Source organism: Cricetulus griseus (assembly GCF_003668045.3).
Source record: "Cricetulus griseus strain 17A/GY chromosome 1 unlocalized genomic scaffold, alternate assembly CriGri-PICRH-1.0 chr1_1, whole genome shotgun sequence".
NCBI classification, from domain to species: domain Eukaryota; kingdom Metazoa; phylum Chordata; class Mammalia; order Rodentia; family Cricetidae; genus Cricetulus; species Cricetulus griseus.
The window spans coordinates 211,117,150-211,186,601 of NW_023276807.1; the positions used below are offsets into that span (position 1 = coordinate 211,117,150).

The 69,452-nt window shown below is 44.3% G+C and overlaps 5 protein-coding genes and 1 pseudogene across 5 annotated transcripts; all 6 read right to left on the reverse strand.

Moving 5' to 3' along the window:
- Window positions 1-10,088: 10,088 nt before the first annotated feature.
- LOC100767563 (chymase) lies at window positions 10,089-13,068 on the reverse strand. Its single transcript, XM_027390059.2, has 5 exons — window positions 13,011-13,068; window positions 12,239-12,389; window positions 11,047-11,182; window positions 10,547-10,801; window positions 10,089-10,232 (listed from the first exon to the last, which is right to left on the reverse strand). The coding sequence occupies exons 1-5, from the start codon at window positions 13,066-13,068 to the stop codon at window positions 10,089-10,091; spliced, it is 744 nt and encodes a 247-aa protein (XP_027245860.1).
- Window positions 13,069-25,196: 12,128 nt separating this feature from the next.
- Window positions 25,197-27,549, reverse strand: LOC100756053 (mast cell protease 1-like). The gene is made up of 5 exons (XM_027390058.2): window positions 27,495-27,549; window positions 26,834-26,984; window positions 26,178-26,313; window positions 25,723-25,977; window positions 25,197-25,343 (listed from the first exon to the last, which is right to left on the reverse strand). Exons 1-5 carry the CDS (start codon window positions 27,547-27,549, stop codon window positions 25,197-25,199), a joined length of 744 nt encoding a protein of 247 aa, XP_027245859.1.
- Window positions 27,550-32,907: 5,358 nt separating this feature from the next.
- Window positions 32,908-33,660, reverse strand: LOC100755757 (annotated as a pseudogene).
- Window positions 33,661-43,541: 9,881 nt separating this feature from the next.
- Window positions 43,542-46,569, reverse strand: LOC100755462 (mast cell protease 8-like). The gene is made up of 5 exons (XM_027390057.2): window positions 46,389-46,569; window positions 45,060-45,210; window positions 44,604-44,736; window positions 44,145-44,399; window positions 43,542-43,740 (listed from the first exon to the last, which is right to left on the reverse strand). The coding sequence occupies exons 1-5, from the start codon at window positions 46,441-46,443 to the stop codon at window positions 43,588-43,590; spliced, it is 747 nt and encodes a 248-aa protein (XP_027245858.1). The 5' UTR covers window positions 46,444-46,569; the 3' UTR covers window positions 43,542-43,587.
- Window positions 46,570-54,405: 7,836 nt separating this feature from the next.
- Window positions 54,406-57,279, reverse strand: LOC100755174 (granzyme-like protein 2). The gene is made up of 5 exons (XM_027390056.2): window positions 57,225-57,279; window positions 55,955-56,105; window positions 55,500-55,632; window positions 55,047-55,301; window positions 54,406-54,643 (listed from the first exon to the last, which is right to left on the reverse strand). The coding sequence occupies exons 1-5, from the start codon at window positions 57,277-57,279 to the stop codon at window positions 54,491-54,493; spliced, it is 747 nt and encodes a 248-aa protein (XP_027245857.1). The 3' UTR covers window positions 54,406-54,490.
- A 5,618-nt stretch (window positions 57,280-62,897) lies between these two features.
- LOC100751926 (granzyme-like protein 2) lies at window positions 62,898-65,918 on the reverse strand. Its single transcript, XM_027390055.2, has 5 exons — window positions 65,720-65,918; window positions 64,446-64,596; window positions 63,993-64,125; window positions 63,541-63,795; window positions 62,898-63,135 (listed from the first exon to the last, which is right to left on the reverse strand). The coding sequence occupies exons 1-5, from the start codon at window positions 65,790-65,792 to the stop codon at window positions 62,983-62,985; spliced, it is 765 nt and encodes a 254-aa protein (XP_027245856.1). The 5' UTR covers window positions 65,793-65,918; the 3' UTR covers window positions 62,898-62,982.
- Between the last annotated feature and the right edge of the window lie 3,534 nt (window positions 65,919-69,452).

Sequence of the window (69,452 nt, forward strand, 5' to 3'; positions counted from 1 at the left end):
ATCTGATGGTAAATTGTCATTTATTTATTTATTTATTTATTTATTTATTTATTTATTAGTTCAAGTTAGGGAGCAAGCTTGTTTCTCGTGTAAGTCCCTTCTCCCTCTCCCTCCCCTCACCCCCATCCCTCCTCCCCCACCTGTCATGTTTTCTTTTAAAGTTGTGATTAACACTCTATTCATTAATTTGGAGGCACAGTTCTAAATTCTTTCTTTGTTCATAAAGATAAAAAGACTTGTCCGAGAGAGCAAATAATGTGTCATGTCATGCCATGCCGACATGGCTAACGCTGGGAACTATTTCGAGGATACGATATGGGCTTCTCTTCACCAAAGACAACCCGAAGATTGTCACTGCTGCTATCTAACCTTTCAGCAGCAGAGGTCAAAGGAGAGTCCTCAGATGACACTGTTGGTGGGTGAGGGGTCCTGGTGTCACACTGGTTCTATCAGATTCCTTTTGTTGTATTTTTAACTTGAAGAATAAGGATTGTGTGTAGTTGTGGCACCCAACATGATTTCTTTGTTATGTGTGTATGGGGGAATGACTAAGACAAGCTAGTTAATATATTCATTGTCTTAGGTACTTTTTGTGTTAAGACTTAAAATTTCTCAATGAGTTTTAGTTATAAAATACAGTGTTATTAAGTGGGATGTGGAGGCACACTCCTGTAATCCCAGGACTTTAGAGGTAGCAGCAAGAGGATCAGGAGTTTAAGATCATCCTTGACTGCATGTGAGTTTAAGTCGGCCTGGGCTATATGAGATCCTGTCTCAAAAAACAAAGACTAAAACTAAGTAAACAAATCCCCCAAATCATTATTATTGATTGTAGTTACCATGCTCTCCAATGGAGCTCTGAAACAGGCCTTTGGCTATGTTAGCTCCTCATCTTTAACTAAGTTTTACTTAGGAAATGGTTCATCCCTATAGTTAACCTGAAAAGGGAAGTCAGACAGTGAAGTTTACTCTTTGAAACTCCCTGTGATACCAGTGAGTCACAAGCACATTGCTTGGGTGGCAAGTGCCTTGACCTTCTGAGTCATCTTGTATTCAGTTTTAAAAATACTTTGTCATGTAATCATCTTGGTCATCCACTTTGTATGGAGAAGGAAAGGATAAATGTGGTCTCATGGTCTTCGTTGAGTGTCTTAGCATGCACAACTGGGGGAGTGTGTGGCCTTGGGAAGGGCATCAATGTCATCTAAAACTAACTTTTCATTCTGCTGAGCCATTTGTTTCTGGCTTTCCTCTGGGCAGTTCTCATTTTCTTACTCTTCACTGCCATAACTTCCCCAACTCCTTCTGGCATCTACCCTAATGTATGGAATTTACAACTACAGTTAGCCCATTACTTGGTGCTACCAGGATGACCTAACTCCAGCAGGAGAAAGGCAAGTTTTGTTAATGGAGATCCCAGCTAAAGCTCTGGGGAAACTGAGTATATGCATCACCCAGATCCATTGCACTTCTCCTCTGCTGGCTATTTGGAAAAGGAAGCTTTTCTTTTAGGCTGGAATGTCTCTAGTGACAGATTGACCCAGATCCTGCCACTACCGCACATTTATCCAATCAGCATCAGAGAATATCACTGAGCCCCTGATAAGGCACATCCTTTTGTATAAGTGGTCCTCCAGTTGTGCCTATTCCGGGTTGAGAAAATACAGAAGCATGATGCCCAAACACTGTACCTATTTCTTCAGCTGGAGGAGTTGGAGGGAACCAAATTCTTGGGTTTAAAGACTGAGAGACAGAATGGCTCTACATTGCATTTGATATCTTTTAACTATAGGGATGTTTTAACGGCTTACATCAGTTTAGTTATGATATAGAACTTACTAAGATTCACTTGGAGCTACACCACCACACAAATTATAGCACACACAGTGGCACTCTGGTAGAAGGGCAATCTCTAAAGACAGTTGAGAACCTGTAAATTTAGGTCATAGTGTAGAAGATAGTTCATAGTCTTCTATTTAGTAAATTCACACTAAAATTGTTTATTTTTATTGGACAAATCCCAAGAAAACTAATGATGTTTCAGGTTTATTATGAACATTTATGTGACTTTTTCTTCTCTAGGCTCTTGCAACATTCTCACTTCTTACTTTAGGAAGACTTTGCAGGGATGGGAATGTCGCGAGATATCCACCAGAGAAGACTGCTGATACATGAGTTTAAGCCAACAGAAAGCCTTTAGTAGCCAACTGCTGACTACACTGATCCCAGTGTAGCCCCGAGCCTTTTTCAGGTGAGCTTTTAAGTACAAAAACCATGTTCTGGGTAGACATATTTCAGTTAGCAAGAAGAGTTAGCCGGTGGGGGGAGGAAGCTACGAGAATGAGAAGGCAAGAAAAGCAAGGATGCAGAGGTCATGAGGAAGCAGAAAGGTTGAGTCAGGTGTAGATTAGAAGAAAGGACATATGATAGATAGGATTTTAGTTGAGGGGGTGGTAGTCGAGGAAGGGAGGGAGAAGGGAACTGGGATTGTCATGTAATTCAATCTTGTTTGTAATTAAAAAAAAGTTAGCCAGAAAAGGAACAACAGAAGCCAAAAATCAAGGTTAGTACATTTAGAGACTTTCTGGGAACTATGGCTCTGATGGACTAGGTCTTTGTTTTTGTTTTGGCAGCTGGTGCTATCTGTGTGCCGGGCTTTGCTGCCTGAATTGTACTTCCATTATGGAGTCAGTTGTGCTGAGGTCTGGGGGCCAACTTACATCTAGCAACCTGTTGCAATATGAAGTCAGGTCACTGTCAGAATAGCTTAGGCAGTGTTATAATACAATATTTTGTTTGTTTGCTTGTGTTTTGAGACTGGATCTCATGTAATCCAGGATGGCTTTTAATTTCTGTGTAGCTTAGGATGACTTTGAACTCTTGATTCTTCTTCTTCTTCTTCTTCTAGATTTTATTTATTTATTATGTATACAGTCTTCTGCCTGCATGCCAGCAGAGGGCACCAGATCTCATTCAATGTGGTTGTGAGCCACCATGTGGTTGCCGGGAATTGAACTCAGGACCTCTGGAAGAACAGTCAGTGCTCTTAACCACTGAGCCATCTCTCTTGCCTTCTTGATCCTTCTTGAACTCAGGAGATCTTCTGAGTTCTGCCTCTGCCTTCCCAGGGCTGGGATTTAAAGTGTGTTCCACCACATCCTGCTAATACTAGTTCTTTAATTTTTTTATTTTGTAAAGACTGTAAGAGCCAGAGGTGGTGGATGACTACGAGGAAACAATGTCTTCTGGACACCTCAAGAGTTGCACATACGTTGTGATCATGCACAAGACGTGTAAAACCTAAACCAGACTAAATCCCAGCATGGAGACCGGAATTCACTGTAGACAAGGTGCTGTTGACAGTTCTTAGCTGTGGCAAGAGGAAGTCATAGTTTTCTCTAAGAGTGTAGCCCCTGATAAGTTGAACATACTCCAGTAGCAGGCCTCGAACCCAAGAACATTGGACAGCACAGATTGGCCTTGATGGGAAAACACCTCAAAACTTGGTGGGAAGGGAGGTGGGAACAACTAGGAAGAACTGGAAGATCTCAGAAGAGCCGGGGAAGAGAGGTCAATATGGTATGGATTAAACATCAGTGACTGTTTTTAGTCAGGGTTCTCTATAGCAGTGGCTCTGAGTCTTCCTAATGCTTTGCCAGTTCATCATACTGTGGTGACCTCCAATCATGAGATTACTTTGTTGCTACTTCATAAATATAATTTTGCTATTGTTACAAATTATAATTTAAACACCAGATTGTAGGATCTTACATGAGACCCCCAAAGGGGTCATAGCTCACAGGTTGAGAACCACTGCTCTACAGGAACAGAAGTAATAGAATGAGTCTATGTATAGATATAGAATGGGGATTTATTAGAGTGGCTGACAGGCTGTGGTCCAGCTAATCCAAAAACAACTGTCTACCGATAGAAAGTCCAAGAGTCCAGTAGTTGTTCAGTCTACAAAGCTGGATGTCTCAGCTGGTCTTTAGTATACGTTGGCATCCAAAAAGAAGTAGACTCTAATGCCAGTGAAGGGATGTACAATGTGCTTACCAGAGAGAGAGAGAGAGAGAGAGAGAGAGAGAGCCCTCCCTTCTTCCACGTCCTTTGTATAGGCTGCCACCAGATTAAAGGTGGATCTTCCCACTTTAAAAGATCTGGTTTAAAGGTGGGTCTTCATGTTTCAAATGATTTAATTATGAAAAAATTCTTTGAGGACATACCCACGAAGTTGATTTAAATGAATCCCAGATGTATTTATGGTAGATACTCATTTTAGAACATCCCTTTTAACTTCTGTGGTTGCTGCTTTCAGCAAATGACACACATGCATTATCTGGGTCAGGGGCATGGAAGAGAGCATAAGTTAAGATTGCAGCTATGCACTATTTTGGGTTATAAAAGCTGATTACATGGGCAACTCAAGGCAAGTAAGGTTGGTTGGCAAGTAAGCCACATTGTTCTCTTAAAGGTAGGTTAAACAGGCAGTTTGAGCACACAGTAGGATAGCAGTGTTAAGTCTTAGTGACTTCAAGGTGTATTATTAACTTGTCTGTGAGGTCCAACAAAAGCCCCAGTCTCTTAGGATATAACAGATTTTTGTTTTTTAAAATCAAAGTACAATGCAACACATATGATCAAAACATGTACCAAGTTTTCAAAAATTAGTAAAAAACAATTAAAAAATGGTTTCACCCTACTGCAATGGAAACTCCATGAAATCCATGAGAGTAATCCTAGCAAAGACTCCTAATAATGGGAGACTGAACTGACCATCTTCTGTAACCAGGCAAGGCCTCAAGTGGAAGGATTGGGACACCAACCCAGCTACAAAACCATTGACCTACAGTTACTCCTGCCTTGCTTGATAGGAGTCTAGCAGTATCCTCATCAAAGAGACCAGAGAGACTTCATTCAGAAACTGATGGGAGCAGATGCAGAGTCCCACAGCCAAACATTAGGCAGAGTTCAGGGAGTCCTGCAGAGCAGGGGAAGGATTGGAAGAACCAGAGGGGACAGGGACACCACAAGAACATGGCCCACAGAATCAACTAACGAGGGACTTTTGGGCTTGCAGAGATCAGGGAGCCTGTAGGGGTCTGACTTAGGTCCTCTGCATATATGTTATAGCTGAGTAGCTTGGTGTTCTTGTGGGACTCCTAACAGTGGGGGCCTGGGCTGTCTCTGACTCTAATGCCTGCTCGTGGGACCCCTTTCCCTCCTACTGGGTTGCCTCATCCAGCCTTGATGTGATTGTATGTTCCTGGTCTTATTGTAGCTTGTTATGCCATGTTTGGTTGACATCCTTGGGAGGCCTGCACTCTGAGGGGTGACAGAGTGGGAAGAGTAGATCTGGGGGAAAGGGGTGGGGGATGGGAGAGAGGGGCAATTGTGGTCGGGGTGCAATATATGTGAAAAGAATAAAAAAATGGTTTCACTTTAGTACATCTGTTGGCAGATGTTAACCCACTGCATTTAAGAAGCCAGCAGAGTACACATCATGCCTCTTTCGAAAAGTCCCAAGTGACTTTTATACACTTGCCGTGTTACAAGCTAGTAAAATTCACTAAGAATTTTGGCCTCATACTGGGGTCTTGGCCTATTACAGGCTGGGGTGTTCCTCAGGCATTTACCTTCCAAATGGTTTCAGCCCTTGCATATGCTAGATGCTATATTCGCTGTAACTAAATCTACTGATCTAAGAATCTTAAAAGACTAATTCTTGCTAATAGACAATAAAGTTAATTTCTTTGCTATTATCCAAATTCAAATGTGACTGGTTTGACATGAGTCATCTTTTTTCAGACAAATTCTCTTGTACCCCAGGAAGATCCTGAATTTTTGATCTTCCTGTCTTTACCTATTAAGTGCTGTGATGACAGGCATGTGTCACCATCCTAGTTCATGTTGCTTATACAGAGCTGGGGGTCAAGCTCAGGACTTCATGCATGGTAGACAACCATTCTGCTAACTGAGTCATATTCCCAGCTGTCACAAACTATTTGAGAACAACCACTAGCAAGTACACTTATTTAATTAAATTGCACTGATATTACTATTATTTCACAGAGCACATTTCATGTAAAAAATGAAATATAGTTTGGATATATATTCACATTAGTTAGAAGTTTTACACAAGAAAAATATTCCCAGTGAGTTTGTTTCAGATCAACTATTTGCAAAATTTTTAAATTAAAACATTAAAATTATTTTGTTATTTTATGAGTATGAGTGTTTTGCCTGCATGTATGTATGTTCACCATGTGTGTGCCTGGAGAACACAGAATCCCCTGGCATTGCGGTTACAGATAGCCATTATGTTGGTGCTTGCAATCAAACTCAGATCCTCTGCAAGAGCAAGAGCCCTTGATCACTGAGCCATCTCTCCAGGCCAAGATGAGAAAATTTAAACATTAGTAGTTTCTATCTATGCTTGAAGTAAGGATTTGAGTTGAAATGTCGTTATCTGCTTATCTGAAGGATTACTGGAATCAGCAACCCAGGCCTTGGTGGCTTGGGGAGAACACTTGGGGATGGTGGCCTGCATATTTGGCTCCAGTACAGTTCTTACTGGTTCAAGGCTTAAAAAAACAAGATGATGTGTATGTGTTGGGGGGGTAGCTCAGTTGGAAAAATGCTTTCTGTGCAATGCTGAGGACTTGAACTAGGTCTTCAGAACCCCTGTAAAAGAAAAAAAAAAGCCTAATCTCTCCTAGGGGGAGATTAGTGTATTGCTGGGGCTCACCAGCCAGCCAGCCTAGTCTACCTGGTGAGCAGGCTGTGAGACCAGTTAGAGACACTACCTCAAAAAATCAAGGTGGGTGTCACGTTAGGAACAATACTGAGGTTGACCTCTGTCTTCCACCTGCATAAACACACACATGCTTGAACACATGTACACACATACCGTCTCACATGCATGCATGTAGATGTACACACAAAAATAAAATATCAAAAAGGGAGTGAGGGCTTGATAGGTTAGAGTTCGATTCTGGGTTACTTGAAAATGTTTTATTCTTCCCTCTGTTTCCATGGTTGCTGACAAGTTTACAGCCATGGCCTTGTTCTATCTCTGTCTCTCTCAAAGAAGAGTGTCCATCTGGAAATCCTGAGTCTTGGTCTTTTATTATATTATTCTAACTAACATTTCTAGATTGAGGTGTATAAACCTCTCTCCACCACCCACTGTCTGCGTCTTTGTCATTTTTTTTAGTCTGCTTATTAGATTACAGTATTTCCACTAACTGTCCTATTCCTTTGCTGTCTAGTGCAGGAAAATAAGCACCACTTTTTAATATAGAAATTGCCATGAGTCATCAGCTGAGTTCATTTTAGAAGCTGACTGAGTTTCCTCAGCTCACGAGATTGAGAGAAGGGACTGCAGCATGGAGCACCCCCCTCCTCCCCTCCCCCGCCCCAGGCAGAGATGAGGCTTGGACGGAACATGGCCCGTGAGCACCAGCCAGCTAGCTGCGGACCACTCTGCATCTCTGACCTCAACCCTGTAAATCTTTTCATGTTGCACCTTTGAGGGTTTGGACCTGCGCCTGCCCCCTTAGGAAAGAAGAATTGACACCTTGTTCCCAATATGCGAATGGATTTGGGTGTCGAGAGATGGGTTGAATCAGGGTCATTGTGCTTGTTGTCACCTCAGTCAGCTGTCTGAGTTCATGCAGTTCCCATGTTCACAAACATTTATGAACATCCCTGGCCACCACTGTCCCTGCTAAGGACCAAAGAACTCCCATGTACAGCCACAGCAGCCGTTGTTGAGAAACGACTATCACTTCTGTTCCCACCCCCCCCACCCCAACTTCTCTAGCTTTCTGGACGGCTCAGCTGTGAGAGTCATAAGCACAGGATGCTACTTCCATGAGGCAATACTTGACCGATGGGGACTGGAGAGGGGTTTATGCAGTTACCCAGTGCTGAGTCTCCATGGTCAGAACATATGGGGTGTATAAACAAAGCAGAAATAGCCATTAGTCCCCTACAGACAATTCCCCAAATTATTTTGATATGACCGCTTCCATGTTTGTTAGTATGACTATACACTATATATAACTAAAATTGAGATTTGACCATGGAGAAATTTTCACATTGCCTTTTAAAAAGTATTGTACTGAATTTTTTCCTGCATTATTAAATGTGTTTGAAAACAAATAGTCGATTATCAAAATATTTAGTCTTAGAAATTTACCACTTAAATTCTGTTCTATGGGTGGGATTCCAGTTTGTTTTAAAATTAAGAATGTTGAGATGTAAATATTTATATACCAATATTCATGCATATCCACTTATTTATGTGCATTGATGCTTTGCCTGCACGCATGTCTGTGTGAGGGTGTCATAGAAGCCCTGGAACTAGAGTTACAGACAGGTATGAGTTACCATGTGGGTGCTGGGAATTGAACCTGGGTCCTCTGGAAGAACTGCCAATGCTCTTAATTGCTGAACCATCTTCTCAGTAGTTACTTCTTTTTTTGAAATATTTATTTATTTATTATGTATAAAGTGTTGCCTGCACACCAGAAGAGGGCACCAGATCTGATTATAGAGGTTGTGAGCCACCATGGGGTTCCTGGGAATTGAAATCAGGACCTCTGGAAGAGCAGTCATTTCTGAGCCATTTCTCTAGCCTGTAAAGTTACTTCTTGAGGAATTGCTGGAAATAATTTGCTTTGTCAAAGGGATTCACCATGCCCCCCCAAAGCCATGGGCATTGCCAGCCTCAGGCTCCAGTTGATGTCCTAGCCTGCTTTCTTCCAACTATTCCTCTTATGGGTGAATGTTTGTATTGAGCCGCTGTAGGCCTTGGGCTCCTGGTAGTCTTTGTGGATGGATGGGTGTTGCAAAAGCTGACTTTGTGGTTATTTTTCTTTGCTTCTGGCATTTGTTCTGTGCCAGCAAGCGAGAGGCAATGCCCCCTGCACCCCATTAGAGCTTTACAGATGGAAGATCTCTTTTCCAGATTGTTTGACCTTATCTGCCCTGTCTATATTGCCCAGGGAAGCAGTGATCCTTACCTGAAGGGGATTCTGTACTTTTGCCCTCAGTATCTGGAGACATTCTGATTGGGTGTGTAGAGTGTGTTGCTACTGGTCTCTACTGGAGAGAGGCCAGAAATATGTTAAAGGTCCCACATCCTGTTTGCAATACAAAATGTTCTCAGTGATTCTGAATTATTTCATATGAATTAGAGTTTTACAGGGTTAGTAGTTAAGCTAGAGAATGGGAGATGGCTCAGTGGCTAAGAGAGTGTGCTGTGAGAGCATGAGGATTTGAGTTTGATGCCCCAGCACCCATATAAAAATGGGGTGTGGTTAAGTGTGCCTGTAACCCCAACACTATGGCAGGGGAGGATCTTTGGGGTTGTTGGCCACAGTGTAGCTCCAGGCTCACTGAGGACCCTGTCTCAGAGGGTCCTGCCAGAGAGTGATAGCACAGAACACTGGACATTCTCTTCAGGCCTGCTTGTTTGTGCATGGGCATGTACACCTATGTATACACACACATGTGTCTATAACACACACACACACACACACACACACACACACAGAGAGAGAGAGAGATATGCAATGAGAGAGAGAGAGAGAGAGAAGAGAGAGAGAGAGAGAGAGAGAGAGAGAGAGAGAGAGAGAGAGAGAGAGAGAATAAGATAAGGAATGGGTGTAATTTCTTGTTTAATATAGAAATGTAGACCTTGCCTTTCCAGGAAAACTCTCATTTTCTTTATTTCCCATCTCTCTGCCTGTTTCACTGTGTATCCTGTCTTTGCCAGCTCCTTCACACTTATCCACTCCCACAGACTCCCTCCCAAATACTCAGCTATTTAAACCATGAATCAGATTGCTGTGTGTAGGGAGAAGAGAGCAGCCGAAAGAGGAGACTCACACTGCAGTCTAGAATCTGGGTCTTTATTGAGGTTTATTGACCTTTAAGAACCTCCTGAGACATGTAAGAACTTCAGAGAGATCAGTGAGTTGGCAGGGCTTCAGCAGGAACTAAGACAGGCTCAAGCACATGGCACACAAAACCTGCTCAATTTCAGCTTCAGATTAAATCACAGGCTCCAAGCTCCAGAGCTAATTCTCCCTCAAGATCTTATTAATCCAGGGCCGGTAATGGGAGATTCTGGTGAAGACAGCAGGGGGCTTTGCTTTCCAATGTACATAGGATGCGATGCCTTGGGCTATCCCAGCACACAGGAGAGGTCCTCCAGAGTCTCCCTGTTGGGGAGGCACAGAGAGGAAATGTATGAATGAATGCCTCTACCTCTCCCACCCCTTTCACCTTGGAGTTGCAATTAGATCTAGAGTCAGCCCAGGAGCCTGATGCTGCGGGCATCATTCTTTCCCGGGGCAGCCACCATACCTACCTCACATCACCCCATGTTCTCTGCACAGCAGATGGAAGATGGATACTTTGTTTCCTCACTCCTGAGATTCCTAAACTGTGATTAACTGACAGTCTTCTGTCCCGCCTCCTTTTACACTCTGGCCCTTAGCAGTGGTTTTTTGAAAAAAACTAGTAAGAGGATCACCTTGTATACATTTCGAATCTTCTTGGGATTGCCCACACACAGCTGGGGTTCGTGGCTAAAACTCTTGAAGTGTTTGCAGGCTTGGGGATCCAAGGTTCTCATCTTCACCTCTTGCAGAGTGTCAGAGGGTGGTTCATTCACCTTTGTTTGGCCCCAGCCAACTGCCCGGCACACCCTCCCAGGTGGGATGGAGTTTGATTTGGCTGAGAATGGGAGGGTTCCCACGCCTAGGGTTAGGTTGGCTTTCTCCTTCAACTGTGAAGGGAACAAGGGGCTCTTCGTGAGGATCATGGACTAAGAGGTGGCTACAGGCAATCAGCGAAGGAAAGGGCAAAATACTAAGCCCAATGGTGTGTGTGTGTGTGTGTGTGTGTGTGTGTGTGTGTGTGTGTGTGGTGGTGAGAAGAGAGTGTCTCCTGAAGAAGGGCAGGGAAAGCTCAGGGCAATGGGGACTTGAAGGGAAAATCTAAGGGAGTGCAATGGAGGGAGAAACTTTTTACCTTCAGCAGCATGATGTCGTTGAGAACCAACTGGTCATCATATTTTGGATGAGGGAATTGCTTTTCAACCTCGAGCTTCTGCCATGTGTCTTCTTTTACTTTTTTGTTGTGGGCTCCTAGGAGGACTGTTATAGACCTATTGTGAGAAAGGATGGGGACTGAGGCTGGAGAGGGCTTGCTTATCCATGCTGGCCTATAATCTCTGTATGTGGGCAGTGAGGATCAGGAGTTCAAGGTCATTCTTACCTACATAGTGAGTTTGAGGCCAGCCCCAGTTACCTGAGACTGTGCTTCAAAAACAAAACACAAACAAAACCAACAACAGCAACAACAAAAAAGAAAGCGCAAACAGAAAACACCAACAGCTGCAGAGATGAACGTATTTAAGAAAAGGCTGGAATTGCTCACTTGGGATGCTGGTCTCTTTCCGTCCTTTCTTTCCACCCTCTTACTGGGCTACCCATGATTTTGGACAGCTCAGTTTTTAACCAGGAGAGCAATGTGGAGATATCTGTACTTGGGCCTGAAGGTAGATCTTGGGCTCAAGTCAGCTTTCAGGAGAGAAAAGCTTCAAGAAAAAGTGTTGGCTGCAACAGACACATTTTCTAGGTCTGATTCCCCTGGGGAATGAGCAAGAAATGGAGGATCTAGGGGGCAGAGTTAGTAGTCTCCAATTTGGGGGGACTTTATATGTCTTCTACAGCAAGAGCTACAAGCAAAGCAAGAAGTGCTTATGTCCTGTGGATGTTGTTCTGTCTTCCTTAGAAACGATGAGCTCAAAAAAATAAACAAGAAAATAAATTTATAAAGCAAAACCAAACCAAACTAAACCAACCAACCAAACCAACAAAAAAGAAATAACCAGCTCTGGACCAGGGGAACTGATGGCCAGTGTACTTGAAAATGTCAAGGAGAGATGGCCCGGAAAAAACTGAGTAGTACTCACAAGTGAGCCATAAGTTCTCTCTGTTGACGAGTTATGGAGGGGATGCTTTTGGAGTAATGTCCCTCGTCTCTGAGGGGAGCTGCATTTATAGTGACTGAGGCCCAGGGCATCTATTTAATAACATCTCTCTCTGTCTCTTGTCAGTTGACCTAGACTCAGGGTCCCTCTTCAGGTCTCACCTGGGTTTGCACAGGGTGCTACCCTGACGGTTCTCTTCACATTAGAGATAAACAGCACCCGTCTCACCTTCCTGCACAGTGTGCAGCAGTCATCACAAAGTTTCGTCTTATCAGGAAGCCACTGCAAGCCGACAGGTGATTCCCGGGAGTGACAATTTCTAGATAGGCCATGTAGGGGCGGGCGTGTGGTCTGCACTCTGTGCCCCCGATGATCTCCCCTAGAACAGAGAGAACCCCAGGGCCTGACATAGGTGTGGATGCTCTCTCCAGAGGATACACAGTTGGGTTAAGGCTGGGAGAAGGTTCCCTTGATCTCCTTGCCCCAAATGCTGCCCGTTGTCTTCTCAGGTGTCTTGATCAGCTTTTCTCACTCTCAACTCACCCTCCTCCAAATAGTCACTTCTTCTTCAAGGCACAGCTGCCATCCTGCCTCAGGGTTAGGCAGTTTCCCCTTTTGATTTCCCATATGCCCTGGCCCTGGCCCTTCGGCAGCACAGCTGTCCAGCTTCCTCCTGTCCTGCCCCCTTACAGGCACAGAGCAGCAAAACCACAGGGTAAACTTCTGCCTTGAGCCCCAAAGATGAGGAGAATGCACCTGTTTTCCTGGTGCCTCCCTCGGCTTGCTCTAGGATTACCACTCCCCCAGTCAACACAAGCGTCTGTGTTCTTGGAGACCACCATGGCTTTAAAGAATGGGTGGGTGTGTTCCAAAAGGAGACTTCACTCAGGTTCTTGAGAAGCGCTGCGAGACCCATTTCAGACTTCCAAAAAGTTAGACTAAACTCCATTGCTTTAGGAGCTGACCCTGCAGATTTAAGAGGGAAGATCCCGACACTCACCAGCCTTGGCGCTAGAGCCCAGGAGGAGGAGCAGCAGATGGAGAGCCGGGAGATGCATCCTCTCGGAGGGGCTGCTCGCAGCCACTGCAAGCTTTATCTTTGGGTCTTAGGACTTATTACTCTCAGCAGGCAGGGGAGTGGCAGGGCTGTTACCACAGGAACTGTGTGGTCATGGTTTCTTCTTTAAGCTGGCTGTCTTCATGACTGGACTTTCCTCCAGAATGATGGTTTTACTGGAGGTGAAATTGAAGCCTTACACTGATTGAACCCAGACACTGATGGGTTCTTAACTGTGCCCCTGTTGGGCTAGGGGTGTGGGGACAGAATGTGGAGGGATCTTGCCTTTTCCCTCAACGTGTTAGGGGTCCCTAGAAACTTGGGTTGAGGGTAATCTTGGCACTGGGCATCCAGGAGCACACAGACAGTGATTACTATAGCCACAGTAGCAAATGTGTTTTGCAGAAAGACTCAATGGGCGTTACATGCATAGACAGGTACATGAGCAAACAAACATGCACAATGTGCCAGTCAGACAAAGTAAGGAGTATTAATCAGGGATGGGGCAAAAGGATGGGGGAGAAAAGGAAAACTGGGTAGGTTATCCCGAACAAAAGATATATAAAAAACCTTAAGGAGATCTACTAATTAATAAGCTAACTAAATAGTTTGGGCAGAATTACTACTCATGGCTGGCCAATGTTAATACTGGAAAACACGGGTTTTAAAATGAAAACTATATTACTAGGCATGGGATACCTCCTCCCTGTGAGTTATTGGTCTCCAAAACAACACAGACTATTGCCATTGCCTTTGGTTATTCACCAAACTTCATAGTTAAGGCCTTATTGCTGAAGATACCACACATGTTGGCTATAGGAAATAGAAAACCAGTCTCAAACTGACCTGCAAACTTCTTACCTGATGGCCACCTTTCACAGTTCTGGAAAGCACTACATAGGCTGTTGGGGGAGAAAAGATGTTAGTAGTCTTACCTAGAACTGGACCTTGTATAATGCAACACAGATCTGCCAGGCAAGATGTGTCCACTAATGCCATAGTGGCATGGCTGTTACTGGGGTAAATAACTGATTTCTGATGGGATTTGAGGTATGCCTGCTACTGTAATTCTGACCAAAAGTCAAAAGCCTATGGAAGGTTTCTAGATGGTAATGTCAAAGTTTCCTCTAAACATTTGCGTTTATGCCCAGAGAGCTGAACTGCTATCCTCCTTGGTGAGAGAAGCTTCTCTCTGCAGCGGGCGGCAGTTAAGGCAGAGATGTGTGACTTGTCAAATGAGAGACTGAGAGACTGAGTGCCAGGTCCTACATGGACGTCTGCATTACCTCTTCACTTCCAACCAACGCCCAAGGAAGACTGTGGAAGAGGAGGCGGAGAGAGTGTAAGGATGGAGAGGAGCACTGTGAAAGGCTGTTTTTTGCCATAACTGTCACACTCAGGGACTTGAAGCAGCTGTGGGACAGGGTATGAAGAGTGAGGGAGAAACAGGGTATGAAGAGTGAGGGAGAAACAGGGTATGAAGAGAGTGAGGGAGGGACAGGGTATGAAGAGAGTGAGGGAGGGACAGGGTGTGAAGAGAGTGAGGGAGGGACAGGGTGTGAAGAGTGAGGGAGGGACAGGGTATGAAGAGAGAGGGAGGGACAGGGTATGAAGAGAGTGAGGGAGGGACAGGGTGTGAAGAGAGTGAGGGAGGGACAGGGTGTGAAGAGTGAGGGAGGGACAGGGTGTGAAGAGAGAGGGAGGGACAGGGTATGAAGAGTGAGGGAGGGACAGGGTATGAAGAGAGTGAGGGAGGGACAGGGTGTGAAGAGAGTGAGGGAGGGACAGGGTGTGAAGAGAGTGAGGGAGGGACAGGGTATGAAGAGAGTGAGGGAGGGACAGGGTGTGAAGAGTGAGGGAGGGACAGGGTGTGAAGAGAGTGAGGGAGGGACAGGGTGTGAAGAGAGTGAGGGAGGGACAGGGTGTGAAGAGAGTGAGGGAGGGACAGGGTGTGAAGAGAGTGAGGGAGGGACAGGGTGTGAAGAGAGTGAGGGAGGGACAGGGTGTGAAGAGAGAGGGAGGGACAGGGTGTGAAGAGTGAGGGAGGGACAGGGTGTGAAGAGAGTGAGGAAGGGACAGGGTATGAAGAGAGTGAGGGAGGGACAGGGTGTGAAGAGAGTGAGGGAGGGACAGGGTATGAAGAGAGTGAGGGAGGGACAGGGTGTGAAGAGTGAGGGAGGGACAGGGTGTGAAGAGAGTGAGGGAGGGACAGGGTGTGAAGAGAGTGAGGGAGGGACAGGGTGTGAAAAGAGTGAGGGAGGGACAGGGTGTGAAGAGAGTGAGGGAGGAACAGGGTGTGAAGAGAGTGAGGGAGGAACAGGGTGTGAAGAGTGAGGGAGGGACAGGGTGTGAAGAGAGTGAGGGAGGGACAGGGTGTGAAGAGAGTGAGGGAGGGACAGGGTGTGAAGAGAGTGAGGGAGGGACAGGGTATGAAGAGAGTGAGGGAGGAACGGTGTGAAGAGAGAGGGAGGGACAGGGTGTGAAGAGTGATGGAGGGACACAGGAGGTTCTAAACTGAAGAATAAAATGATAATATCTGAGAGTTAACATTTTTCCTTTTCTGTTATAACTACCTTGGAAAATACCATTGCACTCTGTTTACAAATGTAGAACTGAAGCTGAGGCCAAGACCACACTGCCTCTAAGTATTAAGGCACATTTCAACCACCTTCTTGCTGTTCCTTGACATGGCAGAGCAGTCCACAGAAGAGTAGGCAACGCAGTGGAGTGCCATTTCTCTTGGAGACCAACAAGAGGTTAGTTCATAGGTGGGCGCCGATAGAAGGGTAAATGCTTGGGGCACATTGTTCCACCATGCCCTTGCGTCAGCCTGGGCTTGTGAGCACAGTGACCCATCTCCTAGTATCCATCAACTCTGTTGCTCTTATCTGCACTTTCTGAACCAGCCCACATCTCTGACCCGCCCAAGAATGAGACATTTACACACACTTCCCTAAAATCTTCCTGCATCCAGATGTGTTAGGATTATCAGCATTGCTGTCTTCACCCTCTAGGGCTGCCACATAAAACACAGAATGTGTGGGGAGCCACAGCCCCAAGATGGCGCCTGGCTGGATGCCAGGGAGACCGAGCTTAGCTGTAAACAAGCCTTATTTGGAAGGGCTTAGTGGATCTGGTGTGCCTCCTCCAGCTGTGACCTATCCGGGATCGCCAGGTGGCGTGAGCTAAGTGGGTAATGAGCTTGCTTTTAAGGGCTTGCCAGGGGGCTGGGAGAGATAGAAGAAGCAGAGGTAGAAGTAGGAGGAGAAGCTAATGGACAAAGTTCCTGAATAAACTGCTTGAAGAAGAGTCGCGGTCGTGTCCTTCTTGCTGGTCGAGATAGACGCGACGAGAATGCCCAATTAAACATGCATTTCAGGTGAACAACAATGACAATAACCCCCCTCAACAACATCCCAAACATTGAATGGAGCCTTTACTGAAAACTGTAGTCTGTCTAAAGTTGGAATTTAACTGTAGGTTCTGTTTTCATTTGCTAAAACTGAGAGTTCTCCTATGACACTCCACCACTAGCCAGACAGAGGAGGATCTGGAGCTGGAGAAGTCTCGTGTGGTGGCTCTGCATCTGTGAGACCAAGCCCCAGAGGCCTAGGCAAGCTTTTTCACTTGTGTTGATTGTAGGGAGCCATCCCTGCATTCTCCATTACAATGATGGTGCCTGCAGGCACTGAATGTAAATTATTTCGCAGGCGCTGGGTAATTTTCCATTTCTTTGATCTCTGCCTATCCCGTGGCTCATATGGCCTGAGGAGCTGAAGCCATTCATAGGGTGACACGTCCCAGGCGGCCGCTGCCAGCCTTTATTAGGGGACGGGATTCTTGGCTCGGGGTCTCCGCTCTGGTAAGCTTATGCTCTCCTCTCTCAAGACGCATTAAAGCTTTCCTGCAGAAGGATCCGAGTGTCCTGTGTGATTCTTGCCGGCAAGAATATTGCGCGGGACATCTGGTGCCGAAACCCGGGAACTTGTTAACATCACCGGCACTGCGGAGACCCCTCTAACGGGGCGGATTCAGAACTGCAGGGTGGTAAATTCGGAGAGGTATGTCTTTTCTGGACTTTGGCTTGGGAATGTTGCTATTTTGGGAGGTTAGTGTAGAGGCTTCTGTGCTTTTATTAGGAGCCATTTTTCTCACTGTTGTAGCAATCTTAAAGAAGTCCAGAATTACATATCAGAAACCGAATGTAGTGAGAGATGGGGCGCGCCCAACAATAAAATATAAGGAAAAAGGACCTCCCGGGATGTCTACTGACAAGGGAGTGTGTAAGGAAAAAGGACCTCCCGGGATGTCTAATGACAAGGGAGTGAATAATTTGTTAGATGATTCTGTAAATAAGTTTAAAGCTTTAAATCTTGATAGCTCTGATGACTCTAAAAGCTCAAGAGATAAAGTTTTAGAGGAAACAGCTCAGCTAGGTGAAAAAGAAACAAAAAAGGAGGGAGAGAAAATAGGGGATAACCGGTCACACCCCGGTAAATTTAAGAGACCTGTTAATCCAGCGGGTGTACTTCCATCAACACCCCCATTATTTGGTACCGACTCCTTCTTACCATTAGAGGAGCGGAGGAAATTACAGATGGCTTTCCCAGTCTTTGATAGGGGAAAAGGCCATGCATGTTATTCAACACTTCTTGGAGGCCTGGAATGCCTGGGGCTTTAAAGCCTCATAAACATTGACGCTCGGGGCCATACTGTGGCCAAGCGTCACACCTCAGAACCTAAAAGGCCAAAGGAAATGGTAAAATGGAAAGATATCTTAACTGGTCTTTGGAGAGGCCCGGATCCTATTCTCATAAGATCCAGGGGAGTTATTTGTGTTTTTCCACAGGATGAAGAGAATCCTCTGTGGATCCCGGAAAGACTCACCCGAAGAGCCCCTTCGGACCTTCAAAAGTCGGAACTCCACCCTCTCCCCGGGAGCTGAGAGCCGCTATTATTATCCAGATTAACTCCTGTCCTTGACGGAGAGATTGTCATCGCTTAAGGGGTGGGGGTGGGATTGTTTGGTGCAGCCGTTTGCTGCGGATTGGTGTTACTTCTCTGGCTGGTCTGTAAGCTCAAGGCTCAAACTAAGAGAGACAAGATGGTTATCGCCCAAGCGCTTATAGCTTCGAAATAAGGGGCTTCCACTGATATTTGGCTAACTATGCTTAAGCAATAGGCCGCCGGCCAGACAGCTCTTGCACACCCGGAGCCTAGGCTCATTTCACAGGGTAGAGTATCTGGTTTGAGCAGCCCATGAGGGATGTTGAGCAAGGCATCGCACAGAGAGTTGCCCAGTATGCAGGCTTCTCTGGGAGGCATGTTGTCCTGCATAAGGGTTGCCTGCCCTAGTCTCCCTTTCCCAGAAAAACGGCAGAGGACAGGTCGAGAGCGCTTCGGGTCAAGCTAACAGCCTGATGGCGACTCTTGTACACAGTCTTAATGTTTGATTGGGAAGGTACAACCTCTGCCTCTATCCCTCAACATATGGGTGACCTATTTGCTTGTAAAAATATAAAGCCTTATCATTAATTAATAAAAAAGGGGGATCTGTAGGGAGCCGTCCCTGCATTCTCCATTACAATGATGGTGCCTGCAGGCACTGAATGTAAATTATTTCGCAGGCGCTGGGTAATTTTCCATTTCTTTGATCTCTGCCTATCCCGTGGCTCATATGGCCTGAGGAGCTGAAGCCATTCATAGGGTGACACGTCCCAGGCGGCCGCTGCCAGCCTTTATTAGGGGACGGGATTCTTGGCTCGGGGTCTCCGCTCTGGTAAGCTTATGCTCTCCTCTCTCAAGACGCATTAAAGCTTTCCTGCAGAAGGATCCGAGTGTCCTGTGTGATTCTTGCCGGCGAGAACATAGCGCGGGACATGTTGATGAAACGGAGGGTAGGTCAGGTAGGACTAGGTGATGGCTGCAAGCATCATGGCTCCGATCCACCAGCATTGAGTTGTGTTCATCTGCTTGGCTGAGGGTGAAGGGTAGAGATAGATAAGGTTCAGTCCCCAGAGGGGCATCAACCTCATAAATCCTGACCCACCATTCACCTGCCTTTCTTTGTCTGTCATGAGTATAGTCTATCAGAATTCTGCTTTCTCTTTTGCCTGCCTCGTCTGCTTTACATACTAGTGAGCTTTAGTTGAATTATGGTTTGAAGATCGTGAAGTTGGGAGTGTGACTAGTTAGAAAGGAATGGGGTCCCTAGGAGATCTTGTCTTTACTTAAGGGAGTAACAGATGAGACCTATTTTCATTGTCTCACGGAAGTCTGTTAGGTCCTCTTCTCATTGCTGTGGTATGGGGGTGCTATGAATGATGGAAAGAAATGGCAGCAGGGTTGTGTAGGGGTGGGTCTCACTTCATTAGCACTCAGGAGGCAGAGAGCAGACAGGAAGTGGGACTGTAATGTAAAACTTAAAGACCAGCCTACAGCAACCAACTTCCTCCCACCAGGCTGCACCTATAAGGGCTCTACACCTTCCAAAGACAGTGCCTCTAGCTGGGAACCCAGTGTTTAAAGACAAGTCACAGTAAACTGCTCAAGAGGTTTGATCAATTCACAATGCAATATTGTATATAGTATACACTCAGAATTTCATTATCTACAAAAAAATAAAGCTGTTGGGAAAGCTGAACTATCATAACAGAATATGTTATAGAGTGTATGCAGTTCTGGCAGGGACAGCCACCACCCAGGAGTGGTTCCCTCCCTCCCTCCCTCCCTCCTTCTCTCCCTCCCTCCCTCCCTCCCTCCTTCTCTCCCTCCCTCCCTTCTTTCTCCCCTCCTCTCTCCCTCCCTCTTTTTGTCCCTCCCTCCTTCTCTTCACTTCTACTCTTTATCATTTTTCATCTTGAGACAGGCTTTCATGTGGCCTTGAACTCTGTATGTAGCTGAGACAATGGCCTTGAATCCTGATCCTCCTGCCTCTGCCTCTCAAAATGCTAGGGTTATGTGTGTGTATTACTATGCCCAGTTTAGGAAATGATTTTGCAATGTGACATGAGATGTAATTAAGATGTTCAAGATATATTCAGTGCACAAAGGTGACTCCAAGCTAACACTTAGTAGCTTTGAATTATGGGGCAAAAAGCAGGGCATAGTGGTAGACTGTAAGGTGACATGGACAGTAACTGTAAGGATGAGGCAAGATTATGGCACTTGTCTCTGGCTAGCCTGGGCTTAATAGCAAGACCTTGCATAACACAGAACAGAATGAAGCAAAACTCAAAAATCATTTATGCTTAAAAATGACAAAGTTGTATCACTTCTGTAGTAAGTCTTTCTCTGTCCCTCCAGCCAGCTCCCAAATAATGATACAAAGACTTCTTGTTAATTATGAAAGCTCAGCCTTAGGCTTGCCCCACAAGCTCTTATAACTTAAATTAACCATTTATATTAATGCATGTTCTGCCACATGGCGTTCCTGCCTTCCTGCACCTCCTCTTTCCTCTCCTTATATGGCTGGCAACTCTGCCTTTCTTCTGCCCAGAAGTCCTGCCTAACCTCTTCCTGCCTAGCTATTGGCCATTCAGCTCTTTATTAAACCAATCAGAAGGTGCCTTGGCAAAGACACATCTTCACAGTGTAAACAAATATGCCACAACATCCTTCCTTCTTAAAAAATATTTCCAGAGATACTAACGTTTTTCATTTAGAAAATAATTGATAAAACATTTCTTTGGATAGTACGAGAACAGATGGGGCAGGTGGTGACACTGGCTGCTGGACATTAATTAATCCTGGCCTTTTCCTTCTTGTCCCATGTCACCAGCGACTGGTTTCTCCTCAGTGTAAGCTTTTTGTTTTCTGAAGGTAAATCTTCTTTGGTTACCGGCAAATCCCGGTATTTGTAATTTCTTTGGCCTGAAGATTTCTTCTTTTTTTCTTTTCTTCTTCTTTTTTTGCTCGCTCTTGTATTTTGTTTCCACGTTTGCAAGGCTTGGTGAGAAGCTGCTGACATTCTCTTGGATGCTCACTTCAGCTGCTGTTGGCTAAGCTTGCTTTGACATCCTCAGTGGCTGTCTGCTGCCAACAGTGCATGGAGAGGATTCATTAAATTGAGTTACTCAGTCCTGCTATAACACCCACCATGGGCAAAACCTTATCTACATGTTTCCCTGGCTGACCTCATGAGATCCTGGCTGTTCTCTCACTCCCAGGTCCACCAGTCAGGCCACTATTGTCTCCATCCACCATACTTAAGAATGAATGATGTGGTGGTAATTGGGCTCTTGATTTTGGAGCTTTTGGGCCACCAACTGTTCCTTTGACACCAGGAGTTCATGTGATGGTGTTTTTTCGGTAGTGTGACCTTTCTGGAAGCAATTCAGCTTCTAGAATATGGCCTTAGCCCAGCTCTCAGGAGTTTCCATCTGCCCACTATTACTGTGGGCCAGGCTTCAGGGTGGGGTAATCCCTCTCTCCCACATCCAGTTGCCCAGCTCCAGGGAGGAAGAGTTGTCCCAAGTACATGTTGTTTTTATGCTATGGGGATAAAGAGGTAGTGTGGCCTCAGAGGCAGGTTAGCGAATATTCATATCTAAGAAAACACACAGCTACTGTTTTCGATTTGTATCTCACCCTTTGGAACTTCTGTGTAAGCCACGGGTTGTAGAGCCTGCTTGTAGTCCCAGCACTAGGGAGGCTGAGGCAGAAGGATTGTGAGTTGGAGGTCAGTCTGAGCTACATAGTGAGATTATGCCCAAACCAATCTAAATCAAAATGAAAAAAGACCCTACCATTTAATTACACAGCTATAAACAAGAGTTAGAAAACAAACAACAAAAGTCACCCTTGCAGCTGTAATTCAACACAGATTCTTTAATTTTTAAAAGATCTTTTCAGGCTGTTTAGTCCTCACATGTGGGTTTTTTTCCCCCATAGAGTTAGAGTTTATAGTCAGTCTTGTACTTTGATAGCTATCTTTTTAAACTTTTTATTTATACTTAGTGGATTTCACATCATGCATCCAATTCCCCTCATCTCCCCAGCCCCTTGCAACCTCCCCCCAAAAACAAGATATAAAAGGTCAAAGAAGTCCCCCCAGCAACCCTCCCACAAACAAACAACCAAAAACAAATGAAAAAATTCTTCATGGAGGCCGCAGTGTGGCCCAGTGAGTCACACAGGACACCTTTCAGTCAATGCATCTTTATTTGCAAGTGCTCATTGCAATGAGTCTTTGGGCTGGTTCAAGGCCTCTGGCTTCTGCTACGCTGTCGATACTGGGCTCTCACTGGGGCTCCTCTTGGATATCCTGTTGTTGTCTTGTGTCTTCGGGTCTGCAGGTCTGGCCCCTTCACTTGTTCCAGCAGTTCAGAGTTGGGATGGGATAACTCATAGTCTGGTTCTGGGCCTGGGTGGTAGCTGGGTTGGCCAGCTGCCATCTTTCCTTCATTGTCACCACCTAGGTGAGCTCTCCAGCACTGCCCGGGCCAGCTCACCCAAAGTAGCAGACATCAGGGAGCAGGGCCAGCTCTCCTCCTGCTCTCCCACCCTCCGGTCCAGCTCACCTGCACCACCAGCTGACTGTCAGGGCCAGCTCTACTGCTTTGCCCAGGTGAGGTGCAGGGCCCAATCTCTGGGTTGCTGCACTTGGTGAGGGGCAGAGCCAGCTCTTCTGTTCTCATGCCCCCAAGGTCAACTCTCCTGCCTGTCACAGGTGGCAGGGGGTGGGGGAAAGGGCCTATTTCCCTTACCCTTGCCAATTTGTGGCATACCAGGGAGGGGGGTGGAGACAGCTCTCCTGCTTTCACATCTACAGGCCTGGCTCTCCTGAGCCCCCACCAACAGGGTCAGCTCTAGTGTGCTGCTCAGGAGAGGAGCTGTGCCCACTGTTTCTCGTGCTCCAGCTGATGGGGGCAGGGCCAGTTCTCCCATTTTCCTGGCCTTGGGGCCAGCTCTCTCACTTGCTGTAGGTGACAGGGATGACAGGGGGAGGGCACACTTCCCTCACCCATGCTACCACATGGCAGATGAGGAGGAGTGGGGTCAGTCCTCCAGCTCTCATGGCCCCTGGCCTGCTCACCCGTGCCCCCACCAACAGGGTCAGGTCTATCCTGCTGTCCAGGCAACATGCAGGGCCTGCTCTCCCTAGTGCTGCTGCCTGTAGGGGACAGTGTCCATTCTCTCACTCTCATGACCTCAGGGCCCACTTTCCTACCCACTACAGGCAGCAAGGGGTGGGGGAAGGGGAGGTCTCCTCTCCCTTGCTCCCTCCACCAGATGGCAGGTGAAGGGTGAGGCAAGATCTCCCACTTGTATTCTCTGTTCCAGATCACCTGCACCTTAGTCAATGGGGTCAGCTCTGCTAAGCGGCCTGGGCTAAGTAGAGGGCCCAGTCTCCTGAGTGTGCAGCTGGTGAGGGGCAGGGTCAGCTCTCCCACTCTCGTGACCCCAGGACTAGCTTTCTGACCTGCCATAGGTAGCAAGGGGCAAGAGACGAGGAACAAGGGGGAGTTATCTCTCTGTCACCAATGATACAGTATGACAGGTGGCAGGGGACGTAGCTTTCCCACTTTCAAAGACTCAGGGCCAGCTCACCTATACCCCCACCAGTAGGGACAGCTCTACTGTGCTGCTTGGGGAGGTGGAGGGCCGGCTCTCCAGAGTGGTGCAGTTGGTGAGGGCCAGCTCTCTACAGCCCTATCCTCACTGCTTTCAGAGGTAACAGGATCTGCGGACGTCCCCCTGGCAGCAGCCCGGGGTCTGGATGACACCATGGCCCTGGATGGCAGTGAAGGTCTGATGGACCCAACAGTGGCTTGGCCCTTGAAGCCACACATGGCCCCAGGTGTGAGCCCAGGTGCCCAGCATTCACGCAACGAGAGCTGTCTTCACATCTGTACTACTCAGTGGTGTAGCTGAAAACCCAGATGTGTGGGCTGGCAGGCAGTGAGGATGGTGGGGATGGCAGGCAGTGAGGATGGTGGGGATGGCAGGCAGTGAGGATGGTGGAGGTGCTGAGTGCATGGTCAGTGCATTTCTGACCATGCACTCAGTAGTGGCAGCAATTTCTCAGGGTACAGCAGTCAAGGGTCAAGCATGTTATATTAGGTCCCCTTGGGGCATAGTAGACCTCGTGTGAGGTCCCTTCAATTTCAGACTCCACAGTACCCTGCAGCTAATGCACTGTTTTTCTTGACTAAGGACAATGGGGGCTTTGGCTTCTAAGAGGAGAGCAGGTCGCTTAGAGTTGACCTAACTCAGGCATTCTTCTTCTGAAGGCTAGAAGTCACTATGCCATCTCTGAGGAAGATGACAGTCGAATTTGGGTGGTTTAGAAGCTGTTCTAGAGCCAGCTCCATGCTTAGTTCTTGATGACCTCTTCCCACCAACGGCCAGTTCTGCCCTGTGTTTAGTTCCAGAAAGGGATGATACTCCTCTGTTGTGGCTGCTGCAGCCTCAGACACCTTCCAGGGACTTTTGAGGGCAGGCTTTCCTCTAGCTGCAGGTGCAATATTGAGAGGATGGTGATGGTGGGACAGGTGTTGGGGACACAAGCTACCGACAACCATCTCTGACCTAGACTTGGGACTTTGCTGTGATGTGTGGAAAAGATGCAGTGGCTAAGGCATGGGGTTTGTGGGAAGGAGAGATGAGGATAAGGAGAGAGGAGAAGAAAGGACGGTGCAGGAAAACAGCAGAGCAGTGCAATTACTCTGGGTGTGAAACCTTACAGTACACACCCATGTATGTTAGATCATACTCAACAATACACAATGCCAAAACCTGTGCCAGGAAATCAGGAGTCAAAATTGTTAGCTTGGCCAGAGAGTAGCCCTAAACAATTCTCCTCCATTCTGCTTGGAGAGGGCCTCGATGCGGGTGAGGGACCGAGTCAGTTTAGAGCAAGGAGTCTCCCAGCAGCTGGAGGTCACATCTTTATTGAGGTGCATTACAGGGAATAATTGAGCACCAGGGCATTGTGTGTCTTCGAGATTCTCTCAGGGGCAGGCTGAAGACAGGCTGGAGGCAGGCTGGGGGCAGGCTGTGGACAGGCTGGGACAAGATGGGAACAGGCTGGGGGCAGGCTGGGACAGGCTGGGGATTGGTCTTTTAAGCCCAAGGGGTACAGAAGAGCTCTGGCTTGGAGGCCCTGACTCAGGCTGGCAAGGCTCTTCAGCTATTTGCCCTTATGACTGTATTAATCCAGGGCACATATGGGGAGATTCGGGTGAAGACTGCAGGGGGCTTTGCGTCACCACGTCCATAAGATACAATACCATGGGCCACCCCAGCACACAGTAGAGGTCCCCCGGAGTCTCCCTGTGGGTTAGAAAAAACAGACCACTAACAAAGTCTCCTTTCCCCAACCACAGACCCCTCACCATAGCTAATCCCAGAGTAAAAGGAGTTCCCTTTCCTTATGAGCCATAAATTGGGGATTTAATTTTTTCTCTGGTCTTGTCCTAGTGCTTAGATGGTCTCCCTTCACTCCCCTCTTCTCTCTTTGGAGCCCTATGGGAAGGTTGCAGGCAGGGTTTGGACATGGGAATGAGACCTAGAGGGAGAATTTCAGTTCCCAGAGTGCTGGCAGCCTAAGAACACAGGCATCAGTCACGACAGACAGTGGAGAGTTGTTTGTCCCATTCCCTCCACTGACCCTGTCTCCAGAGGTGGGGAGGAAAAGTAGGTGTGTACTCACCTTGTATGCTGATCTTATCTTCCTGGGGCTGCCCACACAGACCTGGAAGTCATACTTGTAGTTCGGATAGTATTTACAGGCCTCTTTATCCATGATTCTCAGCTTCACCTCCCTCAGTTTATCTGATGCTGGCTCTGTCACTCCAGTTCTTCCCCAGCCAGCTGCCCGGCACATTTTTCCAGGTTTAATAAAGTCGGACGGACTAGGCAGGGGAACTGTGTCCACAGCAGGAGTCATCATAGCTTTCCTTTGAAGCTGCAGGGGGAAGGAGAGAGGACGTGGTAACCCAGAGAAGGATGCTGTCTTGGACATGGGTCTTTTCCCACTGGGGTGGTAAGGATATGGAATTCAGGGGTGGGTTCTGAGGAAATGGGTTGGACAAGAGAAAATTCCAAGGCCTGAGCCAGGAGAGTTAAGGAGGGGAGAGTTAAAAAGGGCAAGAAAAATAATGGCACCTTCAGCAACATGATGTCATTCAGGTTGGAATAGAAGCTGTAATTTGGGTGAGCGATTTGTTTTTTGACTTTTATCTTCTGCTGTGTGGATTCTGTCTTGCTCACATCATGAGCTCCAAGAGTGACAGTAATTTCTCTGTTGAAAGAGAAGAGAGGCAATAGAAAGTGCTGGTCTCATGAGGAGGATGCATTTTGAGCAGAGGGACACTAGGGTCTTCCTTATCCCAGAGTAGAGCCACTTGAGAGACTCTGATTGTACTTGAGACAGGGCTCCCAGCCTTCCCAGAAGGAAGGAGCTCAAGGAAAGACAGGACTGAGATCTAGCCACCCCCCAGTATTGGGACTGAACTTTACATGTGGTGGACAGGCACTCTGTCATTGAGTTACACCCCAGCCTGAGACTGAGAGTTCTGGGGACATCAGGACAAGAGGAAAGCAATAGTTTGTCCCTCCTGGAGCCCTGCTTAAAGCTCTGCCCTCTGAAAATGGACATATAAATAAAATGGTTCAATGAGTGACTTTGTGTCCCTTTGTCCTCTGGGTATATGTAGGAGCCCCTCTGGAGATGAGCAGAGCTGGGACTATTCCTCAGGCCTCTGCTGCTTTGTGATTCTGGTTCGTGCACTTCTTCACACGAAGAGAAAGAAGCCTCTTACTTTCCTTTGCAGTGTGCAGCCGTCATCACAAATTCTGGGGTTATGAGGAATCCCCCACAGCTGGCAGTAAAGCCTCTCTCAGTGATGATCTCCAGATAAGCCATGTAAGGGCGGGAGTGTGGCTTTGACTCCACACCACCAATAATCTCCTCTGGAACAAAGAACCCCGAGTCTCGAGTCACAGACTTGCAGGACACCCCGACACAGTGATGGCAGAGGGATGGGGGCCGAAGATGAGTGACTGCTCCCCAGCCTACCCCAACCCTCATAGGCTCAGGCCCCTCTGAGCATAATTTCATCTTTCCACCCAATGATCTCTTCTCTCCAGACCTCCCTGTCCACCATATAACCCTACATTTCCGAATGCAGTGCTCATTCAGGTTTCTGAATTGCCAGTTCATTGAGACACCAATTCACCCCCTCATGCTGTCTTCCCCAACGCTAATGGAAAGCCAGAGAAGAGCTGCCTATCAGAAGGGAGCATTCTGATGGAACAGTGTGAGGGGGAGTTCATTTTTCATTCTTACTTGACCTAAGAGATTTCCCCTGAACTAACATGTAAAGGACCCTGCCTCATTTTAGGGTCTCTATTACCCAAGTGAACAGATTTGGGGCAGTTGCTGAAAAAGTCAGAGGATAGGGAGATAGAGACCAAACTCACCAGCTCCAGCTTCAGGAGGCAAGAGAAGGGCCAACAGGAAGAGCAGGGCCAGCATTTTCCCACTGGTACAGCTTGTGGTTAGCCTCTGCTGTGCTCCTCCTGCCTGGTCCCTGCTTTTATAGTTCCAAAGTTGGAGGAAGGGAGGGCTGGAAACCACAGAGCTGGCCTGGTCAAGCTTTATCTTCCTTCTTAGAAATTCTCATGACTCTGTTCTCTGATGGTGCTGAATCTGTGACCAGATCCTGAGAGTCCTGGATCCCATGATGGGGTGTCCACTCCACCCTCCAAAGCTGCTCCTCCAAGGCAGGACAGTGACACAGAGGATGGGGGACCTAGGTCAGGGATTATGTACCTGTCCTTGTATACAGTCAGGTATTATTGTCAGCTTTGAGGTCCCTGCAAGCGTATGTGTCAGGACTCACCTCTGTCGTTTTAGCACAAACACAGGCCTCCGTAGTGTGTGAAACACAAGGGTGTGAGTACCGACATTTTATTTACAAAAATTGGTGATGGGCTGATTAAGCCTTATGGCCATCATGTGTGTTGACAAGTGGGAGGGCATCTCAGATTTATTCAAGTAAGTAGCAGATGATAGAGTGTGGCTGAGAGAGAAGAAAGAATGGGGAGAGTGTATTGAATACTCAGTAAGTATATCAGGCAGGACAGAGACCTAATGCCAGTGGTCCTCAACCTTCCTAAAGCTGCGACCCTTTAATACATTTCCTCATGTTGTGGTAACCCCCAACCATAAAATAATTTTCTTTGCTACTTCGTAACTGCAACCTTGCTACTGTTATAAATCATAAATATCTGGTATACCAAAAATCATCCTGTTCATACTTTGAGAGCCATACTTGCCTGATAACAACATGCCTTCCTTGCAGATCAGTATTTGAGACCTTACCTGGTGCTTTCATCATTTCATGTAGCACTGCTCTCAGTCAAACAGGGACATGCCATTGTTTACAAATTTTATTCTTGCTTAATTGATTACAATTTGAAATGCTGTGCATCTTGGAATAGTTGACATATTGGTACATTTCTGGTCTGTGCTTTCTTTAGACCCCACCAACCCTGAGCATTACTGTTTCCATGTTACATATGAGGCAATCTAGTGTTGACAAAATGTCATAGTCATTAAATACCAGAAATTGGTCTTAAATCAGTTGCTGCTTGACTCCCTTCCAATAACTTTTCTTTGCGACAGCTTGCTTTGCTTTGTTGGAAAAAAAAAGCAAGAGGAAGCAACCAGAGGATCCCAGGGGGTCAGTTCATCTGTCTATAAGCTCACCAGGGAGCACGGCTCATGTAGACTTTCAGTTCAGATTGGACCCTATAGATTAGAGATCCTCCCTGGAAGTAAGAACAGGGACCTCTTCTGTTCATCAATCTAGATGTAATTTAAAGGTCTCACAGATCCTGTTGTAAGTGATAAAATGTAGTACCTGTAGTAGTGAAATGATTATTCATGGTATGCATAATCCTGACACTTAACCAATGTCACCCATGGGTATCTGCAATGCAAGGCAAGGCTTCGGGTGAACAAGCATTTGCAATCACAGATCATAGGAGAGTAAAGTGGTTAGTTCATTGTATCTAAGTACTCAAGAACATAGGTAAAGAACATGATGGGCTTTGGACAGTATTTTTGGTCTAAATAAGGATGAGGAATTTTTCTTTTTTTAGGATAAAAATAATTTATTGTGAGGAATTTTCTAAGAAAAAATCATGCAGCTAGATTAATGTAGCATCTCAAAGACTCAAAGATTAGGTATCTCAATCAACTATACAGTTGGCATTGACATTCTGGAGTCTTGGAACTTTGAAGAAAAAGTCTAGATCTGGTAGAAAGAGGCATTGATTACCATATGGAGCCTCAACTAGTTCCCAGGCTTGGGCCTGACCATCAGAGCTCTTTGCAAGATAGAGGCTGCATGCCCTTGAGGAAAGTCCTGGCCCCAACTTTGTTTGTATTTCCTTCCTTTGCTTCCTCAGAGCTACAAGGGGCCGTCTAAGCAGAGTGATATGGATTATAGAAAAATAGGAATCCAGTTTTTGATTATTGTACACTGCATCTGACCTGATAACACTTTGTAAAGAATTTCTGTGAAGTCCCAGTTTGAGGATGGGCTTTGGAGATGGTCTATACACTGTGTCCTAAATGAATTCTTTCTCTTTCTCCAGTTCTTGAATACAGAGGTAGGAGAGACACAGTCACCTATTGGCATCATCCCCATAGTAGTTGCCTGATTCAGGAAATGACCTTATGATAGAAACTAGTGGAAAGCACCACAACTGCCTCTACTTACCAAAAGGCAAACCAGGGCATGCTATTCATGGAGTTATTCAGGAGTCAGTGCAACTGACACTTTATTGAACGTTGCAGAAAAAGCGATCCTGGAGCCCTGCAGTGAATTATTGAAATTTTACCAGATAGCAACTCCAGATGTAGTTGCTCTTGGTGTAAGTTTTATTGTTGCTGCAGCTGATGCATTTTTTGTAGCTATCAATTTGGGGAAATCATTGACATGCATCATTAGGGGCAGTAACATCCATTGCAGGGAGCCAATCATGTTACACTGATGGTATCATGTTCATTGGGCTTGGAGTGAAGGAGGTATCAACTTCCCAACGTATAGACACCTTGGGAAGACACAGTCTTGCTGCAAAGTATGAAATAAATATAAAATGTTGTGGGATAATCTTTTTGCACACTAAGAAGATGTGTCTCTGCCAAGGCACCTTCTGATTGGTTTAACAAAGAGCTGAACAGCCAGTAGCTAAGCAGGAGAGGATAGGTGGGATTTCAGGTAAGAGACAGGAACTCTGGAATTAGACGCAGAGAGTCCATCAGCGAGATATGAAAGAGTTGGATGTACAGTGTGGAGAAGAGGTAACAAGCCACATGACAGAACGTAGATGAATATAAACAGGTTATTTAAGTTTTAAGAGCTAGATGGAAACAAACTTGAGCTAAGGCCAAGCTTTCATAATTAATCAAAAGTCTTTGTGTCATTATCTGGGAGTTGGTGGATCAAAGAAATTCTGGCTATACTAAAAACATTGACTTTAGAAAAGTAGCCAAGGTTTCAATCAGCTGTCTCTTCCTAATTGAAGTTGTTGCATCTGGTTCCTCCAACCCCAAGGAAGAGGTAAAATCCTCACTTGGTATTTGGATGGGAAGCTGATAGACAAAGAATGTTCACACCTGGCTTATGTGTGGATCCCTGTGATAGTCTAGTGCCACTTGAGTGTGTATGTTTGGAATAATACAAGCCTACTTGGTGGTATCCTGGAAGATGTTCATACAGAAGTTCAAACCCCAAATAAAAGCATCCTCACACTTCTAGGGGAAGACCACCTAGTCTGTAAACATAGTAAGATGTAGCAACCACAGTCATTTTTATTAACTCCCCTTTTCTTTTGGACAGTTGTAGATTCCTGTGCATTTGTAAAAAAAAATATTAACCAGAGCCATCTTGACCTTCATCTTGTCCAGAGACAATGTTTTAAATTTAAAATGTTTGTTTTTAGAAATTTTATACAGGAGTATTCTATTCATAGCATTATCATGCCTCCCTTTCCCCCTCAAACTCCTTTCACACTCCCCCACTCTGTCTCAAATGAATGGCCTCTTCTTCTTTAATTATTATTATTATTATTGTTGTTGTTGTTGGTGTGTGTGTGTATACACATACTACTGAGTCCACTTAGTGTTGCTGGTATGTACATGTGTTTAGGGGTGACCACTTGGGACTGGATAACTTATCAGGGCCCTGGTCCACAGAGAAAACTAGTTCCCCCTCTTCATTTATAGCTGAGGTCTCATCCTCAGCTCCATCCACAATTGCATGTCCACTGGTGGTATCACTATGTAGTTCTTGTTTAGGTAATCATTTGCTGACAGTTCCTAGGCATGGATTCTCTGTTATGACTAAAAGACACTATTTTGTAGCAGGCATTGTGGCTGGCTGGCTCTTACACTCTATCAGCCTCTTTTCTGTGATGTTTCATGAGTCTCAGGTGTAAGGTTACATTGTAGATGTATCCTTTGTGGCTGGGCACCCCATAGTAACTTATTCTCTGCATTTACCCACTTGTGGTCTCTATAACAGTCTCCATCTGTTACACAACAATGCTTCCATGAGGGTTGAAAGCCACACCTACTCATGGGTCTAAGCCTTAAGTGTGCAGAATACAGTAGAACTTACATCTGTTTAAGGAAACAGTAGGCTCTCTTCTAGCTTCACAGCACCAGCATAAATTTCCTTCTACGGAAATTAAACCCAATTAAACAGTTGCTGGTTACCTTCAAGATGTGAGTACCGTTATTGCACCACTGTGAATATCTTGCCAGGCTGCCATTGCTGTGGTTCCTAAGTTTTACAATTGGGTGGGACTATTGATTGCCTTTTTTTTCTTTCTGGTTCAATTGTGCCTTTATTCACTTAGTGCATCGAAGTGTACAGGTGTTTTATAAATGAAGGCCGCCCCTCTGAGCAGTGTTTTTAAAGCAGTATTACAGGAATCCTTATTGATCGCACCGTAGTTATAAAAACCAGGGACATACTGACATACACAACCTACATAAGATAGGGTAGTCAGATAGAATGATGCAAATAAAATCACATTGAAAGCAAGTAGACAGTTGCATGCAGGGAGGGGGAGGGGTGCCTGTAAGGGGCTAGGATATCATGTGGCTGTGTTGGCTTCCCTCCATGACAGCAGGCAGTTCTGAGATTCTCAAATCACAAGCATGAGTGAATCACCAAAGATGGTCTGAGTAGACCACATGCAGGTAGCAGGAAGCAGTGGTTTGCTTTAGTTGGAACTGGCCATGGATATCTGTCAAGAATCTGTGTCTCCTGCTGCTGTCGTCTTCACAGCTGACATCTAATGTACTGACATGGAGTGGGAGAATCTCAACAGCTGTCTGATAGAACTACCCTTACAAAGACAGCTATACACTAACAAATTATCTATAGCTGGAAGCTAAATGCAGATGGAGTGCATTTGAACTTCAGAGTTGAGTCTGCATTTGACAGCTGCATCCTGATGCCAGCACTGCACACCTGCTTACTCCCTTCCATGAAGCAGGTATGGGCCAGACAGAATCCAAACCAGGAGAAAAACACTTTGCTCTGCAGCCTACTTAGATGCTGGGCCAAACGACCCTTGTTCAAGGCTGGAACTGGCCTCTGAGCAGCAGTGAGTATCTGGTAGCATCTAGACAGCAGCAACCAAGCATCCCTGCACTGTTGAGGGTAGCATGGTGCTGCAGCTGGGGGTCAGGACCAGGCTATGTTAAGCCATATCCTACACATCTAACCTGTTTTGGGCAAAGCTAGAGCTCTCTGGGGGCCTCTGCTAGACAACCTGGGCAGAGGGACTGCTTAGGCAGACTTCTCTACTGAGTGGAAGCCCTTTTAGAGAAGGCAGCAGATCCCAGGAAAAGAATGTACCCCTGATGCTGCTGTTCCATTTTAAATGCCTACTGAGGAGAAAAATGTCAAAATAACTTGGTCTGTTTTATTGGCAACTTAGGATGCAAAGTATTTTATTTTTTTACACTTCTAAAGTTTGAACAGAAGAAAGCCTAGTTTAGATGAGTTTCCAAGCTGAATGCGCTTGCATGAAGCTCAGTTTCTTGCTGACAAACAGTTCCTAACACCCTAGGTGGGCGCCTACGTTCTGATCTGTGAATGGTAAGCTGACCAGCGTCTGCTGGTAACATCCCTTTTTTCCTTGATAAGGGCTTAACAAACATTAGGCATTGTTCTAGTCTTACACAGCTAGTGCTGTTCCGAATGTCTCCTGGGAGGCATACACCATGTACAGAAATCCATCTTCCTCTTTCTCACTCTCGTACACTTCAGAGATGGGCGTGGACACGCTCCCCATGCTGTGCTCGTTCACCAGGAGGAAGAAAGCTTGATTGGCGTTAAGCTGTAAGCGCCTTCTAATAATCTTGGTAAGATCACTCATGTTCACATGATCGGGTACAAGGAACTTGGTGTTGTCCAGGACAGGCAGTTGCTTCTACCCTTGTATCGCTCTATTATCACTGGGATCTTGGTGGGGTGCTGCTCCCGGATGAGCCGGACATCTTCCACTCTGTTCGAAGCTGCAAGCTGCGGCGCTGTTTGAAGGTCTTCGCGGACTGCATGGCGCGGGAGTCTGGAGTCGGAGGCTCTAGCTCCCGCTCCCACTTCCCTTGTGTCTCCTCAGCTTGGAGCTGAGTCAGGTCTGATTTTTTTTCTTAACATGAGGTGGCAGACCATGTTCTCATTTAACATGGTAATGGAGCACAGCAAGCCCTGTTGTTTCCAGGTGTATAGGTATACGTCATCACACTTGCCTGAAAGCAGGCTTCCTTCCTTCCTTCCTTCCTTCCTTCCTTCCTTCCTTCCTTCCTTCCTTCCTTCCTTCCTCCCTCCCTCCCTCCCTCCCTCCCTCCCTCCCTCCCTCCCTTCCTTCATGTTTACTTTTTGGACAGAGAGTTTCCTTTTGTAGAGGGAACTACCCTGGGATTTACAGTAATACTCTTTTCTCAGCTTCCTGAGTGTCTGAGTCTACAAGTGTGAGCCTCGATGCCTGGCCTGACTGGAAGTTTTGATGAGGGAAAGCAGCGTCTGAAGACATTTCTCTGAGGTTATGAGTGAGTAATGAGTATTGAGCATAGAGGACCAGAGTTCTGCTTCTGGTACCCAGGTCAAAGAGCTCAGAATTGCATGTAACTCCCACTCTAGGGAATCCAATATCTCTGACTTCTCTGGGCACCTGCACTCTTGTGCACACACACACACACACACACACACACACACACACACACACACACACACACACACACACATATAATTAAAAAATAATAAAAAAGAGTCCGGTGTTGGTGGCGCATGCCTTTAATCCCAGCACTCGGGAGGCAGAGGCAGGTGGATCTCTGTGAATTCGAGGATAGTTTGGTCTACAGAGTGAGTTCCAGGACAGCCTCCAAAACAATGCACAGAGAAACCCTGTCTTGAAAAACCAAAAAAAAAAAAAAAAAAAAAGAATTAATTTGGCTTTTACTAAGAGTAAAGGAAAGCGTTGTTGGGGATGAGCTTGGTGGGGTGGAGGAGCAGAGCTTGCCTAGGGTACCCAAAGCCCTGACTTCTACCCTCAGCATTGTGTAAACTGGGTGTGTTGGACTGGAAATTAAAAAAGCTCTTTCATTACTGAATGATGAGTGGATAAAAAGGAATCAAGGAAGACATAAAACATATAGAAATAGGAGGAGCACTACCAAACTCCTTCTTCTTCAAGCCAGTTTTAGGCCAACACCAAACCAGGTAATGAATAAATAACGACAAAAACGAAGAGACAAAGAAAGGAAGTGAGAAAGAGGCCAACTGCACTGATGAACATAGGCTAAAAAATTCTCAGTACAATGCTTGCAGAGCAAATGCAGACATTCATCCAAAAGATCATCCACCATGACTTCGTGGTCTTTATCTGGAGATGCAGAGATAGATCAATGTATGTAAGTCTGCAAATGTAGCAAACCATATAAATGGATGCAAAGATAAAAACCACATGATCATCTCAATAGATTCAGAAATGGCCTTTGATGAAAATCCAACATGCCTTCATGATAAAAGTCCTAGAGAGACTAGGACAGGAGGAAATGCACCTAAATGCAATAAAAGTTATTTATGAATAGCCCAGTGATATTTTTGTGAAACTGTAGCACTATATATCAACAAGAAAATTGTTGATGATACATCCACAATTATTGTTATTATCATTATCATTATTATTAGTTTTTTTGAAACAGGGTTTCTCTGGGTAGCCCTGGCTATCCTGGAACTCACTCTTAGACCAGGCTAGCCTCATACTCAAAGATCCACCTGCCTCTGCCTCCAGAATTCTGGGATTAAAGGTGTGCGCTACCACTGCCTGGCTCCACAAATCTTGTTAATACAACACAAAGTGGTGTGTGTGTGTGTGTGTGTGTGTGTGTGTGTGTGTGTGTGTGCGCGTGTGTGTGCTTGCATGCGTGTGCATATGTTTGTGTGGAGTATTTAGTTCTAAGCAATTTTCCACATGTGTTGAACATGTGAACACACAGTAATCAAGGTAGAGAAAGGTTTCCCTGTGATCGCCCTTTTTGTTGTCCTTCAGCCACACCCCTTCCTACCGTGATATCTTACTCTATTTACTGTCTTTCCCTTTAGTTCTTAATTAGCACAGCAAGTAACAAGTTTTCCTGCAGCATTTTCTCTTTTCTTTAACTTTGCGGACTTGCACTCTGTTCCCCTTCTCTGGCCCCATTCCTGTTTGTGCACTTTCACGTCATCTTCCTCCCTTAAAGCACCCTTTATCCCTCTTTCATGCCTCCTTTCTACTTTCCTTGTCTCTACACACACGCACTCCACATAAATAAAAACAATGTAAAAGTTAGAAGCTAAGGTGTTTGATTTTCTGAGCTTCGGTTACCTCATTTAATATAGTTCCAGTTTTTATCCATTTTCTTGCAAACTTCTTTTTTTAAAATGACTGAACAAAGTTCTATTGTACACATGTACCACATTTTCATTATCCATTCAGTAGTGGATAAGCATCTAGGCGGGTCCTAGTTCCTTGCTACTGTGAACAGAACAGTGATGGACACAGATGTGCAAGTCTCTGTGTTTGGGTTGTGCTCCCCTGGCATCAGCCCAGAAGTGGCACATTTGGGTCATATGCTAGAGCTTTTTACTTTACCCACACCATCGCTAGCACACCTGTCCCTTGCTGTGTTGATGGCGGGCATTGTTTTGGAGACAGACTCTCTCTAGGTAATCTTAGCTGTCTTTAACTCCACAAACCTCTGTCTCTGCTTCCTCAGGGATTGCAGCTATTCTATGTTACTCCAGGATATATTTTTTTTAAGTATTTTGTTTTTATTTTTGGTATTTTCTCTTTTGCTTTTTCACTCTTTTACTTTTACACTTTGAGAAGCAAGCTGTTATACTTTGCATAGCCTCTTCAGCTGTAAGTCCTTAGGACACAGTAGTGATCCTTACACCCATGCTATATTCAGGAAAAGGTGTCTCAATAGCTAGAGGCACTGAAACTTCTGGAGAAGAAAGGGAGACAGTAGGCAGGGGAATTGAGAGGAGGAGACTAGGATGAACTTGGTGAATAACCTCAAATTTCATAAGGGACGTCATATGGGTGAAGGCACAGTCATTTCCTGAGGAGCTCAAAAGTCAGAGAGAGAAGGGACATCATTGGAATGTGCCTTGCTTATCATATGGGCAGGCTCAAAGGAGGCAGCCTCTTTGTTGAGAGATTGCTTATGAACATAACATGTTAGCCAATAAATAATGATATTGTTTAAGAGGAGTCTTCACAGTTTGGGTGAAGCCTCTTACATCAGGGATGCTTCTCTTATGATCCTGTGATGCTGTCTGTCTGTCTGTCTGTCTGTCTGTCTGTCTGTCTATCAGTTCTTATCATGAGGCCCCATCAGAAGGTTTCTTCATCTTAGCCTCCAATCTATTAATGGTCTTCTTGCTGGGAGCAGTCCTGGCACTAACATTCCCTTTCACATGCTTCTATGAGGCTTATTTGTCTTATCATATCATTGTTGCTGCCAGTGTGAAGCTACTAAGTTCCAGAACAGGTGGGACAGGAGTCAGAGGTCCTGGCCTCAGGGTACATGTTCTGAACTTCCTTCTGTGGTACCTCCTCAATGAGGATCTCCTTGGAAGTCTCCCATTAGCTCTTCAGGATCTGAAATCAATGATTTCCAAGATATGTTTTTTTCATTGTTTTGGGATTCCTTCTGTCCCACTCTTTTTATCTTTGCTCACTCATTTGGATTTCGGGAAGCAAAGTGATATAATTCACATAACCTCATGGGTTAGGCCACCAAGAGGGGTGAGAGGGGTGATAAACTGATCCTTCAGCTCTAAGCTTGTGGAATGGAGGTCCTGGCCTGTGTAGACACACCACCGATCCTCACCCCTCCCCAGTGTGAGAATCTTACTTTTCAGAGGAAAGTTAGCCACACATAGTATATCCAAGAAACCCCATGCTCCTTTCAAACTTCTTTCTCTATCAGTTGTGATGGATAGTTTTGCTGGGTGTAATAGTCTGGATTTTTGTCTATGATCTTTTAGAGCTTGTAGAACATCCATCTAGGCCCTCTGGCTTTCAAGGTTGCTATTCTAATGGGCCTGCCTTTATATGTGACTTGGTGTTTTTTCTTTACAGCTTTTTGTATTGTTTTTTCATTCAGTACATTCATTTAGTGTTTTGATTATCATATATTGTGGGGAATTTCTTTTCTGGTCCTGTGTATTTGGTATTCTGTATCCCTCTCATACCTTATAGGGATCTCTTTCTTTAGATTGGGGAAATTTTCTTTTATGATTTGTGCCTTTGACCTGGGTTTCTTCTTCTTTATATCTATTGTTTGTGTGTTTGGTTTTTTTCATAGAGTCCCAGACTCCCTGGATGTTTTGTTCCTGTATTTTTTTTTTTTTGCAGATTTTTTTATTTGAATTAGAAACAAGATTGTTTTACATGTCAATCCCAGTTTCCTCTCCCTCCCCTCCTCCCCTACCACCCCCCTCCAACTAAAACCCTAACTATCACATATCCTTTCTGCTTCCCCTGGAGGGTGAGGTCTTCCATAGGGTGTCATCAGAGTCTATTGTGTCCTTTGCAATAGGGCCTAGGCCCACCCCTGTGTGTCTTGGCTCAGGGAGTATCCCTCTATGTGGGATGGGCTCCAAAAGTCCAGACCTATGCTAGGGATAAGTACTGATGTTCCTGTATTTTTAAAGATTTAGCTTTTTCTTTGACTGAGGCATCTATTTCTTGTCTTCAGTGTCTGATATTCTCTCTTCTATGTCTTGTACTCAGTTGGTGAAGCTCACCTCTGAAGGTATTTTTGTTATTGTTGTTGTTCTATTTCTTTTTTTTTGACTTCTTGAGTTTCTCATTTCCAGTTTTATTTCATTTGGGTTTTCCTTAGGGACTGTTTCATGTGTTAAATTGATTTTATTATTCCATTCAGTTGTCTGTGTTTTCATGATTTTCACTGAGCCATTTATTTATTCATATCTTCTTTAAGGTCTTTGAACATATTCACAATTGTTCTTTTGAAGTCCTTGTCTTTTGCTTCAGCTAAATTGCTTTTCTCTGTGTACAATAGGGTTGCTGGCTTCTTAAGGAGGTATATTGTCTTGGTTGCTCATGTTTGTGTTTTTGCACTGGGATCTAGGAATATTGAATTATGATGTTTGAAGTGTTTTTTGTAGATACCTGCTCTTGTCTTTGTTTGGTAGACTTTTTCTTTTTTTATTTAAATAACAATTTTCAGTTATTTTACATACTAGCCAGTTTCCCTTCCCTCCTCTCCTCTGATCTCATCCCCTTTCCCATCTACCCCCCTCCCTCTTCCATCTCCATTCAGAAAGAGACAGGCCTCCCATGGGTTTGCACAAAGTACAGCACATCAAGTTGAGGAAGAACCGAGCTCCTCCCCTTGAGTTGAGGCCTGGTCAGGCAATCCAGCATTGGGAACAGGTTGCCAAAAGTCAGCTAAGCAACAGGGAGAAGTCCTGCTCTCACTGTTAGAAGTTTTACTAAGAAACCACGCTGCATGATTGCCACATGCATGCAGGCTCCCTGACTGTTGATGTAGTGTCTGTGAGCTCCAGCAAGCTCCATCTGTCTCTGTGGTTTCCCTCATCCTGCCTCTCTTTCTTCTGCAAGACTCTCAGAGCTCAGGGAAGTCCTTGTCTTTGGGTTTCTGCCTCTGCTTCCGTCAATTACTGGATAGAGTATCTCTGATGGCAATTAGGAAGTCACAGGAGATGTTCAGGCACCCTCTCCAATATTGCTAGGAGTCATAGTTGGGGTCATTCTTGTGGGTGGTGGACTTTCTTTTCTTTGGTTGCTATTGCCCACTTTGAATCTCCTAGCCAATTGTGAAAGCTGTGGGTCCCCCGAGTCTCAGCCAAGTGTGCTTGCTGTGAGGTTCATTGAAAGAGAGCTGGTCTTCAGGTTGGCAAGAAGTTAGAATGAAATGGAGAAGGGCTAGAGGGAAAAGCTGAGAAGGGCATTAGGTCTACCTCAAGAGGCTGCATCCCTAGGAGATGGAGGTGGTTTGGGAGCAGGGCTCAGATAGGTAGCTGCAACAGACGTAAGGTTAAGTCTGGAGAGACCACCCGAGTCCCAGCCTGGTGTGGCTGCTATAGATTCCTGGTGTAGACAGGTTTTGAGGTTCTGTGGAGTCACACAGGAATGGAGATGGCGTAGGAGAAAAGGCTGCCAGGAAGTAGTAGTCTGGCCTCAGGTCTTCACTATGAGTCAGAGTCCCTAGGAGATGGACCTGTTATTTCAAAAGTTCTACGTCTTCTTCAATTCTAGTATAGTTTTGTGGAGTAAGAGGATCTGGGTTGGCAGTTGCACATACTTGGTGAGTTTGGTCTTTTCATAGAATCTCAGAGTTCTGTGTCTTGGATTTCATCTCAGTTTCTCTTCTTAGGGGACATTGTTATGGAATTGTTGAATTAGTAAGTTGGCATATTGTCTGTTTTTCACCTTGTTTTTTTTGTGATAGGAAATGAGAATTTGGGTTTAGACCGTTGGCTGTTTTGTTTTTATGAGCTTTTACCCCACCAGACTAGAATCATAGGGTGGCCGTACACTAGATGTCTTGGCTTGTCTCAAGGGGATGAAGCTCTGACTGGAATATGGGAACCAGTGCAGCGTGTTATACCAGATTCAAGTCTAGTCTAGGCCCATAGCAATCCTGGAGTGGCTGGGTTGTGGGTGGGGGGGTGTTGTGACATGGCCCCATAGATGGGGCAGGCTGGGTTCTCAATGGGATGGGAAAACTCATACAAGTAGAGGAGCAATGTGATATGAAACTGGTGGTGGGCTTAGATTTCTGGTGGAAAATCAGTGGGATCAGGGTAGCAATGTGGTAAGAACAGAGGTGGGCCATGGCACACCAGGATCCTGCCAGGGTGGGAGAACTCACCAGAGCTGGAGGGACCAGGCTGAACAAGATGGCAGAGAACTCTGTATCTTGATTAACCCCATTCCCATCACTGATAACTATTAAGGTGGCTTTCTGTGGCTGAGATGGGGTAGGTGACCTCCAAGGAGCTATAGACAGTGGATGGTTTCAGGGCAGGAATAATCACTGATGGCTACTGAGGGGTTTTCCAGGTTTTGGTGCATAGCTCCACATATGGGCATCACTACTGAGACTTAGCAGGTTATAAGAAACAAGCTGCCTTTAAACGTATTTATCAAGTGATTAGATAATAGATTGATATAAGTGCCTGTGTATGTGACTTGGCTCTTCTGTCTTGCAACTTTCAATGCCTATGTTTTTAATATTTTGACTGTAATAAGTCCTGGAGAATTTCTCTCCTAGGACTGCCTATTTGTTGTTCTGTGGGCCTCTTTTATTTGGATGAGTATCTCTTTCCTTGTATCTGGGAAACTTTCTTCTATGATTTAATTTAGAATATTACCCATGCCTTTGGCCTGGAGTTCTTTTCTGTCTTCTATGTCATGAAGTTGGGAGGGACCTTGTCAAGGAGTATCTGCTGAGAGTTAAATCAGGGATATGGAGAATACATATGATTATACTGTATACATGTATGAAATTCTCAAAAGTAAAGAACAATTAAAAATAACCTAAAACAGAACTAAACAAAAAACTCTAAAAAGCAGAAATATAAATGGCCAGTAAGAAATACTTTAGAATATCTTCAACATCATTAGCTACTAGGGAAATCAAGTATAAAGTCACTTTGGGATTCATCTCAGTCAGGTAGAATGGCCACCATCAAGAATATCAACAGAAAAAGCCTGTGTGGATGTGGGGGAGAGGTGACTCTTTACATTCCTCTTTGGTGTGTAAACTAGGTGCTGCCATGATGGAAATCAGCCTGAGGATTTCTCAAAAAAAAAAAAATAACCCACTAACTACAAATAAAACTACCATATGATCCACCTAAATCTCTCCTGGGCAATTATCCAGAGGAGTCTATAGCCTCTGGCATGGGTATCTGTACATCCACGTTCATGGCTGCCATATTTACAATAATTAGGGATGGAAGCAGTCTAGCTGCCCATGAACTGAAAATAGACAATAAGGATGTGGTACACATAAAAACCATGAAATTTTCAGGAAACTGGACGGAATGGGATTTTTTTTTCTGATTGAGCTACCCAAGCCTCAAATAACAAAGCTACACTTTCTTCCTCATATGAGGAGCCTAGCTCTATGGATGTTTGGCTTTGTGTATCTAACATGGAGTAACTGTAGAAGCCAGGAAAACCTGAAATAAATAAGGGAGGGGAGAATTTACCTTAAAGGAGGAGGAATCGTAAAGAATAGGACTAAAGGAAGGAGAATATTGAAGTAGAAAGGTTTAGGTTTGAAGAGAGGTAGGGGTTGGGAGCTGGAGGTTTGGGTTGGAGGGAAGAATTAACTGTGATAAAGAAAGTATAAAGAAGCCCCATGAAAATCCAGGTGTGCCCACCTGTGTAAGAGCAGCTTCACTGTTTTGAGAGTAACCAGCTGCTTTCTGATCAGATCAAAACCCACAGCATGGGCCGCATGAGACCCATGCCTGCTGCTGTAAGCCTGGCTAGTAACCTACAGGGGAGGCAGTGGGTCCATGTGGGGAGTGCATTTCTGAAGGTTTATTGAACTGACACAGGAGCAAACTAACTTCCAAAAACGTATGCTTTCCCTCATTGACAAAAGTGGCCTCCAGCCCTAATCAGAGACACCGTGAATCACGGTGAATGCAAAGAATCATTGCTGCCCAAGATGCACAAGTAAGTTATGGTCGTGAGTCCACCCTAGTCAAGTCGCTGATACCACCCCCTCTAAGGCTTAGTGAACATTATGGAAGAGGGCGTGGGAAGTATGGAAGATCTGTAAGGTAGGGTGAAGGGTTGCATAATTCCTTTCTCTAGACTTGATACTATTATTGCAGCCATCAGTTCACACCTACTGCAGTTACCAGCACTGGGCCCACAAAAAACCAGCCCTATCAACAATCAGTCAAGGAACAGGGAGGGGCTTGCAGGGCCCCACTCTTCGCCTCTGAACTATTGGCTATTGATAGATTCTGGGAGAGGAGGTAAGCACTGTTTTGAGTTGTATATCCACTGCTGAGCCTACCAGACTCCAACAGATAGATCCAAACCCACAGTTACACAGCTGGATTTTGTTAATCTCATGAGTCACAGAACTAAACTCATGGATATAAATGAGAGAGAGAGAGAGAGAGAGAGAGAGAGAGAGAGAGAGAGAGAGAGAGAGAGAGAGAGAGAGTTGAAGAGTTGTGTGGAGCGCCTCAGGTTTATAGGGATGTTAGGAAACTGCTTGGCAATGAGGATGTCCAATAAGCCTGGAGTCCATGTGAGAAACTGTACAACAAAGAAGGTATCACACTGCTATTTATGATGAGGGGCACAAACTGAGCTGGCCTGATTCTACAGGTCTAAGCACACAAGAATTGATCCTATTCTAAAGTTCCTGATCCAGGTGATGGAGCCGTCACGTGCAATCTCCTGAGTCCCTTTGATCAAGGTAAACAGAGGTGGATACAGTTCTAAGGTGAGATGATAGCTGGGTAGAGAAACCTTGGGGCACTGGACCAGGAGACCTGGGAGGGGCCTCAGAGAACAGTGGACTTCCTAGGACCATAGAAATTCCTTAGAGGAATGGGTAGAGTGAGAGGGGAGGGCTTTTGAACTCTCCATCCTTTGGTAGTCTGTTTAATTTGAGGAAGAATTTGGAAAGGAAGATGGCTTTCTTCTCAGAGTAAGGCAGTGCTCTCCAGGACTGACAGTACAGGCCTATGTGTGTGTTGATAGGATGGGGTCCATGCATAGGTAAGATGCGCAGGCTTAATGAGAAGTATCGGAAGACAGTGAGCATGAGACAAGGGGAGGGAGAAGGGAAGCTGGTGCACATAATATTTTAGCTATGCATTTGCAAAAGGGAACAGCTCTTTTATGAAGACAGATCTCTTTATTAATATTCAGATAGCTGTACCCCAGAATGTTGGACATTTGTCTTCTAGGGTTGTTGAAGGAGTTTCATTTTTTTCTGAATCCATGGTATAAAGCTTGAGATTCTGGTGAATACTTCAGGAAGGTCTCCAGTGCAATGGTGTTGGCTAACAATGCCCTGGGCCACACCATTACACACAAATGGTCCCCCAAAATCTCCCTGTGGACAGAAAAATGGCAAGTCTTAGTAAATATCATCACCTCTTGCCAGACTCATTTTCTCCCTGTTCTTCTCTGTTCCCACTAGGGCCTGGGTTTTCAGATGGAAAGGCTAACTGCCACCATTGACCTGGGTCCAAGATGGGATGGAGGTCAATGAACTCTGTGACTCTCTACCTAGAGTGTCTGGGCCTGATGTGTCTTTCTTCAGTCTCAGTAGACTCTAGCTCTCCTATTTTCCCATGGTTAAAGGACATATTTGGCTGAGGGAAAATGGTGGATCCCTGTGGGTTGATCCCTCCATAAACTCTAGACTAGCAGCAGTTGCACAGTGGGAGAAGGCCTGGCTGTGTCTACATTATAGCTCTGTCCCTGGAAAACATTTGAAGATGGCCATGTCCTTACATCAGCAGTAGCCTTCTTCTCCTTGGGGTTTCCCACACAGAGCTGGGTGGAGTTGTCGTAGCTTTTGTACATTTTTCGGCACACATCACTTTCTTGGACTTCTAGCTTCACTTCCTGAAGTTTGTCAGGCAGAGTACAGCCGGCCAGTTTTCCCCAGCCTGCCACTGTGCACACCTGCTTAGGTTTCACCCATTCCTGGCTCTTTGGAAGGGCAATGGTCTTCACAGCTTTATTGAGTTGAGCTTTGTGTTTCAGCTGGTAAGAAGGAAAAAGAAGATTCTGTTCTGTCACCTCAGTAAGCTTAAACCACAGATGGTGTTGACTGTATATTCCACAAATACAAAGCTCCCAAAGACCCAATCTATTGCCCTGGGACCATAAACCAGTCACCCAGAGAGAGGATTGGACTGATACAATAGTAATCTGTGGAGTGCTCCAAAATAATCAGGAAAATGGTACCTTCAGTAGCATGATGTCATTGACCATTTTTTCACTATTATAGTCCTCGTGGCGGATGACTTTAAGAACAGGGATGGGCTGGGTGTTTTTCAGTTCCTTGATATTGTGAACACCCAAAGTTACACTTATATTCCTTTGAAAACAAAATGGATTAAGTACAACATGGGAGCAATATATCCTTCTCTGAAATGCAGGTGGAAGGCTCAGCCCAAGGCAGAGCTTGGCTGAGTCAAATAGCAAGAAATTCATGAGGAAGGTTGTGTCTTAGGGCTTCAGAAGCATCTCTAGCCAATCAGATCCTTCACTGACAGCATTGGGTTCCCTGTCCCACAATCAGTTTAGGTCAAATAGGGAAAAGGGAGGTTGATCTTCGCCCTTGTTCTATTTTTAAGCGCTGCCTGCATCTGTTGTTACTGTTCAGTCCCAGGACACAAAGACCCTGTTGCTTCTCCTTACCTTCCACCACACTGAGCTGCTGTTATTACGACATCTTTTTCCACCAGGAAACCACCACATCGTTTTAGGTTTGATTTGATATCGTAATACCTTATGAATGCCATGTAGGGATGGGAGTGGGGTTTGGCCTCTGTACCCCACATTATTTCTCCTAAAAGAGAAAATTTGTTCTGAACCTCTGTGCTCATGGAAACTGTGCAACAAACGTGGTCGCTGAAATAAGGGACATATTCATGTCAGGAGAGTATGTGGATTTGACATGGATGAAGAAGAAAGTCTTTGGTAGTGTCTGTCACACACCAGGTAAATGTCTCTGGCTTCTGTGGGTGATCCCACAGGGCTTGAAGCATGATGTCATTTATTCCCTAGTTTTTAATTTCTTCTTGGACTAATGTTAGAACAAAGTTTTTCCCTGACTCACTTAAACCACATGTACCCATATAGGAAAAATTCAGCATACATTGTCCAGAAGACCTAGAATATATCCAACCAGCAACAGTCGCTTCACCTAGAGTCTTGCTCACTTAGGCACTGGGCTGAAGTTAGCATGAAGCACTATTGGGATAGAAAACACTGTCTTCCTTTTCTCTATTCTGATTCATGATACATAGCAAGGACACCACTCAGAAACAACAAGACTGTTGTACAAACCATGAAAATCTCTCAAATGTGCTATGACAGTAGGTTGGAGAGGAGTTTCCTAATGCAGTCTGAACCTCAGCATGGGATTGTCTTCTTAAGGCATGGAAATAGCCTTAGCTCTTAGAAGGAAGATCCCTACATAGAGTTGTAGGGATCATAGTGAAATGGGGAGATGGGTTAAGGGTCCTATGTTAACCTGTTACCATCAAACTGTGGAGAAGGGATGAAGCCACACTTAGTTGGCTCTGTTAGATTGTGGGGAGCTGTCATGGCAGATCTGTATGGCTCAGAAGAACAGAGACAAGGTAAAAGTGAAGCCTGGAGACAGGAATAGACAATTCTTCTAGTCTCAATCCACATGTTAGGCATGGGATAGAGCTTCTCACTCTTAGGTTTGGCCAAATAAACTTCCAGAAAATAAAAACTTCATTTTCAACTCTATCTTTCCTCTAGGGTCCTACGATAGTTTTGTAATTTCTTTCTGTTAGATGGGGAAGATCTGTCTTACTAAGTGCCATTACAAGTAGTTTGTTTTGATTTCAGAATCCATTTAACCAGCACTAGGCTGGGGCTCAGCAAACTTCTCAGATAAACTGAGTGAGGTGCAGACCTTAGAGCCTGACTGGGACACTATGGAAGTGTCAGTGTGACACACACAAGACTCTAGGGAGGGGAATGGCTGCTTACCTCCTTCAGTGCTGACTGGCAGGACAGCCACCAGGAGGCTCAGGAGCAGGAACATCTTCAGAGGTTCTGACCTGTTGTCAATTGTCACCTGTTTGTGCCTCACACTTTTAAACCTTTAGGTGTGGAAAGAGGGCCAGGACCGTTGACCATAAATTTCCTGTGTGAGATTTAAGATCTGAGTTCTTGCTGCATCTGTGTGGTGAGTGTGCAGGAAGCATCTTGTCAGTCAGTTGCTGGTGAGCATGACCCCATTCCCCACAGGAATGTTGGCCTCCTTGGAGGGAAGAAGAGCCTCCAGAGTCCTTCCACATAGAGCAGAGAGGGAGTCCCCTCCTGTCAGTGATCAGGTTATTGCAGAATGATGCCTCTGTGTTTTGAGTTTGTGATCAGGTAATTATGTCCTTGAGACATAATCTCTACATCCTCTATTACTCTCTATGAGAAAGTTATTTCTATTTTTTCAAGAGCATGAAGACTTTTGTTGTAGTTTCAAAAGTGCCTCTCTAAGACAATACCCTAGAAAAAAGCTGGGCCATCTATTAACATATGGAAGGTCTGGACACTACTGGGGGATGTGGGTAAGAGTAAAGATTTCGGATGAAGTGCCAGTGTGATGTTGATGACCCTGTCAGGAGGAAATGACAGAATAGGGGAGCTTTATAGAAAGGATTTGACAGACAAATACTCGGGACCCCATGGAGCCTATAAAGACATCTCACATGTTTAAATCATCTCAACAGCAAAGTAGTTATTGTCAGGAAAGGAGAGATGAAGAGCAGAATCTGAGCTGTGCTCTTCCTGCAGCGGGTCTGCTCTAGTTCTTGTTCCACCCTCACAGGGAAGAAGATGACATAAGCAAAGCTCTGCTTCTGCTCACTTCTTGGCATCTGCTGAGGAACCAGTTTCTGTCTCTCTGTCTCCCCTGAGAAAGCAGCTTCTCTGTCTCCCGTCCCTCCTGCAGTTTGTATCTGCAGGTGCTTTTGAATGTGAAACCCAAGTGCATTTCCTCTCAGAACTCCAGAGTCCAGCTGACATTTGATTGCACTTTTCTGGGCAATCTTGTCATTTAGTATAGTCAGGGAGACCTCTGGTGTCAGCTGCATGTAGTCCCCAGCTGACTTTGCATCTTTCACAGCACAGCTGGAGTAGTCAGACATATCCTCATCTTCATTTCCCTCCCAGGGGATGTGGAAGGGATTATTTTTGTTTTGTTCCTCTGTTAATTTACGTCCCCTCCCCTTCAACTGGCCAATGCTGAACACATTCAGTAATGAAGGAATAAGTATTCAATGTCTCTCTGGTACCATATTCTGTTAAAACAAAGTCCATGAGTGTGAACACCTAGAAAGTGAGAGATGCTCGATTATCAAGTTACTCCTGCCGCAGCTGATTATCATTTAGATGCATCTGGTCCTGCTCTGTCACAATGCTCACTTCTGATTTCTTACATCTTGATAGTGCCATCACATTTTCCTGGTAGTTAAACGACTTTCGAGAGATTGGGACAGGCTCTTTGGCTGGTCTTCTGCCTCTCACTTGGTTGGAGTCCCATTATCTCAGAGCTTCTTGGACCAGTTTACATTGTCAAGTAGGCATACTGTGAGTGTTCCTAGTGCTCCCTGTGGCATTTGTCAGAGGTCACTGCTGTTCTGTCCAAGGGACGGACAATATGTGCACAGAATTGGACATTATTTGGGGAATAAAGTTTGTTTGCTGGTTTGAGTATTTGACTGATGAATGTGTAATTCCCTTAAGACTTTCAGAGTAGAAAGAGGGGAAACAAACAGGTCCTGCCTTTTAATGGGGTAGTGTGTGTATGTGAGTGATAGGCCCAGAGGGCAATGAGAAAACGGGTCATATTGAAATGCAATAGTGTATATATACAATGTATGTTAGTGATGGCGGGCTCAGAAGGCAATGACAAATGGTCCCAGATCAGGCATGAAAGTAATCCATAAACAATTGTCATATTTAATGGGACAAAATAAATCACCGAGGTGCTGCCATGAGGTCAGTGGACTCTAAGTAGGAGAACCTCAGACAAGTGTCTAGGCCATGCAAGCCCTTTCCACTTGTGTCTGCACTCATCCTCACCTTTCCTGCCCGGACCTCTCTGTGGATAATGCCTCTGGGTCCCTGTTTCCCACAACTTCTGTTTCTGTGCTATGATCACAGATAGCAATGTAGACCTGGGCACTGCTGGGCTGTGATGTCAGCCACAGTTGGAGCCTTCTTCCTGGGGCTGAAAAGCTGAAAGCTCCAGGGGAAGAGGCGACTCATCAATACTTTATCTGAACAGCCCATGGTGTCACCCACCTTCTCTAGGCAACTTCTTCTTCCATTAAAGATTTGGTCTTCTTATATTCTCACAGTTTGTTCAAAATAAAAAAAATGCCATCCTTTCAAAATATAGGAAACAAAAGTTTGATAGTTTTAGTTGTTTCACTAGTAGAGAGCAATGGTGTCCTGTAGACCCACAACAGCCTGGTACAGCTCTCAATAACACTCTTCCTAGACATTTTTCATCTCTCTGTATGGAAACACTGAACATGGATGATAATGCTGTCCTGGTGCTTCCCTCGTCTGCCTTGATTTGCGTCTCTGCTGATCTGTGAAAGCCTGTTGTACAAACACCAGCATGTGGAGTATGATGCTACCTCATGCTTTAAACATGGTTGTTACTTTGTTTACCAACCAGACCCTATTAGATAAGCCAGGACTATGTTGTGTCCTAGAAAACGGGACCGTGTAAAAACTAGAGTGAGAGCTTGGGAGGTGGTGAGTTGATGACAGAAAATCCTTCTTAAATTCTTCTTTACGATCTGGACCACTAGGAGGAATCTCCCAGGAGGGAGTTTGATTTTATGTTCTTCTCAGCAGCTTATGACAGACCACAGGGGTCTGGGTTACCACAGTTTTGAATGTTTTGGAAGAAAAACATGAGAAGCAGCTGTGCGTTGGTGGTGCACGCCTTTAATCCCAGCACTTGGGAGGCCAACAGGCGAATCTCTGTGAGTTTGAGGCCAGCCTGGCCTATAGAGCGAGTTCCAGGATAGGCTCCAAAACAATACAGGAAAACCCTGTCTTGAAAAACCAACCAACCAACCAACCAACCAACCAACCAACCAACCAACCAACCAAACACCCAAACAAAAAAACAAAACAAAACCCCCCAAACATGAGAAGCTATTTTGTTTTGTAGTGGAAATAGACGTTGTCAGATTCATCTGAGAAAAGCCTGTATTCTTGCAGAGTTAAGGTGATATTCCTGTGCTGCTTGGGTATTTTTTTCTGCCTCTTTTGTATAGAAGCCACTGCTGTAAGAAAAAGGTACATGGAGTTGAGATATTTGTTGCTTTGCTTCCAGGAACCACACTCAAAGCCTGGAGTGTCTATTGAGCTGCTCATTGTGTCTGAGGATTGGAGCCTTCCTCACTGATTTAGTTTTCTTTTACCTGACCAGCTAACTCAGATTGAGGTTGTGATAGGAGGTCCCAACTGAAGGTAAACTCCCGCAACAGAGGATCTTGGGAAATGAATGGACTTCCAAGCACATGAAGACAGCAGACAAAGAACTGCTTAGTGAGAGTTTGTTGTGGGGGAAGATCAGAGTGGCACTGAAAGGATGGTGACTATGACAGATGTCCTACAGTAAGGACTATCAGATTGCATAGTAGCACTTTCTCCTTTGCTTCCAGAGATGGGAGAGAAGAGGGCAAAGATTCTTTGTGAACTGATGCTCTTTAGTGCAAAGAGTGCTGTAAAGAACCTCACAGACACTGTTAGATTGATGCTGAGAATCTTTTCGGGGAGTTTTTTGGTTCAGAGATGACAAATGACCCACCTTTAATATTCATCCAATTAAAGAGTCACACCAACACAGGAATCTTGTAGAAACAGGTAACAATATTACTACTCTCTGTGGTGTATGGATGTCTGAAATCCCCAGGGATGTAGGTTTCTAGTCAGTGGAAGGAGAAGGAATAGGTCAGTTGGTTTCACAAGAGACATTCTCTCCACATACATATTCTAGCAGAGAAAGCATCATGGAAATATTTAATTGGAGGAGCATTATCTAAGAGTGAAGACCATTGTAGCTGGGGTTTCTTTTTTCTTTTCTTTTTTGGGGGTGGCGTTTTCATGACAGGGTTTCTCCATATAGCTTTGGGGCCTATCCTGGCAATCTCTCTGGATACCAAGCTGGCCTTGAACTCACAGAGATCCGCCTGCCTCTGCCTTCCAAGTGCTGGGATTAAAGGCATGTTCCACCAACGCCCAGCTTGTAGCTGGGGTTTCTGTATATCCATTTTGCTCTACTCCTGCCATTTTTAGTGGCCCAGTAACCAAGCAGAGGCTTGTTATTAATTATAAGTTATCAGCTGATGGCTTAAGCTTGTTACTGACTGGCACTTATATCTTAAATTAACCCATATGGCTTTTCTATGCTTTACCACATGGTGGTCCCTTTTGTCTACATGGCATGTTCATCTCCTGCTTCCTCTATATCTTCTGGTGACTCCCATGACTTTGTCCTTCTTTCCATCATTCTTTCAGTTTGACTCTCTTGCCTAACCTCTTCCTACATCACTGGAGGTCAGTCAGTTCTTTGTTAAAAATGAAAGCAGCACATCTTACCAGCGTACAAAATAATTATTCCACAGCATTTCCTCTTTTTGTATATTTAAAGGAAAGTTTTTAGCTTTAACATAGTATAATTGTATATATGTATATATATATATATAATTTTACTCTCTATATATTTGCAAAACAGTAATCAATTAAAATAACAGTTATAATATCCAGTCTATTTGCATTTGGCAAAATTAGAGAAAATATTCTATTATCTATTACCTATCTTATCTTTGCTAGTCTTAAGTTTTATATCTAATTTGTCTTTTATCATATCTTTGGAAAACTTTGAGTCTAATTATTTAGTCTTTAACTCCATCAAAGACCACAATATGGTGTAATATTATCTAATAACAGGGCATCTGGCTGCCTGGACAGTCATCCAAAATTCCTCTGCAGCACTGGGTCATTCAACTTTGACCTACAGGTCCAGTTTATCTGAGAGATATTTTTGTGAAACAGGGAATTTTGAAGGACTGTCCTGCCTTGTCTTGAAAATTTAAATAGTGGTTTTGTTCTGAATTCTTCTGGTCCAGTTTGGGCATCATACTATCAGAAGTTGAAGCAAAGGCAGTTTTTTTTTCCCCAAATGGCTACATTTTGCCAAAAAGAAAGCAAACTCCACTTGGAGGTTCTTTGATGTCCATCATCTTCTTTTGAAGTAAATTGGTGCTTTGGGGAGCAGACAGATATGTCTCCCTGTCATGAGAAGCTTTAGGTTATTAACACCTTAAATGTCATATTCTGTAGGTCTTGAAGTGTTAAAAGCCCATCTATTTATCTAAATGCATCTGTTTATGTCCTTGATAGACACCTAATATGAGTACAAGTTTAATCATTATAGATGACTAACTAGCAACCTGTATTTCTTAATTATACATTACATTTTTACTTTTCTTTTTAAATTTAAATTAGAAGCAATCTAATTTTATATATCATTCCCAGTTCCCCCTCTCTCCCATCCTCTCTTTCTCCCACCAACCCCCCATCCTATCCCTCTTCTGTTCCCCAGAGAGGAAGGCCTCCATGGGGGATCACCAAAGTGTGTCACACTATTTGGATCAGGGCCTAGGTCCTCCCCCATGTGTGTAGTCTGAGAGAGTGTCCCTCTATGGGGAATGAGACCCAAAGTCCATTCATATACTAGGGATAAATTCTGTTCTGCTACCAGAGGCCGAATAGACTGTCCAGACCTCCTAACTGACACAGTCAGGGGGCTTCATTTGGTCCTATGCTGGTTCCTGAGCTCTCAGTCTGAGGTCCTTGAGCTCCCTCTTTTCAGATCAGCTGTTTCTGTGTATACATTACATTTTTAAATGAGCTGCATAAGCATAATACTCCAAGCAAAAGTAGAAACATAAATACAGTATAAGAAAAATAATTTTAAATTGGTATCAATAAACCAAAATCTGTACCAATGTAAAATATTTAAAATTAGTAGTTGCTTTTTGACTTTAAAAGTGGATTCAATAATTTACCCCATTTTCCTATCATTCCTATATCCCCCCTTTTTCTTTTCAGAAAGAGATCTCCGAGTCTAATGTCCTTTGAGTGCTATTTTCTTGACCATGACCAGTAACAACCTTCCTAAACAAATACAAACATCCATAATCCATGTGGGTGTTGTTTTCGCTAGATGGCGTCCTGCTGCCTTGGAGTTCCCACATCTTTGGGGGAACCTTGAGAATATCAGGATAAGAGTCTTGACTGGAGTAGTCTGTGAGGCTGGACCATCTCAGCCAGCAGCCTTGAAGCTGTTCTGGATGCAGAATGCTGAGTAAACTGTAACAGAGGTGCTCTGCAATGATGTGTTGGGCCATTCATTTTTGTTTGTGTCTTTGCCCCTTGTACTGAAAATACATAAACTTTTAAAGGTAATATACATATCTGCATTAATACAAGTATAGACTGTATGTTGTACACAAGTTATTGAAGGGTGATTTTGTTGTTTTATGTTTAAGTAGGTAAAATATAGGTCATGTATCTTGTAGTTTTACTAGGTTTATTTCTTTATATTTGTAGCCAGGATTTTCAAGGAGTCTTTCTTGATCAAACCTGATTATCTGTAACCTTGAACAAATCCGAAGCCTTTTGTATTCTGTGCGACCAAAATCACAACCTCTTCCCAAAGCAACACAACATTGACTTCCATTTTGAAGTCAAGACATTTTAAAATTATATAGGTTGGTTTAACGCAGTGGCCTTCATAATCCAATGTGACTTAGGAGCTATTGCTCATTCATTAGCAATCAAAATACTTAAAGACAATACAAAACATAAGGATCCAGACTCACTATGTGTTTTCCATCTTCATGTAGCCTTTTCTTTATATATTACTTTACTCCTTTTTAAAGTACTGTATTATTTTTTATTCTATAACTGCCTATGTTCTTTTTCCTTTCCTTTGTAAGCCTATGTACATTTTCAAACACACTGTAACCTGTTTAGAGGTTTCTTTGGTCTGGATTTATCTTTATTGCGCATTTGTAGTATTCTTTGATGGCATGAGACAAATCTTACACTGCTCTCTCAGCCACCACCGGAACACTCAGTATAGTGTGTGGTGTTAACTCATGGTTGCTGTCAGCTGCCCCATCTTGCAGGGAGCTGTCAGGATATTCGTCTCAGTGTGGTTGGAATGAGACTGTGAAACTAGGGTGTCATGTTTGGCTCCATTTCTGTGTGTTTGTAAACTTTTTCTTAAGCTTTCTCAGGTTTTATGTGGACATCTGTGACCAGACTTTGGTCTTCATTTGCAGGAGGGGTTTCCTGTATTGTCAGTCAGCACTGTCCCATCAGCCAGCTCCCAAATAACTACACAGAAGCTTATTTTTAATTATGAATGCTTGGTTGATTGCTTAGGTTTATTACTAACCAGCTATTACATCTTAAATTAAACCATATTTCTTATCTAGCCTCTACCATGCAGCAGTACCATTTCATCATCATGGCATATTTATCTCCTGCTTCCTCTGAATCTCCTGGTGACTCCCGAGACTTATTCCCAGCATCCTCTTGGTTTTGCTCTCCTGGCTAACCTCTTCCTTCCTACCTATTGGTCAGTCATCTCTTTATTAACAATGAAAGCAACACATCTTCATGGTGTCAAAAGGATTATTCTACAGCAGACCAGGGATCAACTATATTCCTGAATTAACTTAACAAGGATGCCCTATGGTCACTTTCTTCTGGGCTCTCCATTTTCATTGTGGGTAGTATCAATTGATGCCTTTAAACATTTTTCTTTTGTTAACCATGAATATTTTAATGAAATCAAATGGGATATATAGGAAATATTTAATACTCAAGGCCCTACTGGGGTAGGTATCTTGGTTCCTTTGTTCCCATTCACCCTTTATAGACAGCCATACCATCTGAATGCCAGCTCTTTTATGCAGACAGATCTCTTTATTAAGTTTCAGATAGCTGTATCCCAGGATGTTGGACACTGTCCCAGGCACAGGGCTTGTCTTCTATGGTTGTTGAAGGAGTTTCATTGTTTTCTTAATCCAAGGTATAAAGCTTGAGATTCTGGTGAAAACCCGTGGAGGTTTCTTGGTACAAAGTTGATGACTGACAATGCCCTGGGCCACACCATTACACACAAAGGGTCCTCCAGAATCTCCCTGTGGACAGAAAAATGGCAAGTCTTAGTAAATATCATCCCCTGTTGCGGACTCATTTTCTCTCTAATCTTCTCTGTTCCCACTAGGGCCTGGGTTTTCAGATGGAAAGGCTAACTGCCATCATTGACCTGGGTCCAAGATGGGATCGAGGTCAATGAACTCTGTGACTCTCTACCTAGAGTGTCTGGGCCTGATGTGTCTTTCTTCAGTCTCAGTAGACTCTAACTTTCCTATTTTCCCATGGTGAAAGGACATATTTGGCTGAGGGAAAATGGTGGATCCCTTTGGGTTGATCCCTCCATAAACTCTAGACTAGCAGCAGTTGCACAGAGGGAGAAGCTTTGACTGTGTTTGCATTGTATCTCTGTCCCTGGAAAACATTTGAAGATGGCCATGTCCTTACCTTACCAGTAGCCTTTTTCTCCTTGGGGTTTCCCACACAGAGCTGAGTGGTGTTGTCGTAGCTTTGGGACAGTTTTTGGCACACATCACTTTCTTGGACTTCTAGCTTGACTTCCTGAAGTTTGTTAGGCAGAGTACAATTGGCCAGGTCTCCCCAGCCTGCTACTGTGCACACCTGCTTAGGTTTCACCCAATCCTGGCTCTTTGGAAGGGCAATGGTCTTCACAGCTTTATTGAGTTGAGCTTTGCGTTCCAGCTGGTAAGGATGATGAAGAAATAGATTTAAGTCTGGCACCTCAGTACGCTTAAAGCATAGATGAGGTTGGCTATATATTCCAAAAATACAATGCCTCCATGACCCAATCTATTGCCCTGGTCTATGGTCCCAGAGAGAGGATTGGAGTGATAAACTAGTAATCTGTGGAGTGCTCCAAAATAATCAGAAATATGGTACCTTCAGTAGCATGATGTCATTGGCATGTGTTACATTATTATAGTCCTCGTGGCTGATGCTTTTAATAACAGGGATGATCTGGGTGTTGTTCAGTTTCTTGATATCATGAGCACCCAAGATTACACTTGTATTGCTTTGAAAACAAAATGGATTAAGTACAACATGGGAACAATATATCATTCTCTGAAATGCAGGTGGAGGGCTCAGCCTAAGGCAGAGCTTGACTGAGTCAAATAGCAAGAAATTTATGAGGAAGGTTGTGTGTTAGGTATTCAGAAGCATCTCCAGCCAATCAGATCCTTCACTGACAGCATCAGGTCCCCTGTCCCACAATCAGTTTAGGTCAAATTGGGTAAAGGGAGTTTGATCTCATCTTATTTCAATTTTGAAGGACAGACTGGATTTGCTCTTATTGGTCAGTCCCAGGCAACAAAGACACTCTTGCTTCTCCTTACCTTCCTCTACAGTGAGCTGCTGTCATTACGATGTCTTTTTCCACCAGGAAACCACCACATTGATATTTACCTGATTCGATTCTATAAATCTTTAAGAATGCCATGTAGGGATGGGAGTGGGGTTTGGCCACTGTACCCCACATTATTTCTCCTGAAAGAGAAAATTTGTTCTGAATCTCTGTGCTCATGGAAACTGTGCAACAAACCTGGTCTCTGGAATAAAGTCAAGGAGAGTATGTGGATTTGACATGAAGAAGGGGGCCTTTGGTAGTGTCTGTCACACACCAGGTAAATGTCTCTGATTTTGTGAATGATCATGCAGGGCTTGTAGTATGATGTTACTTTTTCCCAAGTTTTTAATTTCTTCTTGTATGAATGATAGAACCAAGTTTTTCCCCCTATGTCATTTAAACCACATGTACTCATATAGGAAGAATTCAGCATACATTCTCCAGAAGACCTAGAATACATCAACCAGAAACAGTTGCTTCCCCTGGAGTCCTGCTCACTTAGGCACTGGGCTGTGCCTGAGGTTAGCATGAAGTACTATTGGGATAGAAAACTCTGTCTTCCTTTTCTCTATTCTGATTCATGATACATAGCAAGGACACTACTCAGAAACAACAAGACTCTTGTACAAACCATGAAAATCCCTCAATTGTTCTATGCCAGTAGTTGAGAGTGGAGTTCCTAATATAGTCTGAACCTCAGCATGGGATTGTCTTCCTAAGGCATTGAAGTAGCCTTATTACTTAGAAGGAAGAACACAGAGTTGTAGGGATCATAGTGAGATTGGGAGATCCCATGTCAACCTGTTTCCAACAACCTTGAGAGCAATGATGTAGCCACACTTAGCTGGCCCTGTTAGATTGTGGGGGGCTGTCATGTCAGACCTGTATGGCTCAGAAGAACATAGACAAGTCAAGTTGTTTAGGTCCCAATCCACATGTCAGGCAAGGGATAAAGCTGCCCACTCTTAGGTTTGGCCAATCAGAACTGCAGCCTTCATTTTCAATTCTGTCCTTCCTCTGGGGTCCTATGATAGTTTTGTAATTCCTCTCTGTTAGTTGGTGAAGATCTGTCTTACTATGTGACATTACAAGTAGTTTGTTTTGATTTCAGAGCCCATTTAACCACTGCTAGGCTGGGGCTCAGCAAACTTCTTAGATGAACTGAGTGAGGAGCAGACCATAGACAGAGCCTGACTGGGACACTATGGAAGTGTCCGTGTGACACACACAAGACTCTAGGGAGGGGAATGGTTGCTTACCTCCTTCAGTGCTGACTGGCAGGACAGCCACCAGGATGCTCAGGAGCAGGAACATCTTCAGAGGTTCTGACCTGTTGTCAATTGTCACCTGTTTGTGCCTCACACTTTTAAACCTTTAGGTGTGGAAAGAGGGCCAGGGCTGTTGACCATTAATTTCCTGTGTGAGATTTAAGATCTGAGTTCTTTGCTGCATCTGTGTGGTGAGTATGCAGGAAACACTTTGTCAGTCAGTTGCTGGTGAGCATGACCACATTCCCCACAGGAGGAATTCCCTCTGAGGAGGGAGGAAGAACCTTCTGAGGCCCCCACATAGAGCAGAGAGGGAGTCCCCTCCTGTCAGTGATCAGGTTATTGCATTATTATGCCTCTGTGTCTTGAACTTGTGATGAGACATATTATCTCAACATCCCATACTACTCCCTAAGAGGAGCTTAATTCTATTTTTTCAAGAGCATGAAGACTTTTGTTCTAGGTTCAAAAGTGCCTCTCTAAGACAATACCCTAGTAATAATCTAGGCCATCTATTAACATCTTGAGAGCTTTGAAGAGTACTAGGGTGTGGGGTGAAGAGCAAAGATTTAGGATGAAGTGCCAGTGTGATGTTGATGACCCTGTCAGGAGGAAATGACAGAATAGGGGAGCTTTATAGAAAGGATTTGACAGACAAATACTCGGGACCCCATGCAGTCTATAAAGACATCTCAAATGTTTAAATCATCTCAACAGCAAAGTAGTTATTGTCAGGAAAGGAGGGATGAAGAGCAGAATCAGAGCTGTTCTCTTCCTGCAGCGGGTCTGCTCTAGTTCTTGTTCCACCCTCACTGGGCAGTCTGGTCCCCAGGGAAGGGGGTGACATAGGCAAAGCTCTGCTTCTGCTGAGGAACCCGTTTCTCTCTCTTTGTCTCCCATGAGAAAGCAGCTTCTCTCTCGTCCCTCTTTCAGTTTGTATATACAGGTGCCTTTGAATGTAAAACCCAAGTGCATTTCCTCTCAGAACTCCAAAGTCCAGCTCACATTTGATTGTGCTTTTCTGGGCAATCTTGTCATTTAGTATAGTCAGGGAGACCTCTGATGTCAGCTGCATGTAGTCCCCAGCTGACTTTGCACCTGTCACAGCATAGCTGGAGTAGTCAGACATATCCTCATCTTCATTTCCCTCCCAGGGGATGTGGAGGGGAGTATTTTTGTTTTGTTCCTCTGTTAATTTACATCCCCTCTCCTTCAACTGGCAAATGTAGAACACGTTCAATAATGAAGGAATAAGTATTAACTCTCTCTGTGGTACCATATATCTGCTAAAATAAAACCCGCTTGAGGGTGAACACCTAGAAAGTTAAAGATGCTCGATTATCAAGTTACTCCTGCCACAGCTGGTTATCATTTAGTTTCATCTGGTCCTGCTCTGTCACAATTCTGATTTCTTACATCTTGATAGTGCCATCACATTTTCCTGGTAGTTAAACGACTTTCTAGAGATTGGGACAGGCTCTTGGGCTGGTCTTCTGCCTCACATTTGATTGAGAGCCCCACTATCTCAGGGCTTCTTGGGATCAGGTCTCTGTCATTTTCCAGCAGCCACATTGTGAGTGCTGTCTGTGGCCTTTCTTGTATGTGACAGCTCTATGTACTAAGGTGTAGAGTGTCTTTGTATGATATTAGACACTATTTGGGGAATGATGTTGTTTGCTAGTATGAGGATTTCACTGTTTAATATGTATTTATATAGGACTTCATAAGTAGAAATTTATCTTAACTCCTGATGGGGCTGACACCAGAGGTCTCCCTGTGTCTATACTAAATAATAGATTGCCCAGAAAATCAGTCTTAAATGTCAGGTGGTGTTGGAGTTCTGAGGATAAATGCACTGAGACATTCAAAATGGTGTCCACATTTGAGTGGGAGAATGTATACATGTGAATGACAGGACCAGAAAGTATTGAGCACTGGACCTCATTTGAAATAGACCATATATATATTATTTATACTCTCTCTCTCTCTCTCTCTCTATATATATATATATATATATATATATATATATAGTGTGTGTGTGTGTGTGTGTGTGTGTGTGTGTGTGTGTGTGTGTGATAGAGGTTCAGAAGACAATGACAAAGCAGCCACATATGAATGGGATATATATATATATATATATATATATATATATATAATATATGTTGATGAGAGGACAAGTAGGTAAGATAATAGGCCAGGAAAACTGCATGAAAGTAATGTGTGAAAAATTCTCATGTTTGATTGCAAAAAGAAATTGCTGATGTCCTTAATGAGCCCATGGACTCTAAGTAGGAGAATCCCAGACAAGTGTCTGGGTCACGCACTCTTTCCACTTGTGTCTGCACTCATCCTCTCCTTTACTTCCTGACCCTCTGGATAGATAATGCCTCTGGGTCCCTGTCCCCCACAGCTTCTGTTTCTGTGTTATGATCACAGAGGGCCATGGTGGACTGGAGCTCCAGTTAGTCTGTGATATCAGCTACACTTGGAAACTTCTTCCAGCTGAAAGCCCCAGGGGAAATGGAAGCCTCATCAATACTTCATCTGAACAGTCCATGGCGCAACAACTTTTCTAGGCAACATCCTATTCCTTATGGATTTATAGATTTCTTCTTCTTATATTCTCATAGATTGTTTAAAGTCAAACAACTGCCATTGTTGCAAAGCATAGAAAACACGTGTATGATAAGTTTAGCTGTTTTCAGACCCACAGCATTGTATATCTATCAACAACATTCTTCTTAAGACATTTTTAACCTGTTTGTAAGAAAACACTGAACCTGTATGAAAATGCTGTCTTGTTGCTTCCCCTGTCTGCCTCTATTTGCATCTCTGCTGACCTGTGAGAGCCTGTTGTACAGACACCAGCATGTAGAGTATGCTACTTCCTCATGCTTTATACATGGTTGTTACCTTATTTACCAACCAGACCCTATTAGATAAGTCAGGACTACGTTGAGCCCTAAAAATGGGACAGTGAAAAACTAGAGTAAGAGCTTGGGAGGTGGTGAGGTGATGTCAGAAAAGCCTGCCTGAATTCTTTTCCATCTGGACCACTAGGAGAAATCTCCTGGGAGGGATTTTGCTCTTGTGTTCTTCTGAGGTTTTTAAGGCAGACTACAGGCTGTAGACTACCACAACTTTGGAAGTTTTAGAAGAAAATCATGAGAAGCACTTTTGCTTGTAATCAGAAATGGTTGTCATCACACTCATCTGAGAAAAGCCTGAAGTCTTGAATAAGCCTCTGTTCCTGTTTTTAAGGAATAAATATACTCAGTTAAGGTGATGTTCCTGCTGTGTTTGGGTAATTCTTCTGCCTCTTTTGTATAGAAGCCACTACTGGAAGCAAAAGGTACATGCAGTTGAGATATTTTTTGCTTTGCTTCCAGGAACCACACTCAAAGCCTGGAGTGTCTACTGAGCTGCACATTGTATCTGGGGATTGGAGCATTGCTCACTGGTTCAGTTTTCTTTTTACCTGACCAGCTAATTTAGCTTGAGGTTGTGATAGGAGGTCCCAACTTAAGGTAAATTCCTCAAGAAAGGATCCTGGGAAATGAGTGGACTTCCAAGCATGTGAAGACAGCAGATGAAGAACTGGAGAGCAAGAGTTTGTTGTAGGGAAGAGCAGAGTGACACTGAAAGGATGGTGACTATGATAGCTGTCCCATAGTAAGGACTATCAGTCTGCCTAGTGGCACTTTCTCCTTTTCTTCCAGAGGTGAGAAAGAAGAGGGCAAAAAATCTTTGTGAACTGATGCTCTTTAGTGCAAAGAGTGCTGTAAAGAACCTCATGGTCACTGTTAGATTTGATGCTGAGAATCTTTTGGGGGAGTTCTTTTGTCCAGAGATGACAAATGACCCACCTTTAATATTCATTCAATTAAAGAATCACACCAACACAGGAATCTTTTTTTTTTTTGAGACAGGGTTTCTCTGTGTAGTTTTGGAACCTATCCTGGCACTTGCTCTGGAGACCAGGGTGGCCTCGAACTTACAGAGATCGACGTGCTTCTGCCTCCCGAGTGCTGGGATTAAAGGCTTGCACCACCAACGGCCAGCCCAACACAGGAATCTTGTAGAAACTGGTTACAACACTATTACTCTCTGTGGTGTATGGCTGTCTCCAGTTCCCAGGGAGGTAGATTTTAAGTCAGTGGAAGGAGAAGGAATAGGTCAGTTGGTTTCACATCAGCCATTCTCTCCCCATAGATATTCTAGCAGAGAGATCATCATAGAAATATTTAATTGGAGGAGCATCATCTAAGAGTGCAGACCATTGTAGCTGGGATTTCTGTATTGCCAGTTAGCTCTGCTCCTGCCATCTGGCTGCCCAGTAACCAAACAGAGGCTAACTGTTAATTATAAATGATCGGCTGATAGTTTAGGCTTGATACTAACTAGTCTTTATATCTGAAATTAACCAATATGGCTTTTCTATGCTCTTCATCATAGTGGTACCTCTTGTCAGCATGATATGTCCATCTCCTGCTTCCTCTATATCTTCTGGTGACTCCCCATGACTCTGTCCTTCTTTCCATCATTTTTCAGTTTGACTCTTTTGCTTAACCTCTTCCTACCTTGCTAGTGGTCAGTCAGCTCTTTGTTAACAAATGAAAGCAACATATCTTACCAGTGTACAAAAGATTATTCCACAGCATTTCCTCTTTTTGTATTTTTAAAGGAAAGTTTTTAGTTTAACCATATATATATATATATATATATATATATATATATATATATATATGTATATATATATATATGCAAAACAGTCATCAAGTAAGAATTAGTTATAATATCTAGTCTATTTGTATTTGGAAAAATTAGAGAAAATATTCTATTATCTATTACCGATCTTATCTTGCTAGTCTAAGTTTTATATCTAATTTGTCTTTTATCATAGCTGCAGAAAACTTTGAGTCTAATTATTTAGTCTTTAACTCCATCAAAGACAACAGAATGATGTAATATTATCTAATAACAGGGCATTTGGCTACCTGGATATCTGTGACCAGTCTTTGGTCTTCATTTGCAGGTGGGATTTCCTATATTCTCAGTCAGCACTCTCCCAACAGCCAGCTCCCAAAAAACCACACAGAATCTTATTATTAATTGCAAATGCTTGGTCAATTGCTTAGGTTTATTTCTAAGCAGCTATTACATCTTAAATTAAACCATATTTCTTATCTAGCCTCTACCATGCAGCAGTACCATTTCATCATCATGGCATATTTATCTCCTGCTTCCTCTGTACCTCCTGGTGACTCCCGAGACTTATTCCCAGCATCCTCTTGGTTTTCCTCTCCCGGCTAACTTCTTCCTACCTACCTATTGGCCAGTCATCTCTTTGTTAACAATGAAAGCAACACATCTTCATGGTGTCAAAAGGATTATTCTACAGCAGACCAGGGATCAACTATGTTCCTGAATTAACTTAACAAGGATGCCCTATGGTCACTTTCTTCTGGGCTCTCCATTTTCAATGTGGGTAGTATCTATTGGTGCCTTTAAACATTTTTCTTTTGTTAACCATGAATATTTTAATGAAATCAAATGGAAGACATAGGAAATATTTAATAATCAAGGCCCTACTGGGGTATGTATCTTGGTTCCTTTTTCCCCCTCCACCCTTTATAGACAGCCACACCATCTGAATGCCAGCTCTTTTATGCAGACAGATCTCTTTATTAAGTTTCAGATAGCTGTATCCCAGGATGTTGGACACTGTCCCAGGCACAGGGCTTGTCTTCTATGGTTGTTGAAGGAGTTTCATTGTTTTCTTAATCCAAGGTATAAAGCTTGAGATTCTGGTGAAAACCCGTGGAGGATTCTTGGAACGAAGTTGATGACTGACAATGCCCTGGGCCACACTATGGCACACAAAGGGTCCTCCAGAATCTCCCTGTGGACAGAAAAATGGGAAGTCTTAGTAAATATCATCACCTCTTGCCAGACTCATTTTCTCCCTGTTCTTCTCTGTTCCCACTAGGGCCTGGGTTTTCAGATGGAAAGGCTAACTGCCACCATTGACCTGGGTCCAAGATGGGAAGGAGGTCAATGAACTCTGTGACTCTCTACCTAGAGTGTCTGGGCCTGATGTGTCCTGTCTTCAGTCTCAGTAGACTCTAGCTCTCCTATTTTCTCATGGTTAAAGGACATATTTTGCTGAGGGAAAATGGTGGATCCCTTTGGGTTGATCCCTCCATAAACTCTAGACTAGCAGCAGTTGCACAGTGGGAGAAGGCTTGACTGTGTCTACATTATATCTCTGCTCCCGGAAAACATTTGAAGATGGCCATGTCCTTACCTTACCAGTAGCCTTCTTCTCCTTGGGATTTCCCACACAGAGCTGGATGGAATTGTTGTAGCTTTGGGACAGTTTTTGGCACACATCACTTTCTTGGACTTCTAGCTTGACTTCCTGAAGTTTGTTAGGCAGTGTACCATTGGCCAGTTTTCCCCAGCCTGCTACTGTGCACACCTGCTTAGGTTTCACCCAATCCTGGCTCTTTGGAAGGGCAATGGTCTTCACAGCTTTATTGAGTTGAGCTTTGTTTTTCAGCTGATAACAAGGATGAAGAAGAAAGATTCAGGTCTGGTACCTCAGTAAGCTTATGGGGTTGACCATATATTCCCCAAATAGAAAGCCCCCAAACCCAATCTATCATCCTGGTACCACAGATCAGCCCCCCAGAGAGAGCATTGGTCTGATACACTAGTAATCTGCGGAGTGCTCCAAAATAATCAGAAATATGGTACCTTGAGTAACATGATGTCATTGGCCTTTGTATCACTATTATAGCGCTCGTGGCTGATGGCTTTAATAACAGGGATGATCTGGGTGTTTTTCAGTTCTTTGATATTATGAGCACCCAAGATTACACTTAAATTCCTTTGAAAACAAAATAGATTAAGTACAACGTGGGAGCAGTATATCATTCTCTGAAATGCAGGTAGAGGGCTCAGCCTAAGGCAGAGCTTGGCTGAGTCAAGTAGCAAGAAATTCGTGAGGAAGGTTGTGTTTTAGGGCTCAGAAGTATCCCAGGCATTCAGATCCTTCACTGACTGCATCGGATCCCCTGTTCCACAATCAGTTTAGGTCAAATTGGATAAAGGGAGTTTGATCTCACCTTAGTTCAATTTTGAAGGACAGACTGGATCTGTTCTTATTAGTCAGTCCCAGGCAACAAAGACCCTGTTGCTTCTCCTTACCTTGCATAACAGTGAGCTGCTGTCATTACGATGTCTTTTGCCACCAGGAAACCACCACATATAGGTTCATCTGATCCGCTTGTATGAATCTTTAAGCATGCCATGTAGGGATGGGAGTGGGGTTTGGCCTCTGTACCCCACATTATTTCTCCTGAAAGAGAAAATTTGTTCTGAACGTCTGTGCTCATGGAAACTGTGCAACATACCTGGTTTCTGGGATAAGGGCCAGGGGAGTATGTGGATTTGACATGAAGAAGAGAACCTTTTGTAGTGCCTGTCTCATACCAGGTAAATATCTCTGGCTTCTGTGGATGATCATGCAGGGCTTGTAGTATGATGTTACCTTTTCCTAAGTTTTCAATTTCTTCTTGTACCAATGTTGGAACCAAGTTTTTTCCCCCTATATCACTTAAACCACATGTATCCATATGGGAAAGTGTAAGCATACATTGTCCAGAAGACCTAGAATACATCAACCAGAAACAGTTGCTTCCCCTGGAGTCCTGCTCACTTAGGCACTGGGCTGTGCCTGAGGTTAGCATGAAGCACTATTGGGATAGAAAACTCTGTCTTCCTTTTCTCTATTCTGATTCTTGATATATAGCAAGGACACCACTTAGAAACAGCAATACTCTTGTACAAACAATGAAAATCCCTCAAATGTTCTATGCCAGTAGTTGAGAGGAGTTCCTAATATAGTATGAACTTCAGCATGGGATTGTCTTCCTAAGGCATTGAAATAGCCTTAGCACTTAGAAGGAAGAACACAGAGTTGTAGGGATCCTAGTGAGATGGGGAGATGGGTTGTAGGCTCCTGTGTCAACCTGTTTCCAACAACCTTTAGAGCAGTGATGAAGCCACACTTAGCTGGCCCTGTTAGATTGTGTCATGGCAGACCTGTATGGCTCAGAAGAACATAGACAAGTCAAGTTCTTTAGGTCCCAATCCACATGTCAGTCAAGGGATAAAGCTGCCCACTCTTAGGTTTGGCCAATCAGAACTGCAGCCTTCATTTTCAACTCTATCTTTCCTATAGGGTCTTTTGATAGTTTTGTAATTCCTCTCTGTTAGTTGGTGAAGATCTGTCTTACTATGTGACATTACAAGTAGTTTGTTTTGATTTCAGAGCCCATTTAACCACTGCTAGGCTGGGGCTCTGCAAACTTCTCAGATGAACTGAGTGAGGTGCAGACCTTAGACAGAACCTGACTGGGACACTATGGAAGTGTCAGTGTGACACACACAAGACTCTAGGGAGGGGAATGGTTGCTTACCTCCTTCAGTGCTGACTGGCAGGACAGCCACCAGGAGGCTCAGGAGCAGGAGCATCTTCAGAGGTTCTGACATGTTGTCAATTGTCACCTGTTTGTGCCTCACACTTTTAAACCTTTAGGTGTGGAAAGAAGGCCAGGGCTGTTGACCATTAATTTCCTGTGTGAGATTTAAGATCTGAGTTCTTTGCTGCATCTGTGTGGTGAGTGTGCAGGAAGCATCTTGTCAGTCAGTTGCTGGTGAGCATGACCACATTCCCCACAGGAATGTTGGCCTCCTTGGAGGGAGGAAGAGCCTCCTGAGTCCTTCCACATAGAGCAGAGAGGGAGTCCCCTCCTGTCAGTGATCAGGTTATTGCAGTATGGCCTCTGTGTCTTGAACTTATGATCAGGTAATTATGTCCTTGAGACATATTATCTCAACATCCCATACTACTCCCTAAGAGGAGCTTAATTCTATATTTTTCAAGAGCATGAAGACTTTTGTTCTAGGTTCAAAAGTTCCCCTCTAAGACAATACCCTAGGAAAAATCTAGGCCACCTATTAACATCTTGAGAGCTTTGAAGAGTACTAGGGTGTGGGGTGAAGAGCAAAGATTTAGGATGAAGTGCCAGTGTGATGTTGATGACCCTGTCAGGAGGAAATGACAGAATAGGGGAGCTTTATAGAAAGGATTTGACAGACAAATACTCGGGACCCCATGCAGTCTATAAAGACATCTCAAATGTTTAAATCATCTCAACAGCAAAGTAGTTATTTTCAGGAAAGGAGGGATGAAGAGCAAAATCAGAGCTGTTCTCTACCTGCAGCGGGTCTGCTCTTGTTCTTGTTCCACCCTCACTGGGCAGTCTGGTCCCCAGGGAACAGGGTGACATAGGCAAAGCTCTGCTTCTGCTGAGGAACCAGTTTCTGTCTCTCTGTCTCCCCTGAGAAAGCAGCTTCTCTGTCTCTCGTCCCTCCTGCAGTTTGTATATGCAGGTGCCTTTGAATGTAAAACCCAAGTGCATTTCCTCTCAGAACTCCAAAGTCCAGCTCACATTTGATTGTGCTTTTCTGGGCAATCTTGTCATTTAGTATAGACAGGGAGACCTCTGATGTCAGCTGCATGTAGTCCCCAGCTGACTTTGCATCTGTCACAGCACAGCTGGAGTAGTCAGACATATGCTCATCTTCATTTCCCTCCCAGGGGATGTGGAGGGGAGTATTTTTGTTTTGTTCCTCTGTTAATTTACATCCCCTCTCCTTCAACTGGCAAATGTAGAACACGTTCAATAATGAAGGAATAAGTATTAACTCTCTCTGTGGTACCATATATCTGCTAAAATAAAACCCGCTTGAGGGTGAACACCTAGAAAGTTAAAGATGCTCGATTATCAAGTTACTCCTGCCACAGCTGGTTATCATTTAGTTTCATCTGGTCCTGCTCTGTCACAATTCTGATTTCTTACATCTTGATAGTGCCATCACATTTTCCTGGTAGTTAAACGACTTTCTAGAGATTGGGACAGGCTCTTGGGCTGGTCTTCTGCCTCACATTTGATTGAGAGCCCCACTATCTCAGGGCTTCTTGGGATCAGGTCTCTGTCATTTTCCAGCAGCCACATTGTGAGTGCTGTCTGTGGCCTTTCTTGTATGTGACAGCTCTATGGACTATGGCGTAGAGTGTCTTTGTATGATATTAGACACTATTTGGGGAATGATGTTGTTTGCTAGCATGAGGATTTCAATATTTAATATGTATTCACCTTGGGACTTCATGAGTAGAAATTTCTCTTAACTACTGATGCAGCTGACACAAGAGGTCTCCTTGTGTCTAGAGTAAATGATAGGATTGCACAGAAGATCAGTCTCAAATGTCAGGTGCAGGCTGGAGTTCTGAGCAGAAATGCAATTGAGTTTTACATTCAAACTGGTGACCACATTTGAATGGGATAATGTTATATGTGAATGACAGGGATTGAAAATAATGAGCAATGGACCACATTTGAATATATATATATATATATATATATATATATATATATATATATGAATGAATATATATATGTATATATACACTTTATTTATCCATTCTCTCTCTCTCTCTCTCTATATATATATATATGTGTGTGTGTGTGTGTGTGTGTGTGTGTGTGTGTGTGTGTGATTGTCTGTCTGTCTGTCTGTCTGTCTGTCTGTGTGAGAGAGGTCCAAAAGAAAATGAAAAAGCAGCAACATATGACTTGGTTAGTGTATATATACAATGTACATTGATGAGAGGTCAAGTAGGTAAGACAAATGGGCCAGGAAAACTGCATGAAAGTAATGTGTGAAAAATTCTCATGTTTTATGGAATCTTGAAATTTGCAGGAAAATGGATGGAACTAGAAGAAACCATTCTGAGCGAGGTAAGCCAATCACAAAAAGACAAACATGGTATGTACTCACTCATATGGGGATTTTAGACATAATGTAAGGATTACCAGCCTACAATCCACACTGCCAAAGAAGCTAATAAACAAGGAGGTCCCTAAGAGAGACATACATGGTCCCCGGGAGAAGGGGAAAGGGTCAAGATCTCCTGAGAAAATTGGGATCATGGGAAGTGGGAGAGATCTAGAGAATGAGAAGGGAGAAGAGGAGGGGTGAGGAGGACATGAGGGAGCAGAAAGGTTGAGTCGGGGGAAGAATAGAAGAAACCAAGAAAGGAGATGCCATAACAGAAGGAGACATTTTAGGTTTACAGAGAAATCAGGCACTAGGGAAAGGTCTGGAGATCTACGAAGATGACACCAGCTAACAATCTAAGCAACAAAGGAGAGGCTACCTTAAATGCCCTCCCCTGATAATGAGATTGATGACTGTCTTATATGACATCCTACAGCCTTCAACCAAGAGCTGGTGAAAGTAGAAGCAGACACCCATAACTAATCACTGAACTGAATTGGAATCCAGTTGCAGAGTGAAAAGCAAAGGGGCCCAGACAAGGCTGGTGAAACCCACAGAAACAGCTGACCTGAACATTGGGGAACTCTTGCTCCCCAGACTGATAGCTGGCATACCAGCATGGGACTGATCCAGACCCCAGGAACATGGGTTTCTGTAAGGAAACCTCGGAAATCTATGGGACCCCTGTAGTAGTTCAGCACTTATCCCTAGCATAGGTGAGGACTTTGGGAGTCCATTCCTTATAGAAGAATATTTCCTGAACCAAGACACATGGGGGTGGGCCCAGGCCCTATCCCAAAGGATACGATAGACTCTGATGACACCCTATGGAAGGCCTCACCATCAAGGGGGAGCAGAAAGAATATGTGATAGATAGGGTTTTAGTTGGGAAGGGTAGGACGACAGGAGGGAGAAGGGAATGGGATTTTCATGTAAAATAATCCTGTTTCTAATTCAAATTTTAAAAAGTTGAAAAAAGATCTCATGTTTGATTGCAAAAAAAAAAAATTGCCGATGTCCTTAATGAGCCTGTGGACTCTAAGTAGGAGACCCTCAGACAAGTGTCTGGGCCATGCAAACTCTTTCCACTTGTGTCTGCACTCATCCTCTCCTTTCCTGCCTGACCCTCTGTATAGATAATGCCCCTGAGTCCCTGTCCCCCACAGCTTCTGTTTCTGTGTTATGATCACAGAGGGCCATGGTGGACTGGAGCTCCAGTTAGTCTGTGATATCAGCTTCACTTGGAAACTTCTTCCAGCTGAAAGCCCCAGGGGAAATGGAAGCCTCATCAATACTTCATCTGAAGTA

Excerpts from the sequence above, each read along its gene's own strand:
- LOC100767563 (XM_027390059.2), bottom strand. The coding sequence starts at position 13,068 with ATGCATCTCCCGGCTCTCCATCTGCTGCTCCTCCTCCTGGGCTCTAGC. Across the intron at positions 10,802-11,046 it reads ACGACATCATGCTGCTGAAG|TTGAAGGAGAAAGCCAACCT; the intron begins GTAAAAAGTTTC and ends TTCCCTTCACAG. Across the intron at positions 10,233-10,546 it reads AGATTCGAAATGTATACAAG|GGAGACTCTGGAGGACCTCT; the intron begins GTGATCCTCTTA and ends CCTCCCCAACAG.
- LOC100756053 (XM_027390058.2), bottom strand. The coding sequence starts at position 27,549 with ATGCTGGCCCTGCTCTTCCTGTTGGCCCTTCTCTTGCCTCCTGAAGCT. Across the intron at positions 26,985-27,494 it reads GCCTCCTGAAGCTGGAGCTG|AGGAGATTATTGGTGGTGTG; the intron begins GTGAGTTTGGTC and ends TCTTTGTTCCAG. Across the intron at positions 25,344-25,722 it reads AGATAAGATCAGCATACAAG|GGAGACTCCGGGGGACCTCT; the intron begins GTGAGTACACAC and ends TCTAACCCACAG.
- LOC100755462 (XM_027390057.2), bottom strand. The coding sequence starts at position 46,443 with ATGTTCCTGCTCCTGAGCCTCCTGGTGGCTGTCCTGCCAGTCAGCACT. Across the intron at positions 45,211-46,388 it reads GCCAGTCAGCACTGAAGGAG|GAGAAATAATGTGGGGTACA; the intron begins GTAAGCAGCCAT and ends TTTCTCTTTTAG. Across the intron at positions 44,737-45,059 it reads GCAGCTCAGTGTGGTGGAAG|GAATATAAGTGTAACTTTGG; the intron begins GTAAGGAGAAGC and ends TTGTTTTCAAAG.
- LOC100755174 (XM_027390056.2), bottom strand. The coding sequence starts at position 57,279 with ATGTTCCTGCTCCTGAGCATCCTGGTGGCTGTCCTGCCAGTCAGCACT. Across the intron at positions 55,633-55,954 it reads GCAGCTCACTGTAGAGGAAG|CAATACAAGTGTAATCTTGG; the intron begins GTAAGGAGAAGC and ends TTGTTTTCAAAG. Across the intron at positions 55,302-55,499 it reads ATGACATCATGCTACTGAAG|CTGGAACGCAAAGCTCAACT; the intron begins GTACCATATTTC and ends CATCCTTACCAG.
- LOC100751926 (XM_027390055.2), bottom strand. The coding sequence starts at position 65,792 with ATGTCAGAACCTCTGAAGATGCTCCTGCTCCTGAGCCTCCTGGTGGCT. Across the intron at positions 64,597-65,719 it reads GCCAGTCAGCACTGAAGGAG|GAGAAATAATGTGGGGTACA; the intron begins GTAAGCAACCAT and ends TTTCTCTTTCAG. Across the intron at positions 64,126-64,445 it reads GCAGCTCACTGTTATGCAAG|GAATTTAAGTGTAATCTTGG; the intron begins GTAAGGAGAAGC and ends TTGTTTTCAAAG.